Below are 54,444 nucleotides of genomic sequence, written 5' to 3'. Positions count from 1 at the left end.
TGCCGGCGGCGGCGGGCGCTCAGCGAGAGTCCTCAAGTGTGAGCGGGAGGCGCGGGCTTTGTCCTCGTTCTGCGCTTCCTCACGCGAGATGCTTCACCTTCAGTTACGGGGACGTGTAGGCGGCGGTGACCTGGCTACAGTTTCAGCCCAGATGTCACCGCTTTGCCGCGGGGTCCATTTCCACATCCCAGCTTGACGCTCAAAGAGCCCAGGAAACTGCCAGGCGCCGCACAGCTTCGTTCCCAGACCTCTGAGTGAGATATTTATGTCCGATGGGCTTTTCAGGATGAAATCCCCCACCAAGCGTTTCCCAGCTCTGTTTCAGCAATTCTAACAAGCCAAAAAGATCACCATACAGCCTGTCCTGTACCAAAGCCTCACTGTTGATCTGTTCAGGATGAAGTTGCCACAAATGAGCTCTCCAGGCCTAGCAGCAGCTTTCCCTTCTTGGGAATTAGACCCCAGTTTCAGCATTCGTTTTTGGGGGTTTTGTCTGTCAGTCATCCTGCACAGGACCTGGCAAAACAAACAAAACAACGCTCATAAAATGTTTTCTTCCTTGGTTTCCGAAAAGAAAGAAACACAGAAAACCTGCATGCTTCCATCAAAGTTACTGTCTTTGTTGATTTTAGCGTTCTTGGGAAAATGCTTTCATGATCAGCAAAGAAAAGCTGCTGAGCGGTTATTCCGGTGAAAACATCCCCAGTTGTTTATGGTCAGCTTTCTGCCTTGGCCCTGCTGTAAAAGCCAAGCAATGAAGTTAAGTAGCAGCGGCCATTAAACCCGCAGATAAAAGCTGCCACCAAGTGTCCGTCAGAAACAATTTTCCCCTATTTTCTTTCAAGTACATCTGATTACACCACTATCCCTTAAACAAAGTACTTGAGTGCCCTAATTTAAACAACGAAACCACTTTTTTTTTTCCTCTTTTCATTTAAAACTGAATATATTCCACTTAAAAACGTGTTGAACAGCAGTCTGAGCGTTTCCTTACAAATAACCCATGTGATTCATACAGTGCTGTACTCATTTGCTATTAGCTTTTTTTTTTTTTTACCTCTATGCTTTCTCAACACTATTATCAACTTTAATACTGTTAAATAATATTGTTCTAAAAAATTGAGCCCAGTTACAGTATAACTTTTCCATCTGAATGGGACCTTTCAGGACAGGAACACGTTCTCGTGTAATGGCTACAGCGGAGGTTAAAACATGGGCTACAGCTACATCAGAACTGTGTGTATTAAACTTGTGAGCAGTTTAGCAAATAGTCTGAAAAAGAACAACAACAACAACAACAAAAAAAAAAATCGCAGGAGAATTCCCAAAGTAAATAGACTTACTGAGAGTTTACATTCATTTAGAGAAACTTTATGCAAATCTATCATTGTGAATAAGGCATGGCTGGGTAAAGCACAGGTACAGCCACTGAGACTTAAGTGATGTAAACCTAGTTTCAAGTCAGTGATGTCATCAGCATTATGGGGGTTTTCTTTAAGAATCAGTTTAAATTGAGCAAATCAGCAGCTTTCCCACTACCCCACCATTCTGGATGCTATAGTAATACAATGCATTCAGAATGAATAAGGTTACCCAACAATAGCTAAGGTACAAGCCTTTAGTCTAACAGACAGGGCTCAGGCAACCTGTATTTCACCTGCTGGCACAGCGGACTTCAGCTGGAAAAGAAGACAGTGGAAATGCTGCATTGCAGAGGCTGCACCTGCATCAGTCAGCAAGGAGCTGGAGTGCTCTTGGTGGAAAAGAACGGGCTTCTTAATCAAGTCCCATGCACAACACAGAGCCCGTGGCTGTGCTCTGCAACTCCTGCCGCCCACCCCCACCTGCTGCTAGAGGCAGAGGGGAGCTGCTTTGGTGCTCAGCAAGGGGTGAGTGCAAGTAAGGATCACTGGTGCCTGCCCAGGTAGCCCCCACAGGGCTCCTCCTTCCCCAGGCGGGCAGCCCAGGTTGATGCCACTCAGGTGCTCCACATTCCACCAAAATCCCAAAGCCAGATTTTATCAGCAACAGTTTGAGCAATAATTTCAGCCAGTTTGAGTGCTTTCACTTAAATGAATGTGGTGATTTTCTTCTACTGAAAGAACTGATTTTCCCTCTTTCTGGTTCTCTGTATCTATCTGTGTTTTCCTACCTCTCTTCTTCATGCTGCTCCTTTGTAGCTCTGTCGCTCAGCATGCATTTTTCACTATGTGACCCATCTCATTAAACCTAGTCTTTCTGTCAGGCTAACTTTCTATAAGTTGTACATTCTGTAGGCTCACAGAGGGATCTGAAGCAAGCACAAAGCAAACAAGAAGAGCAGCAAGATGTAAGCAGGACTTCTTCCTTCAGCAGCATTCACTGCTGTGGTGGGACTTGCAGAGAGGCTGTCCTGTCCTCTCACCACAAAAAACTCAGAAAAAGAGATTTGTGACTCTGGGGGCACAGCACTGGCTGCGGTAAGACTGCTGGGAGGTCTGTGGGCTTTCTGCTTCCCAGCAGCCTGGTGTACCTCAGTTCTGTGCCCAAGAACTAATGCACAGCCAGGCCCCCCAGATATCCCTTTGAACATGCTATAGCTGAAGCATGGGAACTTCCTTGTTCCTTCTTCTAGCCACTAGCTTATGTGGAAATCAGAAACCCTGTAAAGGTGCCCTTCCCTTGTAGCAGCCTTCCTCTTCTTGACCTGCCTGTCAAGCACCTGGAGACACGGCCTCTCCAGCACATGCTCACTGAAAATGCCTCAAGCTGAGGTAATTATGGGGTTGTAGCAGTACTAGAGCGGCTCTTGGGTGACAGCCCTGTTATTATTTTCCCTGTGGTAAAATCCCTGGTGCTACATGTGAGGGCAAGGCAGCTTCTGTGTCCCTGTGCTGGGCAGGGGTGCTGCACCAGGAGCTGAGGGGTGAGGGGCTGGGGATTTGTGGGGCTGCAGTCACAGGTCTGTGTCATCCAGAGGACATGCTGCAGCTTCTGCTGCTGGGCCTGGGTTGCTTCAGGAGCAGAAACATCCCCTGGCAACACAGCAGTGCACAGCGAGGTAAATGGTACGCAGCTACAGGAGGCAGGTTCTCCTGGGCCTTCCTTGGCCTCCCTAAGGGAAGATGTGATGGAGACTGGAAGGCTCTGCTCAGCTAGAGTGAACTGCATGGTTTGGGGATGAAGGTGGGAGGAAGAAAGCCCTGTGGTGGTGGAGAGTAGTTCACATGGTAATGAAACCCTTTGACCCCATGGAGAGGACCTGTGTCTGTGTTTTCACAGCTGAGTCTGTGCTGGCTTCTAATGAACCACGAGATGAAACAGCTGAGCTATCATTGCTAACTGATCACTGAGGGCAGGTGTTGCACTGCCTGTCTTCACCTGGCATGCTGAGTGCCTAGAGGGACCTGCTTGTGACAAAACTTGGTGCGCAAAGCAGCCGCGGGCAGCTCTGGTGTTCACAGTGGAGAAGGTTGCTGCAATGTAACAGGCCTTGTTTGCATCCACTGCCCTCACGTAGCATCCTGCCTCAGCCAGGACATTCCTCCCTCCTTCCTGATAGCATCTGCCCACACGTTTGCCTGGCCAAGACATTCCCAGCTCTGCTCCCACAGCAATGGAGGTGCTGGGAGCTGCCTGGGCTGGGGCGAGCAGCCTGCGTGGGAGCAGTTCTCTCTTGTGACAGCTTGGCTGTGAAAGTCAGAATTCTTTACTTGGTGTTATTCCAGAAACTCCATATTCCTGGAAAAAAATCTTATGCAAATCTCATTTTTAATTAAAAACAACAACAACAACAACAAAAATAAGTACACATGGAAACCAAATGAATAGTTGCTTGGCTGGAGAAAAATGGAACTGCAAACTGAACTGCAGCCTGAAGATGCGAGAGCAAGCCAGAATGTATAACTTCTAAAATGCTCTGAAGCCTGAGCCAGTTTCTTGAAGAGAGGAAAAAACACCCCAAACTCAATATTCCCATGGTCAGCCCTGAGATAACCCCGGCACTGCTGCCCTTCCCTCCCTCCTCTCCTGGGGGAGGCAGAAGGAGGGCAGCCCACAGCTGCTGGAGAGATGCTTGTGCAGGTTTGTGCTGAGCAGAGACATCTTGGTCAGCATGCAGGCTGCCTTGGTTAATCTTAAAAAACGCTAAGAAGAGATAAATCTTTTTCAGAGCAATCTGTGTACTTCAAACTACTGTGCCTCTTTCAGACATAATTGATGTACGATATCTTTTGAATGACTGCAGCCCAATCAGAGGTTAAATAATTGGAAGGAAACAGACCTCTCCCTTCTGCCTGCTGTGTCTTATTGGTTTGAGCTTTCTCTTCTGAGTCCTTCATGGCAGCAGATCCACCGAGCTGGGGCTGAGCTGTGCTGCACAGAAGCAGCACTGTGACCTGGAGCAGCTCCCAGGGGTGGATGTGGGTGTGTTGGAGCCAGAGCTCCAGGTCAGCAAGGAGGACCTCATAGCCCCGGACAGAAAGCAAGCTCTGTGCTAGTGATTGATTAGCAGGGGGTTTCTTTATAACTTGCATTTTGATCTTCTGAACTTGGATGCATTTGCATGTTTTCCTTTTCACTTGATCAAAAACGATGCTTTGCCAGAGAGCTAATAACTCCCATGGCTTCACATCAGGGGAAAACAGCTAGTGGGCCCCTGAGAGGACTGATGGTGGGGAAATGCTCCCTGCTAGGGCTGCTGAGATAACGGTACAACGAGGAGTCCAGCCCTAGAAGCTGGTTGGCAGTGCAGCTGCGTTAATTGCTGACCGCTGCTTCCCCACCTCAGTCTTATTCCCTGTGGTGCTCTGCCATCCCCTCCCAGCTCTGGCACCTGCCTTGTATCAAGTGGGTTCAGCAGTAACCTGTTGGAAAACCAAAACGAAAATCATGCTGGGGATGGTTGATGGGAGAAATTGAAGGCAACAAGGTCTCTCCCTTTTGGCAGCAGTCCCGCCATCCCCTGGGGCTGTTGGTGGAAATGCAGGGCTGGGCACTGAGAAAGAAAGGCAATGCTTGAACTGTTGCTGCCTGCAAAATGCAGGCCAGGACATACTAAATGAGGGCATTGCAAAGGAAAGTACATTATTTGCACTGCAACTGCTGGGAAAGGACCTCTGCCAGCAGGCTGAGCAGCTGCTCAGGAATGTACAGATCCTGTTCCACCTAGTAGAAGGCCTTGCACAGAGAGTAAAAAAGTGTGTGTTCCCTGGCTTGTAGGGTTGGAAGGGAGGAAATACACTGGTGGCATCTGGCCCCACAAAATCCATCACTGAAACTGGCAGCGTCTGTGGAATCTGTAACAGTTTTGAAATAATTTCAGGAAAACTGCTTAATAAGCATCAAGGATGTTGCAGTGGTAGCTTTGTTCAGCTTTATTAAAAAAAAAAAAAGGTATTTGAAAAGATTTTCATAAGATATAACACATTTAAAGTTGTTCACAAAATCATGCAAATACAATGACTTGTAGAAGTAAGGTTAATATATATATATATCTTAATTTGTTCTTTCTTAATTTGTTCTTCTGTGCTATCTCCTCAATGTCTAAATGTGCAAATGAGAAGAACTGGAAACTGATACAAGTTTTTGTGTTGCAATAGAGGAGACAAGAAATATGACTGTGGGAACCAAGAAGATGTATCAGATATTGAGGAAAACTCCTTCTCTCTGACCGCAGACTGACTTCTGGTAGTGAGCAGCTGCACACATTGGTGCAATGCAACTGGCTGAGCAGCCATACAGCTGGAGAGCTCTTTGCTGTGATAATAATGCTCGATTTGGGAGCATATCCCTGTACGGCTGCTGGTTGGGATGTGGAAAAATGCAAAGCTCATCATTTGGACTGGATGATCTTTTAGGTCTTTTCCAACCTTGGTGATTCTATGATTCTATGATTCTATGATTCTATGATTCATAGCAAGACCAAAAAGCTCACCCCTGGGCTTTTCTGCCTTGTTTTTCTTTTTTATACAGTTTAGAACCACTATGTTAAGATCGGATCATCTGTAACATTTGACATACAAAATCAAAAAAGCAAAGCACGTCATTAAGACAGAGTCTATCTGCAGCATTAAGCCTGTGAGGAGCACCTCAGCAGCACCATGAGTATTTCCTTTCAGCAAAAGCTGGCAGGGATGGATGAGTGGGATTTGATGCACCTGTTTCTGGAGTGAAGGTTCACACTGTCTCTCTAAAAATTGAGTTTTATCTGCAGCATTGCCCTCCACCACGGACCGGAGGCTGGCAGGTATTGGGCTTGCCAATGTCAGGTTCTGATCACAGCTTTTTGACTCTCGTCTGAAAGCAGATGCAAGACTCAGCACTGCTTTGTTGTGGCTGAACTCTGAGCAACACCAGCAGAGCTCGATTCGACGGCGTGTGTCTTAGCAGGAGTTTTACCTTTAGCCTTAAATGAGCTCTTTTCTTTGTGTCCTATTTAAACCGGATGCCGTTGCTTATTAGTACTGCTTTGATGAGGCTGAGGGTTGCTGGTACTTTTGTAACGGTAGCTGATAATTTCCTGACTTGTAAGCAGTTGGTAAAGCGTAGTAAGTTTTATTATTATTATTATTGAGAAGGAGGGGCACTGATACAATCTCCAACATCGATGAAACTCATAAGCTCAGTTTTCAGGAAATGGTTTTTGGTCTCTATGCATTACAATAATATAAAATCAAAACATTCTGCACCAGTATTTGAGTTACATGTCTGCGGCATGTTTGAACAGTAGGAAAACATAGCGGCTGGCTTCCAGGTTTACAGAGTCATGAGGTCACTTAAAGGTAGGTCCTAAAGATCCTGATATACTTCATGGACTAGTTGGTGGCATCAAGTAAATATCTGTATTGCCAATATGGGCTTTTAGTGCCAAGAAAGTGAAATTATGCGATAATATCACACATGTCCACGTGCAGGCTACACTTTGCTGGACTGCATCCATTTCTTATTTGTTTCTCACTCTATATTTCATTGAGATAATCTTGGTCAGGGTAGATCAGGAAGCCAGTAAATAAGCTGTCTGTCCAGTAGGGATCATAAAAGAGCCCGTTTTGTTCAGAGTAAAAGATCTGCAGCCACACCTCGTCCTCTTGCTTCAGAGAGAGAATGGTTGATCCAGAGGCAACATCGTGGTTCCCAGTGTTGGCATCAAAAGTCTTGATCCGGTACTGCCCGTTGTGGACCAAGCCAATGGCCAGATGTTTGTTGGCCAAAGTAATATCATAAGTAAAGTAGTAAATACCTGGGATACTGCATATGAATTTCCCACTGGAAGCATTGTAATGTCCTCCCTCGTTCATCAGGATCCTGTCAAATTTGATGGGGAGCCTTTCTCTTGGGTAGCTCTTAGAGACAGCTACAGAGAAGGCAGATTTGGCTTTGTTGGCATTGCAGGTGCAGGGTCCTGGCATCCCAGTCTCACCTTTGTTCCCTTTGGGTCCCTTCTTTCCTGGTGCTCCATTTTTCCCAGGATTACCCTTTAAGCCCTTTGGTCCCCGTGGGCCTGCCTTGCCAATGGCTCCTGCTTTCCCCTTCGGTCCCGGCTTGCCTGGGTTTCCTGTTCTGCCCTGTGGACCTGAAAGACAAATAACCTTGTAAACTCTTTAGTGAAGGTTTAACAAGTGGAAAGGGGTTGTATCATTGCAGCAGTATATTTTCATTTGGGGGGAAAATCGTACTGGTAAGAAACCAATGAAATACCACCTGGGGCTGGACACACGTCAGGTCATAAATCATATAACTACTGGGATTTATGCTGTGTCTTGTTAACTGCCATAGCAAGGGTAGATGGCTGTGAGAGGAAATGTTCTCTAGATTCCCTGTTCTGAGTGTGAGAGAAGATGCAGTACTGGCACACTGGCATTATGCTGAACCAGGAGTGCACTCTAGTGTGGTGATGGGAAATCACTGCCTTCTGCCTCCAGCTGGCTCTGATGCTCACAGTGAGGACTGATAGAAAAAAGAGCCCCTTTGCAGGACCAGAGGAGGGTGGATGTGTGCTTTGATTTTGATGGAGCACGGTCAGAGCAGTGCCTGACACTCAGTGAGAGTGCTCCAGGGATCAGTGCTTAATTTTTCATTTGATTCTGTTTCCCTTGAAAGCAGGAATCACAGTGTTTTGTCTCTCACATAGCTTGTGTGTATTAAAACGGAAAATCCGGAGGAAATATGTGCAACAAGAAAGGGAAGATGAAAATAATTACATGCGGCATTACAAATCTACCAGCAAACAATATGTTTTGGGAGGTTCTGGCAGGGGTTTTGGGGTGATGTTTGAAATACTTTCTATTGCTGCTTAGGCTGATTAGACCTTCAATGATTCGATATTGTGAAAATAAAAGTCTCTACCTGCTGCTGTGGCAGTGCTACGTGGGAGCGCCTGGACACAGTGTGAGAATCCAAAACTCACTGGCAGGATCTGAGAAGAGGGGAATGTTAAGAGGAGGAGGCTGAATTCCTGGAAGTGTCTCATGAGATGTAGCCTGCTCTGAGGCTTGGATGTGGGATGACAAGTTGATGTTAACTGGGCTGTTGCACTCATGCTTTTACATTTTACCCTTGTTTTGCAAAGAAGCTCTTTCCTCTTACCTTCATCACCGTGATCGCCTTTGTCCCCATCCTTGCCGTCCTTGCCATCTTTCCCTGGGAAGCCCATCCTGCCAACTGTTCCCGGAGTCCCAGGTGCACCAGGAGGGCCGGGAGGCCCAGGGGGGCCCGGGAGGCTGCACGTCAGCTGGGGGCCCTCCTGCAGCGCTGCTTTGGCAAAGCCTCCGAGGATGTGGTTGGCCACGCAGGGCACAGTCCAGAGGAGGAGGACAGCAGAAATCATGGCACAGCCTGGAGAAACGAGATGGGGGCTCGGCTGATGTGTGCGGCAACCTGTGTGTGGGTGCAGCACGGTGCCCTCTGCCAGGGCTGTGTGAAAATGGGGCACAACTGGGATTTTTTCTTTTGGCAGGATGGGGGAGTTTTTTGTTTTGATGTATGTTCTCTCTTACCTCTTCGCTCCTCTTTGCCCTTTCCTGATCCTGCTTTTCCCCCTAGGAGCTGAGCAACGATGGCAGAGAGGTACAGAAAGCAGGTGCTCTGGACTAACAAAGAGGAAGGAAAAACTGGGAAAGCTCACACCAAAGCCCTGAGACATGCACTGCTGCTGTGTTGCTGGGTCTATTACAGGGTCCAAGCACAAGTGATGTGGGGCTGAGCTGAGTTGTGGAAGCCTGGGGCCAAGTCAGTCAAGGAAATTCTTAATGTGGGTTTGCTTGACAGTATGCATTGAGCCTCTGCTAGCTAAGGACACCTGCTTGGGGTTCCCCTTCTTCGTCATGCTCAGCTGCACTGCCTGCAGCCAGGATCAGCCCTGTTGCAGCCACCACTGCTGTGACCTGCTTTGCTGCAGGGGCTCTTGGCTCTTGCTCACCTTGGAAAGATGGATGGCCATTAACAGCACTGTTTGCTGCTTTTCTCCTGGCTCGACCATAAGCCATTGCTTTAGGTGTAGAATACAGCAAGGTTTGTTATGCTTGTTTTTGGAGCAGCCTTGCCTCTGCTTTCACTGACAGAGGAGGCTGGTCGTCCTGGGCTTGTCTGATTCCCCTCCTGGACAGATTTCTGATAGGAAATCATTTCTAGAATAAAACTATTCCCGTGAAACTGTTAGCGATGCAGAGCAGTTATCATGCAGTAACACCTCCCTCTGGATGTCTGCACGTGAGCTGTTTGCAAAGAGCTGCAGACAGAGTAACCTCACTGCATCTTAAAATGGTGCTTGGGGTGGCAGCTTAGGGAAGGTGCTCAAAATCTATCTGATTGACAGGAGCTCATCTTCATGCACAAGCCGCCTGAGACCCTGAATGTCAGAAGAGAGTAAAGTAGACTTTGCATTGGTTCTGCATCTCATTACAGATATACTTAAAAGGAGGATTTCCCCTATGGTATCAGTTTCTGGCAGACGACGAAGGTCCTCTTGCCATCCCCTCCCAACTCTGAAGGATGCTATGCATGTGGTGGTGTCCAGGCTGAGGATTTTCTCCTTCTCCTGCCAGTGAGGGAGATCACAGCCATGAGCTGTGGGCACTGACCGTGTACCGAAGGAGATGCTTTTGGTGTTGGGCTGTTTCCCAGTGGTCTCAGTGTGGAAACAAACTGGTGGGGAGTCATTCCCTGCCTCAGTTTCTTTCTTTGACCTTCTGTAGCTGGAGTAGCTCTTGGAGAAATGAGACAAAACCTAAAACATCTCTGTCTGGTTCACTGTTTTCTCAGTTGCTCCATGATTAAGAGAGATCAAGCCAAAGGAGTAGCATGCATCACTTCGGTACAATTCCTGAGCTCCAGGCTAGGAGGTGCATGCTTTTATTTGGTGGCAAAGTCTCTATGAAATGCAGTCTTTTCCCTCACTACAGCTATCCTGTACTGGAGGAGGTTAAATATTTTGAAAGGCTCATCCACTTGCGTGGGCTTTCTTTTCACATCTCCAGTCCTGTTAGCTAAATACAAAAGCAGGGATTATGAAACTGCTTTTCAGATATTTCTTCATGCTTTCGTGCTGAGGCAAATTTGCAATAGACAGATGAGCTGTGATATCCCCAGTCTTTCACTGGCCTTTTGGTCAGGCAGGATCCTGTGTGGCGTGAAGCCAAATATTGGGAGTCTTTAGCATTTCTCTGGCAGCATAATATTCAATTCCTGCACTGGAAATGACATATTTGAAGGATTGCATACATTTCATGTTGCCTTAGTGCTCCCGCCCTGGTATCAGCTCCTGAAGGGGGTGGGAATGCACATTACATGCTCCAGGTCCAGCCAGCAATATGCCATATATAAATGCTGAGTGGGAGCCCCCTGGTTCTGAGAGTTGTATAATTAAGAACATGCAGAGGAGTAGGAAATGCAGAACAGATTTCTGAGCTGGTTGTGCCTGCTAAGCCATTTCCTTCGTCTGGGCTCTCTTGCCTTCCTTATACCCAAATTTATTTGCTGGTGAAAAGTATTGGTTTAATGGCCTTGTGAAACTGAAACCACCAACCAGTATTAACGTGGATAGTTGAAAAAGTCTTCTCGCTTTATAGAAATGGAAAAAAATGCTAAAATGCCTTTGGAGTGTGGAGATCCTAAGGAAAGCTCCATCCTCTCTTCCCAGTAACCACCTCAGATGGGGTAGAAGAGAAGGGAGAAGTGTTTGGAGATAGCTGGCTCTAAGTGGCTGTGGCAAGGAGGCATTCCGTTGTGGAGCATAACCTGGGGAAAAACATAGATGGGACTGCTTTGTGTGGAGAAGGAATGAGCAGGAGTAAAGCATGGCGCAGAGGGCAGCAACTTCTCTGAAACTTTCTATTTACCTCCAAGCAATGCCCCTAGTTAACGCGGTGGGGTAACACACACAGTACCCTGAGGCTGGGAGGTTCGGGTACCGACACATGCACACATGCGGAACGTTTGGCCACCTGGGTGCTCTGCATGGCTAGTCTGGGGCTCCACAAGAGCACTGCATCCCACATCACAGCAGTGTCACATTCACAAGAAGATCTATAAGTAACATTTTAAAGGAATCCCTTTGAAAAAAAAAAAAAACAAACCCTCCTTCTGTTCCACCTTAAAAGGAAAATTGCATGTTGGTGTAGAACATACACCGAGTTCCAAAAAGCAAATTGGAAACAGACCAGCATCTTTCCTCGGTACAAGCAGCAGACTTGGCACCAAAGGCCATGGAGCACATTTTCAGCTGAGGTCTCACTTTTACAGAAACATTTTAATTAATGCTTTTTGTAATAGGGTTCTGGAGGCTTTTGGCCCTGACAAATGCCTGCTGTGTGGGACTGCACCCTGTGCCCAGTGCTGTGAGGGCTGATGGCTGAACACTGCCTGGGGGGGGAGATGAGGCGATTGCGGATGCAGGCAGTGCTGAACTGCTCTGAGGTCAGCGTTAGATGCTGGCAGGCTCATCACTGCTGGGCCATCTATTGGCAGCCTCTGATCTCTGAGAGAGACTCCAAAATGCGCAGAGAATGTCTGGGTCCTGAGGCAGCAGGATGAGCCACAGGCAGGTGGTGACAGTTACCATCAGCTGGGATTTGAGGATGATGTGCCCTTCATCCTTCAGCTGAATCCGTAAGAACTGCTGCTGTAGGGTCCAGGGCATCCCCTGGGATTGGTGTAGTGTGTAAAATGATGCTGCGGATCCCCATGGGTTCTAGTTCTGTATACGAATAAGCATTAAAAAGGAGCATCTGCAAGAAAAGCTTTTGCCTATGAGAGTGAGCTCCAGGAGCAAAGGAGCGCTTGAACCTCCTGGTGCTTGTGAGGCAGCTGAGCTGAGACCACACCGGAGGGGAAAGTCGCCTGGGCTTGCTGGATGTGGTGATGGTTTGGCACCAGGCATAGTGGTCAAATGGGGATTTTTGGCAGGGAAGTGGCCTCATGCAATGCGGTGACAGTGAGAGCCTCTGCATGGAGAGGGAAAGCTGAAAAGCATGCATTTAACTTCTGATATAAGCCAGTGCAGTTGCTGTAGCTGATATGAACTTGGTCTGCTGCACAAAGTAGTGTTAAAGGAGTTGAGGGAGAACGATGGATCTCCTGCACCCAAGACCACACCGCCTCTTTTGCTGTTTCCTTCCCTGACTGTTTCTTCCAACCTGGGCTGTTGTCTTTATGTTTCCTGTGCAGGTGTTGGAAAACTGAGTGCCTGATAATTTAGCTCACATTTGCTAAGTCAAGAAAAAGAGGGGGACAAAAAACAAAACGAAACAAAATAAAACAAAAAAACAGGGAAAAGGAATGTACTCACCCAGGCTTAATCTCTTCAGTGAGGTCTTGACAGGCGCCGGGATTCCGCTCAGCTTGCACAGATGTTTTGCTGCAGATTGCTGTCACATCATGGAGCACAAACCCCGTCCTCCTGCGATTGCGTCCTTCCAAGCGCACTCTGTGTGCTGACTTGGTGGGTCTTTCTTTTCTATTAATGTTTTTCCCCGTTTTGCATGTATTGCTGGCTTCCCGCTGCAGCTCTAGGTTTTGGCTCAGCTTCGCCAAAGGCATATTTTTATTATTGTGTAATGGATCCGAGCCTCTTCCTCTGTCACGTGGCATGGGCAGAAGTTTTGCACACACATGGCTGGAGAGCTCTCGGTGCCTGAGGAGCCTTTCCCCTTCCTCTCCTCTGCAGGCTGCTGCAGAGCTGGGCCAGGGTGGGTTCTGCTCTGCCATAGCCACTGCCCCTATGGGCAGGGTTTGTAGGGCGGTGGGCAATAGGGATTGATGCTCAATCTTACAGCACTAGCAAGGGAAGCAAATCTCATGCTGAGGATGGAAACAAGCTTCTTGTGTATGGAATAATTTAGGCGAAGCAATAAGGATAGATCATTCGGGGCTTGGAGTGAATGACATCTCTGTGAAGCAGCAGCTTTGCAAAAATGTATGTTGAAAAGAGACAGCAGGTACCGCACAGAGGTGCTGCAGGAGAGTGTGCGAGACAAGGCGTGGAGATTGACACTGAGATGATGGAGTGGGAAAGTTTCTGTCTTTGGAAAGGCTGAGGTTTTGCTTTAAGCTTTCAAAGTAATTGCAAAGCCCCAGCAATGGGTGGTGATGAGGCAGCGGTGCTGGAAGCAGTGCTGCAATGAAAGCTGGCTGCTGTGGGATGCAGTCAGCTGTTGTGGGATGGCAGTGCTGGCCCTGGGGCTGCTCCGTGCCCTGGTGGCCATGGGCACACGGCCCTGCCCTGCTCAGCACATGGGCTGGCAGCCAGCCCTGAGGCCAACACAGCTGCTGCCAGCCAGTGGGCACCTGGTGTTCTGTTCAGTGCCGATGGCCAGTAGAGCAGGAGTGCTCCGCAGGTGTCATTTCTCTTCATGCCACAATTTGTCTGCATCAGAGATCTGGTGCGGTTGGTTTCTGTTTTCAGAGTTTTTGTTTGTTTGTTTGTTTGAGTTTTCTGCAGCATTTGCTCTCAGAACATGGTGAGAGAAGATTCAGCTGCATTTATTTGCGTTAGAGACACAACCTATAAATGGAGCGCATCTGCAATTGGTTTTGTGACCTGCAGTCGGTGAGGCCGCTCCTGGAGGGGTGGGGATGTCTTGCTGCTACCTGGGCACCAATCAATACAGCAGAGCTGTGACAGCATTCAAATACTGTGTTTATCTTGCTATCCACGGGCTCCCCTCCCCTGCGCCCTGCATTGGCTTTTCCCACCTAAGTGTGAGCAGGATGTGGCCCTCCAACAGCAGGGCTGGAGAGCTGGAGAGCGTGCTGGCAGCACGTGCTGTTAAACCAACGAGCCGCCCCTCTGCAGTGAAGCAGAGCAGCCCTGGCGTGCAGCTCTCCATTCTTTTTCTTTAATGCACTGCAGGAGACTGTTACAAGAGGTGTATCTCAGCAACAGAGGGTTTTCCCTTGCTGGATCTTGGATACTGAATGCAGTGTTACAGATGCCGACCTCGTGGCAGTGCCTTGATAACCAGACACAAGGAGTCAGACAGGACAGAAGCAGCTGCAGTTGGAGGTGGCCTAACAGGCGGCCCTCAGGGCGAAGCGGGGTGATGGCTGAGCAGGTGTGTCTCTCTTCAAAGATGAGTGCAGGGCCTTTGATTTTTTTTTTCATTTTTATGTTTGGAAGATACTAATGGGAGGAAAAAAGCATTTTCTCTGCAGCAGGTCTGCTGGCTTAGCGTGGAGTGGTGATTTGAGTCACTTTTATTGCCCTGCCTGAAAGGAGCTTGGAAGCCTCAGCACTCTTCAGAGAGTGATTGTCCCTCTCCAAAAAGCCCCCATAAAATGAGACAAATCGCTCTTTAAACTTAAAGGATACGCTTGAGACCATCAGCTCTGCTTAGAAGCTGCTGTCCTAACCCATTAAGATAAAAATAAATAGATCTATTTTGGGAGGAGGGAAGTGGGAACCAGCCCAAACAGCAGCGAAACACTGCCAGTGTGTGCAGAAGACAAGTGGTGCTGTGGTTTTGTTTATTTGGCTTCTTTTTTTGTACTTTGTTTTGTTTTACGCATCTTCTAACTCAAAAGCAGCAGCCTCTTTGACTTACCACAACTGGCTTCTGCTGAGCTATCCAGTAACACATTTAGACAAGAACTCTTCTGAAAATGCCTTGTATTTCTCAGGAATGCTTGAAAAAAGGCATGGGAAATCAGTATGGAGTTCTGTAGGAGCCCAAGCCTGTAGTCAGAGCACTGAACGATGGAAATGCAATGGCATTGATTTGTGCATAAGCAGGTTACACAGAGCTGAGCATCTGAAAGTAGCACAGAGAAGAGGGAGAGCAGACTGGTTATTTAGTAGAGAGTGGGGAAAAAATGCAAAATGATCTCCTCAAACTGAAGGCCAGATACAGACATAGACAAGAAACAAAGTAGAAAAACAAGGGTTGATCCAGAAACCTTGCAAGCTCTGAGTAATTGTGTACATTCTGAAGGCCCAGGGGAGCCAGACCTTGGGATAGCAAAATCTCTTAGCTGGGATCTGAGCATCACTGACAGCGATGGCAGCACCTGGGGATGAGGGCAGCGCTGCCCAGGCCAGGAAAGTGTGCCTCAACGCAGTGCCTCTGTCCTGCAAGGCAAAGCTGCATCCCCTAGACAGACTGCATGTGAGCCGTGACATTCTGCACAGCTAATAATAGCTACAGAACAAACCCTACCTCTCTCTGTTGCTTTCCAAGTGGAGAATTTAACATTAGAGCCGGACTTTCAGTTCTCAGACAACAATTAATTTGCTAGAAATTGACTTTCTGCTGCTCCTAAAACACAGAGCACACTGTAGGGCTGCACTGGCTCTCAGCTACTAGGAGCTGCCCTCACTGCTTTTCCTTCTATATGTGCCCAGTGTGAGACCTCTTAAAGCAAGAAGGAGCAGCCACGCCACAGCAGGAGCTGGCTGAAGGCAGCTTTTCTCCTCCCAGTGAATCTCAGAGTGGCTCTCAGAGTGCTGCCCATGCACAGTGTGCAGAACCAGGACACGAAGGCAGTGTCTCCTCACCCAATGCTGAAGGAGCATTGCAGCAGGTGCTTCAGCATCCAGCGGCGCTGGGTTAAAGCTGAGAGGGGAGGTGCTGCCGGAAGGTCCCACAGCTGAGGTGTAGTGGGAGCGAACAGGGCAGGGCCGTGGGCTGTGCTTGGACCCGAGCGCAGTGCAAACAGGAGGCAGGGTGAGGGCTTTCCTAAAACGCAATGGAATGATGAGAATATCTTTTTAAGGCTGCTGCTAGGAAGCTTTGGGTTTGCCCTTCTGCCCGTGGAACAATGTTTCCCTGGACAAAGGATTTTCTTTTTGTTCCACTGAGGTCTGAGATGTGGCAGTATTTAGTGGAAGCAAAGTCCACCCCTGCCTGCTATCTCTGAGTGGGTCTCTGAGTTATCCCAGAAGTGAACAAATTTGTTCCATGTAAGATAACTGGCTAAACTTAAAATATTTTTGCCTTTTTCTGTGTTGCATCCAGCAAAGCTAATGCCACCAGGAGAGCTAGCAGAACAACAGGAAGTTGCTTGCACGTAGTATTTTGGCCTAAATATATCCAAAAATGGGATGGAAAACAGCTATTGGGCTGCACTGGGCATAGCCACTGCATTAGTGGGCAGAGAAAATCCTGTCTCTGCAGTTTTTATTGTTTTTTTTAATCCCCTAAAGGACCAATTTCATTTCATTCCTGACTATTGCTAAGATTCCTGCTATGCTCTGATCCCTGAACAATTGCACATATGTAGAACAGCACCTCTCTTTCACTAATCCACTCAGGAAAGCCATAAAGATCCAATTACAAAGAAATGTGGAAGACAGTAAAAGAACCATCTTCTGATGTGCCTCGAAGGAACATAACACAGAACGATAAGCTTATCACTAAAGACTAAAGGAGAATGTTTTACCTGCATGCTTCTAAATGTAAACACCTTCAAATCAACATCTTGCTCACAGTTTGCAGATTGAGCGTGCCTTGAGAACCAGGATTCAAACAGGGAGGAAAAAAAGAGGTAATTGAAGCAATTGCTGGGAAGGGAGATGGGAAAATGAGCACTGAGCTCTGCCAAGGGCAAGATGCAGAGAAAGCTGCTCTGAGTGTGCTGGGTGGGTCTGGTTTGTATTATGATTTCAGAACGTGACAAGTTCTGTTAACAGGCTACTACGTTTATTCTCATCTCCCTTGTCTTTGTGTACAAGGGACAATTGCAGCCATCCCTGCTGCTTTCCATTGTATGATTGTTTTCATCCAAACCTGCCCATAAACTTGTTCCCAACTCATTTTAGAAACAACGAAAGAAAAACAACAAACCCAACCCTGCTTGTTCAAGGGGAGATGATCTTTGGACATGCAGTCACACTGCATGCCAAATGCAAGGGGAAACAGATGGAGGAAAATTAATCCTCACCATCAGATGAGTGATGTTCTGTAACATTTAACCTCTGTCACAGAAACAGAGCAATACTTTTTCAACTTTTTCCCTTTAACTTCTAGGCTGACCTAGAAGAGAGATCCTCTGTGTCATTCACAAGTCCAAAGAAGTGTACTTTGCATAAGTCTAAATGCTTTTTCACTCTACAGCAGGCTGCTTTGAGAAACACAAGTCACCCAGGCTCATCTCTAAGCAGAGCAAGACAGGACCTGCCAGGGAGCTACTCATGGCTTCAGGCATTGGACAGAAAATCCAATCACATAAGTGTACTTACAGTGGAATTTGGTATGTTTTTGTAAGAAACCTGTCTTCCTAGAGCACTGAGCATGTTACATGAGATTTAAATACAGGTGCCTTGAACTCTCGGCCTTTTTCTCACATAAAAATACACATTACTGTGTTCAGCTGCTGAATTATGTTTATCATTTTTAATTGCTCTGTTCAGTGCTATTTCTGAACTGCCTCCTTTATAAAGAATCAAAACTCTACCTTCAAGAAGTATCCAAATAGCTCAAGGAACCAACTGCACAGACCGATTTAACATCCCCTTCTCCCTCACACTGAGCTTAGCACTATGACAGCAGCAGTTGGCACCTGGAGGTTGTACTGGCCAGTACAGAAGTATTACAGTTCAAAACAACTACATCAGAAAAAAAAAAAAAAATCATTCAAAGCCACTTTGCATTCAGGTCATAACAGGAGATCTCTGGACCACAATAAAGTGATCCGAAACACTGATCAATGACAACAGCACAGATAAGCTTTTTTTTTTTTAAAAAAAAGCAAAACAGAACTACTTAACTGCCTAATGCACCATTTCCATTTTACTGGACAGTTAAATTCAAATGCTCAGACCTCAGAAGGTGGCTGAGAAAACATATGCAAAACACTCAAATTTGCACTTACTGTATATAACTACTTGTAGAAAAGCAGTGTTTTCCCTTTGAAATTATTCACAAACTAGAAAGATGAGGATGAGCTGATGTGAAAATGTAGAGAGCGAGTCACTGGCAAAGCAGAAGGGAAATGACACCCCAACCCCTCTTCCCCTCTGACTTTCTAAATATCCACGTTTTCTGTGAAAACAAAAACAATCTCTGCACTAATTCTCAACCCTCCCAAGTACAAAGCTATGGTGTGAAGCTTTTCACCCATTTCTTCAGCTTTTAAAAGTACAGTGGAGAATTCACAGCTTAAGGACAAGTATTTCCAAACAACATGCTGATGCTGCATGCCAGCAAAAGGTACTGATATTTAACCAATGTAACTGGACTCAGGAGGTCATAAGGATAAGATGTGTACTGTGAAACAAAAACCAAACAACTTAGAGCTCTGCAGCTGAAATGTGCACCAACACCTGCAGAAACATAATGAGAATTTTACAGCTCTATGGTCAGCTTCTCCTGAACTTTTAATTACAACACCTAGATAGTTTAAGACCTTTACATTAATTTAATCAAAATGTACAAAATGATTTTCACATTCCAAAATACTCAGTGAGAACTGATCAAAAACTATTTCTCTCTTTAAAGCCATGCAACAGGCAAGCCCTTTTGACAGACAAGCCTTTTTACAAGTAAAAGTTGGGCTTCAATAGCTGTACAAATTTATATGCAACAATTACCGCTATACATTAACAGTGACACCTGTTGATCATCTCTTCATTGTAATTAATTTTAATGAATTAGTTAAGTCTTCATGTATAGCCAAATGAGCCTGGAACTTCTGGAATTACAGCCAATATCTGATCTTTTCTCTTCCAATCAAGAATTTAGAGTGTATGTTTTTTTAAAATGCATTTATACACTTATGTACATATATATTTATGACTGTATATATACATACAAACATAACATTATTGTTTTAAGAACTAGATTGCTCAAGTCTACTGAAAGAATTTCTCACCAGCCTCTGTGGTACACAGATCTCTGCCATTTCTTAGCTGCATAGGAGGGAACTGTCTACAGACTCATAAACAAGCATAGAAAAAAAGAAAAGAGTCTTGGGTATTGGAATGATCTTCAGTACAACTACTGTCCAAGAAAAGAGGCCATGGGATCATCAGGTCTCTGACGTTTCATTCTATAGGCTTCCATTTCCTCTTCTGTTGGCTCCCTGGTCTCATATACACTGTTGTATGGTCTCTTCCTCTCATCTAACTGCATAATTTCTTGAACTTGCAGGAGACGAGCCTCTTCTGCATTTAATGCCTGAAATGGAAGAAAAATGCAATGAAATTAAAAAGAAAAATAATAAAGAAAAAAACCCAAAATTTTACATTAAATCCTAGCGTAACAAAGATAGAGCAGGCAGAATGCTGAGATAAGCAATGCACACATGCCTAGCCACTTACAGAACACCTTGCGTGCTGTTTAATGCACATTTTTTAGTCTTAACCACAAGACAACGGTAAGTTGGGATTTTGCAAACAAGATACTCCTTTCCAATTGCCAAGATCAAATATGAAACTCCTGGGTTCTACTTAAAAAGTAATCCTGATCCTGGAAGGACAAAAACATGCCATCTTAGGGGGTTGATTTGTCATTTTTCTGTTAGGCTGTAATTTTTTATATGAAAATATACCTTTGGAAATACAAATTCTTCAGTTCCTCAAATTACTACTATACTACTAGAAAAGCAAAAAAAAAGTAGAGTTTTTTCAATTAACTATGGTTTAGTGTTCATATGCTTCAGACACCCAAGGACATGGTGCTGTGTTTGCACAGGGTCCATTCAGCAGTGGACAGGATAGCTTGTGAATGGATTTATTTTATTAGCTGTGAGTTGGTGCCTAACTATGGGATTAAAAAAAAATGCTACGTTGAGCTTTGACAATGCTTTTTATCTCTGCATCTTTAATACTTAAACTGCTGTGTTCTGTGACGTCTTTTAGATATCTGCAATAGTAATAGGTGACCAGGAAGGAAGTATTCTGTATCTTCTAAACAGAATCTTCCAAAGCTAGAGAAACAGGAAATAACAGCAGTGTACTTTAGAACATCTAACAGCATTTTAAATTTGCTTCAGCTCAAAATTAACATAAAAGAACTGTCCACAGAATTCTATCGCAGACCTATTACAGAATTCATAAACCTGATGTAAAATGCATTTGAAGCTCTTTTTGCCACAAAAAAAAAATTGGGAGTGCTTTTGAATGTACCTTTTTAAGTTTTTCTTGCTTCTTTTTCTCTTCACCCTCACTGTCTGAATTTGAGCTCTTCTTGTGTTTCTTCTTTTTCTTCTCCTTCTGTTTTTCTTGGTGGATCTACAAGGTGGAAAAATAGCAGCAGTTAAGATTCAGTGAACAGTTGTAATATTCAAACCATTAAATCCAAACCGTCTATTAATGCTACTGAGAGCTTAGGGATGTCAATGACATAATAATATGTTTGGTAACTTCCAGACTTACTAAAACGACTTAAATAATTTTGTAGTCACACATACGTTTGGGTTGCTTTAAGTGATAAAGAAAAATATCTCCCTTAGAAAGGGAAACAACCCACCTCCATCAGTGTTTTGGGCTTTGTCACATGCTCCTCCTCTCTGGGTTGCTCCTCTAGTAAGTTTGCTTCAGCACTCTGTACAGCAGGCAAGAGAAAGGATATCCATTTACAAAGTATGTTTGAAAGCAGAAGGACAACTTAAAAAGCAAAATCATCTAAGGCCTTACAAAGAAGAATGCTTGCCAACTCTTCTCAAATAGAAAAAAAAATACTTACAGCAATTTCTTTCCCAGCTTCTCCTGTACAGTATGAGAACTTGACAAATGAGTGGCAGCATTTGTAACCCCACTTGCCTTCTTTCCAGTACGAACCCCAAATGCACTGCAGGAAAAGATGACAGAGCAGTCATAACGACACTCCCTATGAGGCAGGATACCATTTATTCCTGCCATTATTTCCTGATGAGTAACCTTTTCAAACAGCCCAGAGGAGAGAAGTTAAGAGAAATTAGGAATTTTAAATAATTCCTGTAAGACTAATGTATAAATAAACAAACAACAAAACAGGATGTGGCCAACTCATTCACATCAAAGGGAAACACAGGAACTTCCTTTTCAGTTTAAGATGGTCATCATAATTCTTTAAATTCATGCTGTGATAGTGAGGTTGAAATTCCTTCTTGGTAGAAGGATGAATTTACACGCTGTTTTGATTTTATTCTGCTGCATCTACCACACGTCATTCCCTTCCAAAGGGAAGACTTTTTTTCCTTAAAGTAGGTACTTACTGTATGGTTGTTGATCTTCACATCTTCCTCATATTTAGAGCAAGCAATAGCTTTCTCTTGTCCTTTGATCACTGTTCCATGTCTAGAATACTCTACATAATCTTCTGTTTGAGCTAACAGCAGCTCAGCTGGTGGTGCATCTAGATGTTCTTGTCCTCCATACTGTAATGCAAGGAGAAATCACGTGTGAGAGTTTAAGAAAGCCTATCTATGTAGTTAACCATACATTTCAAGAATGCCACCTTCAGTGCCTTCTCTATCCATAGCACATAAATCCAGAAACACAACACTAAAGGCTATGAGAAATGCATCTCCTATGGCCGCCGACTTTTCTTTTATACCTGGAGGACCAGCAGGTATCCTTATGTTAGTGGTGTTTCAAAGCAGGAAAACTTTCCAGATCAAATCAAAGGCTGGAAAGTACACCTTAGTACAACCGAGCACATTTTCCCCTCCACTTCACACTTTCATGTTGGCAAGGTCAGAACCTACGTGGATTATTGAGTTCTTTGTCAGTCGGCAAGAAAACCAATAGCAAGATACATAGTCATTAAGAAGACTTCACCTAAAACTAGATTCTGAAAACGGTTTTTCAAGAGAAGAAAAAATTAAAGGAAGCTTTCTGGCGCAGCCGCTGGGCTATTTTTACAAAGATTTTTAAAGCACATGGAATGTTTTTTTTTTTTAACCACTTGTATTATTTTTAAAACAAAATATCTAGAATTCATTGTACACACTGGTGTCAGATTTTTCACTAGAGAAATTTTGACAGGTAAGGGAAGCTTTCACAGTAATCTAAAGAAATATTTATAGATCTTCAAAGGTTCCTGTACTAAATAATGATTCCAATAGATTAGTGTATATAAATATTTTAATTTACATATCATAAGTGTCATTAGAATAGCTGCTATGTTTTCACATAATGTTTCCTAAGAATCAGAATTCAAACTCGACAGAATTCTAACTAAATAAAACCAAATGTGTATTACCTTCTCTAGAATGCTTTCTTTCTGCTGTGCCTTGAAGTCTTCTTTTTTCACTTTGAAGGATTTATAGAGCAGCTCTAGTTTTGTAGGGTCTGCTTGAAGATGAACTTCAGAGCCTTTGTCATAAGCCTCCCAAGCAAACACTGTATACACAAGAGGCATCACTCAATGTTTATTCCCAAACTAAGGTACTCATTCCAATTTCCATCTTTAATTCTCAATCTAAAAGACTCTTCTTCTGGAGAAGAGCAGCATTAACTTAAATCCTTAAAAACAAACAACCAAGAAATAAAACCCAACACAAAGCCCAGTAAGTCACAGAAAAACAGAAACCACTCACGCTGAGTCTGTGCCATTGAAATGGTATCTCCAGTGTAACGAACAAAGTTGTCACCTGCATAACCAACCCTGCAAAAAAAAAAATAAATAAAAATATATATTTTTAGCATGCAACTAACGTGATTGTCTTCTAAAAGCAGTCATGCAACACTAACAGGAAAATAAACTTCCCTGTGCCATGAGTTACAAGCGGAGGGAGGGAAGGGAGCACGCAGCTCAATACATGAAATTGAAGCCTAGGCTCCCAGCGGTCATGGAAGCACTGGGCAGCATTTCAGAATATTCACTGCCTGCATTTATATGGGTACATCTTGCAACACTTCCTTGGAGCTTCACCTAAGACACCGTGCATCATGCTTGGATCTGCCTGCACGAATGGCAGGTGATACTCAAGCAATGATCCTCAGCTTTTGGATTTATCAGTCTTCCCTGCTCAGCTTCAGTGTATTTCAGCAATTTAAAACCTGGTAAGAGCTTTACTGCCCTTGGTTACCTTTTGCTCACCTCTTCGTAGAGGTTCACAAACTGTAGCTGGAATTTGAGAAATCAAATTATGTTAACAAATTCAGTTTTCACCTCCCCACAGGCACCCTGAAAAGTTTCTAGTCTGCAGTACTGTAGCAGGAACACAGATTCAATAAAGGTCCAATTATGACCAGGGAGAAGAGGAAGCACCCGCATCTGAAATAAAACTGACTAGCTTCACTCTATCTGGGGGCAAGGAGAGGTGCAAAGTGCACTATTTGCTGTCATTTAGCCACTGCCATTCTGTTTCAGGCAGCAAGCTAATTCAATTACTGTACCCTGAATAAATGTTTTTATTTGCAGTCTGTCTGCTTTCTATGCCCACAACACCACACAGGTCAAGGCAGGGTCACAGCTCAAGTGCTTGACTCAGGTTTTAGGTGAGACACCATTACGTGCCCTCCTACAGTATTCAATCAAGTGACCTACCTAGCCAACAATAAAACATTCAGACTTTTTCTGTGCAGGCTCTATGAATACACGGGGAGCTCTCGTTCCTGATTCTGGCACTTCGGGAACACAGACACTCCATGTTAGAGGTCTCCAGTGCTGAATGCCTCCCAGCAAACAAGGGAGGAAGTTTTAGATTCAGTCACTGAAATACTTTGCATAAGCATCATCATCACTGCTCATAAATACCACTTGTTCTATGTCAGATAAATGATAGTTGATGTACTCCTGAGGATTAAAGACCAGTATCAATAAAATACTACTTTTATATACTAAACCACGAAGCTAATAAATAGAATAACTTCTGCACGTTTACTACAAAGCATTATTGAAAGACTCCTCCTCCTGCAACTGACTAGGGATTAATTAATAACATGACCTACAGATTCAAAATAAAATACAAAACTATTAAAGCCATCTCATTTTGAACAGAGTTTGTTGGATGCACCAGCATGACCATTTCAACTTACTCATCTGGATTCTTGCCTGTATTGGCATATGGATTCTCCCTCATTGCTCTCGTTTTGGGATCATAATAAGCAGAGTTTGGATCTAAATTCCTCAGGTACTAGGGGAAGAAAAGAAGATAAGTTACTTTGTTAACATTTTTCATTTTCAAAGAACTGAAATTACTGCTGATGCCTCAACTTAAGAAATTTTAAAAGAACAGAGCCCTTGAAAAAGTCACAGAATAAGCTGGAAGTGAGCTGAGAACTGACCTCAACTTCCAAACACAGGGACTCACATTCAACCCAGTGATAACTGAGCGTTCAACTTTTAAAATTCACTAATATGAAGAAAAAAGAAAAAAGAAAAAGTGAAGTATTCTTGACTCACTTTTGCAATATCTTCCCGAATACGTAAATTCCGAACTGTGATTCGTCTTTTAGAGTCAAAGTTCTGCCCAGGCATATCAATGTCATCTGCATATTTATCTTCATCTTCATCTTCACTGTTATGATCTCTCTCCTAAGAACAGAGATGGATAACTTATTTAGAAGCAGTCATTCACTCTAGAGACAGGAATCTGATTTTAGTGGTTTCATTACAAATGGGCTTAGGCGTGCTTATGGATCATGCAGTTACATTCATCATTCTAGAAACACTCATCAAGGATTTCCACTTTCTCCAATTAAAAACTATAACTGTGATAATTAAAAAAGCTTGGGCAAATCATACCATGCCTTAAGAAGCAGTTACTTACACCTTTAAGGTTTGACAACACACAGGAATTAAAAAAAAAAAAAAGCACAACACAAAACAACAATTAATAACAAAAAACCCTTCATGACAGAAAAACAGGCAGCCAGTGATTGAACCCAACTCTGAAACCCTTATGCCACCCTTGTTTTGCTGTTTCACTAACTACAGGTCCTTTTTTCTGCCCATGATGTGATGCAGTGGGTATTCATCTTACTGTCTGTGAATTTGGTTCCTCTTCTCCCCACTGGTGTCTTGGGGAGTTCTGCAGCAAACAAAGAGCACATCAGCAGAGAAGATAAGATAGTGCAGAGAGGAAAGGCAGCAGGCAGATCAAGACCAAAGCAGGACTTTGATGCTGGATACAAAAATACAAAGTACTTGTGGCACAAAATGTGCAGAGATCACTACGTGTTGAGTATCCTAGGGAAGAGCTCGTAACACAAGTTATAGACCTTGTCACTGAATGACCAACCAAATTTCTAGGATTTGCCATTCTTACAAAGGTTCAGTGCTGTCACTAATACCTAAAGTCTGTTACACCTTTAGAGTAGAACAGATTGGAATATTTCACATCATGCAGATAAATCCAAGATTAAATTCCGAAAGCTTTAAAAAAAAAATAATATATATATATATTAAAAAGCTAGGTATGCACATTAATAGCAGTGACAAGAACACTGAGATTGAATTCCGTCTTCTGATTCAATCTGGAGAAACAGAACCTAATTTTTTTATTCGCCTGCTTAGCCTTTCACTTTAAATGTTATTCTGCAGTAAATACACGCATATAAAAAAAGAAAAATATAATAGCAGCTTTTATCTGGAAGGTCAGAACTCTGTATTTTGTGCTGGGTCAGTGATTTGGTTCATTCTGCCACCTGGTGACAAAGTGCAGGGTGACAATCTCTGGAAAATAGATTCTGATTGTACATCATCTATTGCTTATTGCCTTCTGTCTTAAAATACCAATTCAACAACTCTTTTGACGAGAAACAATCCCTATGTTTTCTCCATGTTAGAAACCTGGAGTTAAAACTCAGAAATTGAGCTTAGGAAAAAACATGCCATTAAAATCAGAACTTTATATCAAATATTATCAAAAGCATTACCTATAATCTAAGAGGAACCTGCAGAAGTGGAAGATGCAGACTTTGCAGAGTTACAGTCCAGAGGGAAATATCTATTCTCAGCCTTCACATAATCAGATACACTGCAAACAGCCATAGCAATGACTGAAGAAGAAACAAGCCTGGCTCCAGGATAAAGAAGATATCTTCCTATTCCTATTTATACCGACCATAAGATGACAATCCACATAACAATCACTACTTCAGTATTAGACAAAACAATCTTTAAATTAAAAAAAAAAACAACCCAACATGCATCTCAGGGTATGAGCAGAATTACTATATGGCAGCTGAGCTTTCTGATCTAGAATATCACATCATTAATTTTACAGGGCTAATAATCAGAAAGAATTTTTGTCCAAAAGTGAAATACAAAGTCAGACATTTGGAAGAAGGTACTCTGAATTCTTGTACACGACACACAACCTGGTGCTACAAAGAACTTCAATATTTTGCAGAGTATAAAAAGCAACAGAAAAGTGTATAGAGAACAGACGCATCAGAGAGCAGAAATAACCTGCTTGGTTTTTAATTCAGCCTAAACAAAAATTAAAAGTTTAATGCACTTACCACTTGTTCCAGCTTTCCTGATGCTAACTCCTCCTGAAGCTTCTGGGCTTTCAGCGTACGCTTGGCCTGCATATCATGCAAATGCATTTGTTTTAATATCTCCTTTTAATAGTGAGCATGCAGTGATGTCATAAGCATTTATTGTGATCACTGCCATTTAAAGCTATTATTATAAGAAAATGGGCTTCCAGTTCTCTGGGTGCTTGTAAAAATATAAGCTTAGATGAGATAAACTTCAGGCTGCTGAAGACTCACCAGTTTTCAGAGCCCCAAGGAAAGGAAACTACACCTAACTCACCATTTCACTGTTTTATGGTATACTGTTAAATAAGCAGTTTTACTATAGCTCATGCACCTGTACCACTGCTTTGTGTAAACTAATTTAAGAACTACAGCTTATTTTAGTTCAACAGTGTTTGAGAATAAATGTATTTTACCATAGTGTCCTCATAATGTAGTCAGGAATTTCAGTGGTTAAGGTAGTTCATTAAGAGATAGTGCATGCATTTACAATTCATACAAGAATTGTGACATTTTAGCAACTAAAGTGATATTTTAAAGCAGCACACGTTTTTATGTGCATGACATCACAGAACCAGAGGCACATATGAACAGCCACTGTTCCACAATAGTAACAAGAAGGACTCTAGACAGTAAGCACTGCTTAGAAATTCCATTTTTGCCTACATATTTATCTGCACCTTGGTCAGTACATTAGAGGGTTTGTCTAGTAAATGCAAGCAATTAGGAGAGACACAGTATGGCAGACCCACACTCAGATCTGAATTTCCCTATTTCTAGTGAAGTCTGCTAACACAGCACGCACCCAGTTTTTCCATTACTGATACAGCACAAGGTCTGATATTAGCAGTGTGCAAAACACACGCTCTTCTCAGTGAACCCAAACACTACATCTTTCCCCAGTGAACTGTAACACCTACACTACCAAGTCAACCTTGGCATATTCCTCTACAATCTTCATGTGCTCTTCTGGGTTATAACCATTCCAGCGATCTCGCTTTCCATCGTAATCAAACATCAGCTGAGGCTGCACGTGTTCATCTGGTGCAATATTCATGCCTGTGTATTTTGCTCCCACTTTCCTGGGTCTCTGGAAGTAAAAACATACAAAAAAGTTGGATCCGTCGATCCAATTGAAATATACACTGAGACACCACTCTTTAAAAATAGTATCAGTAGAGCACCTCTAAAGCCAGTTAAGCTTCGCATGATAAGCCTCTGACTTGTAAATAAATGCAAGTAGTTCAGTTTGTATTTCAAAATAACTGCAATTGGCTCAAAAAAGAAAATCACATTTTTTAACTCAGTTTTAGACAGTAAACAATGCAAGTAAAATAATTTCTGAGGACTGCTTCTAGCTGACAAGAAACAGAAAGATGGCCACACCAACACTCAACTGAAGAACACTAACATACGGAACTAAATGTCAAACACTTCCAACTTTTATTGCAGCGTTTCTCACAAGCAGAATTAAATGGTGATTATTTTTTATCTTTGTTTTGCTGTTTATTTTCCCTACAAAACAGCTGACTGATTTGGATAATTTCAAACAGCATTATAACACCTGTAATCTTTTCCAAAGTAACTGTTATTTCACCTATGGCAAGACATTTCGCACTGCAGTCACATTCACTTTTGAACCATTAAAAGATCAGCAGCGTCAAGCTTACCTCCATGCAGTCCTTCTTTTTGTGTGTCAGTGCACCACAGTTCTCACAAGCTCCTTTCCGGTATCTGGTAGCTATAGAGTGCTAAACAGCAAAAAACGACAGCATTAAACAAACCAGTGCTAAGATTCACATGGATATTTCCACCAACGGATTTATTTATTTTCTAACACAACCAAAGCACGCAGGCTCCAAACTCAAAAGGCCATTTTGGTGATCACCAAACACTGGGTAATACTTGCTGAGTACAAATTTCCAGTTCCTGTCACCCTCCAAAACACATAACCAGAACTTGCAAGGTATCAATGCCTCTTACTGTACAGGAATAAACCACAGCTCTGTTTTAGGACAAAGGCAGCCCCATACCTCTTTCACTCCCCGTTTGTACCAGTCTCCCGAGGAGTTGTACTGCTTCTGCTTCTCCGGCTGAGGCCTCTGATGCTTCAGCGTTGGTCTTTTGGAAGGATCGATGTACCACGGGACTGAAGATATGTACTGAGGGATGTGAGGATTGATATCTCTGCGAAAGGCGTTATGAAATTAACACGCGGCACAGGAAAAAAACACCACACAATTCAGTTAACAAACAGCTCTTACGTTAAACTCTGTAACCAGGTGAACCTATTTTACCAACAGAACTGTTAACTTCGGACGAATCTGCTTTACGGAACTCACTTTCCTTCCTCATCCACCTCCGCAGGCGCGTTCCCCAGTTTCCTCTGCTCCTCCAATTCCTTCTTTTTCCTCCAGTCCTCCCTCGTCATCTTTTTCGGCTCCTCCATGCTCACGTCTCCAGGCCCTCCCGAAGGAGCTGCGTTTACCGCTGTCCCGGACGCCATTTTACTTCCCCCTGTAATAGTAGAGAACCACACGCGTTCAAATCCGGCGAGGCTCTCCTCAGGCACCCGTCATAACCGCCCAGCCGCCCCCGGCCCAGCACCCACCCCGCACCTCCGCCGCCTGTTTACCAGCCAGGCCGCGCCACCGCCCCACAATGCACCGCGGCCCGGAGCCCCGCCCCTTAAAGGCGCCGCGTCCCCCGAGGAACCGTCACGCAGTCACCACGGCAACGAGGCGCCGGAACTCGGTAGTCCCGCCGTTGCCCTGGCGCCGCTGAGCCAATCGGATACCTGAGCGTTAGTCGAAACAGCCAATGGGAGGAGCGGAGGGGCTGCAGGCCGCCGTCTGCACTTCTCTCCGTCCGCGCTCTGAGCCGCTCCCGCCCGCTCCGCGCTCTCCTGTTCCCGTCCGGCTCTCACCGCAGGTAAGTGTGCGGCTTCCCGCAGGGAGTTCTTTCTTGGCTGCCGACCGATCCTCCTGCCCTGGGGGAAGAGGCTCGCTGTGACCGCTGGCTGCTCGCTTTACGAGTCGGATCGCCAGCCTAGGCTTCGTGTGGTGAGCAGCACTGAGCGCTGGAGAGAAGTGAAGCAGCAAACCGAAAGCTTAGTTAAGCCTTGCCGCGCAGGATTGCAGTGAGAGCTTGAATCTTTCTCAAACCCACGTGAGCTCCGTGCATCGATGTATCCAGGGCCGATAGTCTGTAGCTAAACTGCTGTGGCACGATATACGGCTTGCTGCATTCTCTTCTAAGAGCAGCACGCGGCAACTGTCATCAGAGTCACAGAACGCCTTGGGTTCGAATGGACCTCAAGGATCATCAAGCTCCAACCCCCCCCACTGCTGCACGCAGGGCTGCCAGGCTCCAGATCTAATAATGCACCAGGCTGCCCCGTCCAACCTGGCACCATTCCTAGCATACTTCTAACGCTTGCTGTTTCTGTTAGCAAGAACTGCTTCGATTTTCTGTGTGCCTTTCCAGGGTGGTCTCATCAGCCCAGAGATGTCAACGCTGATCTTTGTGGATAAGGAGAATGGTGAAGTTGGTGCTACTAAGAACCAGTTGAGGCGCCCTTCAGTATCATGTGGGTATATGCTCCATGGAGGCAGTGTGGAATGGGGTAAAGTGCATGTCCTGGATTTTGTTAATCGCTGTTTTGAACAGAAATAACAGAACAGGTTAAGTAGATAAATAATAAAACTAAGTTTATCAACTATTACAAGTGTGGAAATCACCCGTCTTTTGTCACAGACAGGGTTTATACTTTGAGTTATAAGTGGAGAACAAGAATTAGCTATCTAGCACACGCACTTCATTAGAAGCAAGCTTTAGTGTTAACACGGTGTAAAGTTTGCCTTCCCTTCCTGTCTGCAGCAAAAGTCTTATCAGAAAGAACGCAAGTCAATACTCCACTTCCAAAGAAAACAAACAGAACTCCAGCCACATCTCACTCTGTCAGAAAAGCTCTTGGAAATGTGAACAGAACTGTAGGAGTTACAAGCAAGAAGGAACAGATGAGAGATAAAAATCAGCCTTGCAGTGCAAAGAAAGTGAGTACAGCCCTTCTGTAAAGGATGGGAATCAGAGGAATGCATGACATACCGACAACAGCTTAGGGAACACACAAGGGCAAAGAAGTGGCTCTAGACAAAATATTGGCTGGGTTATTGTCTTGTTCATATTCTATTTAGTGGGTGTTTATTGTTTTGAGCCTAAATATCATACTGCAGAGATTTGTTGCCACTGTATATCATCATACAAGCTCAGCCGAAGCATTTTCCCTTTTGCAGCTCATTTGTATCAAAGGTATTAGAATTCAGACATAGCTGGAGAGCCTATATGGCAAGTGCTCATGTCTTTTCTATGCTATACAGATTTACAGGCACAGAAAGGGTACTACACTGAGAAAACATGATAGCACAAATAACGTGACTTCTTTATTTTAAGGTTGCTGAAAAGACTGTTGGATTAGAAAGCTGGGATGCAGTGGGTGATGAAGCTTACCCAGAAATAGAAAACATGTTTCCTTTTGATCCTCTAGGTAAGACCTCTTGGGGTAATTATTAAAACCTAATTAGATTTTGATTAAGTGTTGATGCTGTAAGCCTTTCACTGAGCTGTTGTGGTGAATAAGCTGGTATTACATTTCTCCAGAGTCCTTTCTTAAAGATAAGGGCATTCAATATTTTTGAAGCATCACCTTGTTCTTGTTTGAATGTTTTAAACATACATACTGCTTGATATAGTTGACATAGCATAGGGATTAGAGAAATTTCTTAAAGCTCTTGCTTTATAGTGACTGTTACATACACTTCAGATAAGCATTAGCGTACAAAACTTCACGGACACTACTACATAACTGTAAATAAGTGCTCCATAAGAAGGAACTATTGGACTGAATTGTCCTGGAACTACTCCCATTTCACTTAATCAAAGACAACTTGCAGCTTCTCGTGCTATTGTGTGCTGTTACTGAACTACAGCATGTCTTTCCTAAACAGACTTCGAGAGTTTTGAAGTTCCTGAAGAGCACAGATTAAGCAATATCAAGCTGTATGGTGTTCCTCTCATGATACACACAAGTACTTGTGACAGATCTGTGAACATAAGTTCTTCACCTATAAAGCTTGAAAAGATGCCATGGGAGTCTGGTAAGTGAAAAACTAGCCTGAGTTTCAGTGCATACAGTGCTCATTAGGGAAGCAAGTTGGCTACAGTAGCAAAGAGCTATTGCTCCTGATAAGTACAAGAGCAGGACACTTGTCTCACAGAGCTTTTGGTATATGACTGAGCTGAATTTAACTGGTCAGCTCTACTGGCATAGGTAGTGGTCTCAAAGCTGCTCTGCCATGTAACTTTCTATAATGTATTGTTAACTCATTTATTAGGAGGAATTGGCTTATACAAACTAACAGTACTTGACGTAGCCATTGAAGAGGCTTTTGCTAATCCACCAGCAGCTAGCTTGAGTGTAAACTTCTGGATTTTACGAGTAACTAATCTGCTCTATTTCTAACTTTCAGACTTGCTACAACCACCTACTGACTTTATTTCTACGCTGGATGACATCATTGATATGCCACCTATGAACTATGACTTTTAAAAGTATACTTTGAAGTTTCTATTGAGTTTTCTGTTTATAATAAACGTTAGTTTAACTTGTGAAACAAAACTTAACTTACTTTTTTTTTTTCAGTAGAGTTAATATGCTACATGCCCACGATGTAGGCATTTTCCTATCTGACATGCTATTAAAACTAAGCTTAGTCTTGCTTAAAAGCTCATCTATAATTCAGTGTTCCGTACTATATCCAGATGTTAATATATGAATCTTCAAGTCACAAGTACAGATCCAATTTCTTCTTCTCACCACCGTTGTTCCAGTTCCTTTCTGTAATCATGTAAGACAAGTCAGGTTTAGAGATGGCATGATTCATAGTTGCCTGCTATACTACAGTGGATAAAACTTTTTTTTGGGGTGTTTAATGAAGGCTGGAATATGGGGCCCCTCACTACAAGAAAGACATGCCCTGGAACACATTCAGAGAAGGGCAACGAAGCTGCGAGGGGTCTGGAGCACAAGTTGTAAGAGGAGCAGCTGAGGGAGCTGGGATTGTTCAGTCTGGAAAAGAGGGATGACCTAACCACTCTACAGCTGCCTGAAAGGAGGCTGTGGTGAGATGGAGGTCAACCTCTGGTCCCACATAGCTAGCAATAGGATGAGAGGAACCAGCCTCAGGTTGCTTCAAGGGATGTTCAGGTGGAAAATTAATGAATACTTCTCCAAGAGAGTAGTCAGGTGCTGAAAGGGTCTGCCTGAGGAGGTGGTGGAGTCACTGTCCCTAGATACAAAACATACAAGAAAGCTATAGATACTGTAATGAGAGATGTGGTTTAGTGGGAATTAGTGGTGATAGGTGAACGGTTGGATATCAAGATTTTTTCATAGTGACTCTACGATTCTAATACACTATTCCATCTTCCTCCAAGTTTTATGATGCATGTACACATGTAGTAGTTACGTATCTACTACCTACATATCTACAACTATAAACACCTGCTTTTTTTTTTTTACTAGAAAAAAAAGAAATATTTACTTGCAGTGGCTGTGTGAATTCACTCTTGTGAAAAAAGAGAGTGAACTAATAGCAGATTCATGTCCTTGCTTGACATACACACCACATTTCTAATTCTTAAGTATTTTTCCAAGCAGTAAGAAACCAGTTCAAAAAGCATAATGCTATAACGTGATGGAAAACAGCAATGATAGTGAGGTAGCAGAGTCCTAAGCTGCAAGAAGTGAGAAAAAGCCCAAGTACAGCAGCCACGAATACTGAAACAAAGGAAAAAAGGCGCTCACCATCAGAAGAACTTAGATAAGCAGAGATCTCCAACAGGACACCCTTATCTCCACTGCCAACCCTTAAATGAGGTCTGGGAGTGCGGGGATCCTGGTCCCACCCCTTCCAGTCATTCGGTTGCATTGCATACACCTGAGCTCCCCCTGGTTTGGCCCTGCATTCCCACCAGGTGGTTAATCACTGCTTCAGGCCATGACTTAGCATTTCTGCTACAGAAAGTCCTAGCAAAAGTCAGGAATCATAGTCATGTTTGCTATACTTCTAGTTTTGTACACAACATTAGCAATTGATGTTAACTTGCTTTTATAGTTCCTGGGCAATACTTTGATCTGCCTGGATTGCAGTAGCCTGAGCTGCCTTAAGCTCATTCTGATCAGGAATTACAACACTGTGATAGTTTTTTGTTGTTCTTTGGGGCAGCTGAGCTCTTGTACACTGAACAGGAACTGCTGTGTCAAATTTAACATCATTGTGACTGACAGATGAGGGACAGAGCTTGTCAACAGCTTTATTTTCCTAATTGGTAGGTGTGTAGTCTATATGACATTTCAAGGCTGAAGGAAAGCAGGTGTTACAGAAGCAGTTTAATGAGTCCAGACTAGAGGTTTTCCAGACTTCTACATCTCAACTCCTAACCCCTTATTCCCATCTCCTGTCTATGGAGACTTGTAGAGTGTGATTTTGAGTCCATGAAGATGGAAGAAGTGTTTTGATCCATAGATCCTATTAAAAAAAAACCAACAAAACTACTGGATAAACGTAATTGAAGACTGTTTAGAGAGCAGCTTTTACAATGCTTTTCAAAGCAGGCCTAAGACGACTTAGGTTTTATCAAATCTTTAAAATGAACTTGGGAAAAAGCAGCGTGTAGAAGCTTTTCTCAGAACTGTTAGAAAGCTTACAGTCTTGTGGAGTGTAGCAGCCTGGGTTTTGCAGTGTGGTAGTCTGGGTGCTCCAGAATGCCACGACTAAAAAGCCACAAAAACAGCTCTCCAGCTCATGCTTATACTGGTACTTGAAGTAACAAATATGTTAACTGCATGTTAACTAAAAGAAATCAGGCTAATTTGGTGCAGATCAGGGACGGTTTTGGAAGCGTGCTATGGCTGCAGCCTGACTGCTTGAAGGTGTGATATGAATGTGAATCTGTTTTCTCTTCGTGCTGTGCCCCGCGAAGCTGTCAAAGGTAGAGAAAATCCTCTTCAAGACCAGAAAGGATAACAGGCCTCGGAATGCTTCAAGTCCGTAATGCTTTTTACTCATCAGAAGCAGATGAGCCCAAAGGTAGACAAGCCTTTTGGGAATTGTCCTATTGCAAATCCTGGCCTTTAATCAGGTTTGCTGTTTCTGAACTATCAGCCACCTGGAATAAAAACAGGCGTTCATTCTGCTTTGCTCTCAAACTTGTCAGGGTTTTAGGCAGTGTTAAATACCAATGAATTATACAGTAGCTGCTCTTTGTCTTTATGACTAGCTTCTTGCCCTCGGCTTGAAACTTCAAAAAAATAATCAGGAGAATATCAGACCAACAAAAACTCTGAACTGAATTTCCTTTAATCATATATCTCAGGTTTTTGATGACCCTTACTTCAGACTCAAGAAATATCAAAATTAGCATTGCCTTTTCAGCTGAAATTTAAGTTTGGGTATAATCTAACAGTCACAGGAGTTAAGGCAAAACTAGAAGGAAGTAAGAAATGCATAGTTCTCTAACTTTATCTCTACCAGTTCGCTTCAGCCGGAACAAGACTCCAAACCCAATTGAAGCTGAAAATGCCTGTAAGTAAGGCACTGAAACTGATCGCACAGTGCCACCATGTGGCCTCCCGTGCAGCCATGCAAGTTAACATAAAACAAAACAGAAGTCATTTGATATAATACAAAACACTGGGCAACATAGTATGACATAATGCAAGGCTGTGACGCTAAATGAAGATAAATGCATAAATATAGGCTGCATCTATTTGCATGTCCATCTGTTTGATCTGGAGAGATATTAGTATTTTGTGCTAGGGAGGTTTTTATAACAATCCTTCATTATTGGTTCTTCTGAAATATTCAGTAATCAAGTGCATACATCTATTCTTCACTCCTCCAGTAATTACATTTTTGTGCCTCACCCACAGTGTGGGTGCTCATGATGTCAAAACATTCAGTGCATGCTTGCTAGCTGTAAGATTTCATATCGGTATGGATAACTTATGTCATGTTCATAAATGATTATCAGATGATTGAGACAGTCTTCCTGCTGCTGGTAAACTTTGCCCTCGAGCCTCCCCTGGGGCTTTTTTTATTCTCATTGGATTCTCTGATGAATGCAGGTCAAATCTGCCTCAAAGCTCTGCTCTGTAAACATTTGTCAGAAAGATCAGTTGGTTTGAGTTAGCTTTTAATTCCCCCTTTCAGGTACTTCTGAACTCAGTTGCTTGGGGTTAAAGGGAAATGCATGTTCTTGTGATTCTTGCAACTTGCATGAGAACCAAGGTGAGACGAGGCTCAGTCATTGTGGATTGAGCTTCCTGTTTGCAGTGACTCAGTGAGATCACAGTCACAAAGGCGCAGTCTCTTCTATCAGGAAAACATAAACTTTTAGGCACCTTTTGCGGCTCTGAGGCTATGTAAGCCCACAAAATGCTGTCTTCTTAGATGCAGGCAGCCCGCCCTTTGGGAATTTTGCACTGCTACCTGTTGTTTCAATTAGGGGCAAACACTATCTTTGGTAACCAAAAAACAATTTCCTGAGCAGTTTTGCTGTTAATATATATATAAAAAGTTGCATATATTGTAAAATGTTGCTTCTCTGATGGGACAGTGTCAGAAATAGATACAACTTGAGTTCAAAGAGGTGTCAGAGCATTACTAACAGAATAGCACTAACAGAAGCCCTACTTAAAACTGTTTGCCTTCTTTCAGTGCACTCAATCAGGTTTAAACTTCCTGCCAGGGATTTTAAATCCATGGCTATGATACAAGTGTTTGGTATCTTGTTCTCAGTCTGAGTGATCCTTAAAAGGCCAACGTAACCGTGATGTGACTGGGAAATCTGGATTGTAATGAGGTATATAGAACAGGTCCCTTATTGGCTGCTATCAGTCTGTCAGATGCTGTCTTTCTCAGCAACCTGATAGTAACAACCACTTTAAATCTTTACCTGAATTTCTGCAAAGAGAACTCAGAGATTCACTTAAAAATAGTGTCTTAGCAGGCTGAGTAAAATTACTGCAGTGCACATCAGATAACTCACCCTATTTGTAAGGTGCTGGCAGCAGGAGGCACAGTGGTAACAGCATGCATTACAGCTCCTGCAGCCTGACAGCTGTGCTGCGATGATGTTTGCCTTTGGTGCATTGTGCACAGTGCAGGCATCTGTAATGGGTTTCATTCCACCATTAATGTGAAATGGAGGGCAAGAGTCAGCTGTAAGGAATTCAGTGTGCCGTTACCCTGTGGCTACAGGGAACAGTATATCAGCTGAGGGCGTTTTTATCTTCCGTTGTTTAAAAGGAACAGAAATTAGAAGCCTGCAGGCAATTGGTCTCTCTAGGGCTAGTAAGGCCATGCATTTTGTAACTTTTATTTTCACTGTCGTTTTATTAGTGCTAGCAAAGTGATGTATAGAAGTACAATAACGTCTCTCTGATGCCCCCAAAGTGGTACTCACTGTGTGACAAGAGACACAGGCGCTTGGTGATGCCACTTCCCTCACAGTACTGCAAGCTCAACTTCCACAAGCTTCAGCAGATCTTACAACAGCCTGCAGAATGTCTCCAAATGCACCAATTTCTGACCTGAGCAGATTAAGCTTTATTACTTAATAAGGTTGAGATATGTCGTGGCAGCAGTGCCCAGTTCAAACAGCACTTTCTTCAGTTCACAGCCTTGGTACTTAGGAGTTGAATGTTTTCTTCAGGAACTCGGTTTGTGTAGAAAATCCCAGACAAACAGCTGGTTTTGAGCAATTTGGTAACTTAAGAAAGAACCTGTTCCACTTGAGCATTTGGTTTGACTTCAGAGATATGCACCCGGTCTCAGTTTCACAGTTAGCCCTGAGTCCTCTTAATAAAAGGATCGTTCTGAGCTGTGTGGTGAGAGATTTGAGACAAAGTCCTGCAGAAGATGTAAGAGTATGGGTGGGGCAGATTCTGAAGAAAGATTTGACCTCTTTTTTTTTCTGCCCAGTAACCCAGAAGTAAATCACCAGCGTGATTAAAAATGACATTTGTGGTGCATACTCAGCACTGCAGCCTCAGGCCTGTGCTGCCTTCACGTGGGCGCTCTACAGCCCTTGGGATTTGCTCTGGTGCTTTCTAGAGACTGCATCCTAAGTCTTCTGCTCTTTCCCAATTCAGATTAAATTTCCATGAGCAAAAAACTCTGAGCTGAAAGCAGTCAAGAGTATCAAAAGTGCCTGGGGCTACAGCTGTGCTGCTGTCAGAAGGGGCTGACTGCAGCTTGTGCAGGCACATCAAGAATCCTTCTGCCTGGCTTTAGACCTGTTGAGCCTCACGTGTTATATGCAGGATTCCTTTGGCTCCTCTTTCTTACTCTGGAGCCTGTACTGTCTGGCCTTTTCACCCCTGAGTGGCTGTGAGTGCCAGAGGAGAGCAGTGCTGGTGTCTGCCATGTCTCTGATCGAGGTGCGACCAATCAGTACCTATGGAAGATGCCATTTTCCTGCTGCCTTCCTGCCTTCCCCCTTTAACTGCTGCATGTTAAAAATCAGTCAGTTCTCCGTTTTGGTACTGCAGGCATGGTGGGAAAGCCATCAGGCACATCTGAGCTTCATGCTGTGGGAGGCAGAATTGGGTATTGCCATGTTGACAGCCAGGGGCTGTGCAGGGGCTGGTGCAGGAAGCCCCATGTCCTGTTGGGGAAGTGGATGTTCTGGGGCGGAAGCTTTGAAGGATGAGGACAAAGAGCTGATTATGTGTTACATTTTATTTGAGGATAACACATTCTACCAGTGACAGAGGATGTTATCACTGTGAATATGTTATGAGTGAGCACACAGTATGGCTGCAGAAGGATCCAGAGACCTCAATGACAACATCTGAGGGCATCAGAGTTGGTGCTGTGAAAATACAAGAGGGTAGGAATGTGGCTGACAGCTTGGTAGGAGGAGGGTGGTAAAGGGAGCTAAAGGAGTCAGCAGTAAGAAGCAGCGTCCTTGGACTGAGTCGATGTTTGGGGCAGGTGGTGGGGATGGGGACACAGCCAAGAACTTCCTAACGCTTCTGGCAGGCGGCTTTTACCTTCTTTGGCGAGCTGGGCCACAAGAGGGAGCGCCTGTTACCAACTGTCAGAAGACGAGGGACTCGAGCAAATTTTTCATCAATTCCTGCTACTACGGAGCTGTGTCGATGGGCTCCAGCCCTCAGGCTTCCTGCACAGCAGGGATCGGTGCTGAGAAAGGCAGAGGGGGCAGAGCCTTTGGCTTCTGCACTCTCTGCTGCTCAGCGTGCTTTACACAGGGATAGATCTCAGCGATGCTTCCATTGTGATTTCTTTCTGTAATTGCAACTGCCTGTGCATGTGACATGGATCCTGATGAGGAGAAGCCTCTGATCCCAAATTACAGACCTTTGTCTTCCCAGAGGGCAGAGGTTGACCCTTTCTTCAAAAAAGCCTCCCATCTTTCCTTGTGAACGATACCAGCATGGCTGTTGTGCAACAACTGAGCGCTGTGTACCACTGTGACTCCTCTCTGTTGCTGCTGCTCAGTTTTTTTTCTCATATCCAAGCATGATGTTGCTATTAACCTTCTTTAAACAGCCAGCTGGATAAGGGCTGTCGGTGGGCTTAAGTAAAAACGCCTGGAAATGTTCACATTCCCTGTAGTGGTTCTTTCCAGCTCTGTGGTCTGAGTGTGCACCTCAGAGGATGGAGAGATGAGCTGTGCCTCAGGGAGACTAAGCTGCTGAGCTCCCAGGGAGCTGAACTGAAAGTCATCCTGTTCTTCCTTCTCTGGTAAACTCCCAGCTGTCCACGGGGAAACAAAACTACCTTGTGCCTGCCCCTGCAGTGAGGGATGTCCCCGGTGTTGTTGCAGGGGAATCCCAACTATGGGGCCCCGCAGATCCTTGCTGCTCCCCTGAGTACTGCAGGGTAAATAACATGGCCAGCGTCCCCTTTGAGGGACCTTGGGCAGGTGCAGGAATTCTGTGTGGTGACCAGGTCCCTGATGGATCTCAAGAGCAGCACCGAATATTTCTGCAGGATAGCAAAAAAGCTGCTGCTCCACGTGCTGGTGAATCAGATGTCTTCAGAGGGATGGACTATAGCTTGTGGCAAATCTCAGCAGGCACAAACAGCTTCTGTGCCAGGATGTCCCCATCAGGGGATGTTGGCTTTCAGCTGAACTTTTTTCTCACCAGGAATATATGTTTCTTGGCTTTGTTCTAGTTCAGATTCTGCAAACTCCCTATGACTCAGTGCTGCAACAAGAAGAGAAAAGATACAGCTTGATCAGTTATTGTTTGGCTTCTGTTTTCTGTAAGCCTGGTGAGCAAAAACATTTCAGCTTCAGGAATCACTAAGTTAATATAATGTTAAGATAAGCTATCATCTTCTTCCTTAATCAAATACATAATAAAATAGAAGGTTCTGCCAGTATTTACTAGTTCAAAGGGTTTTCCATTTTATTCAACATGATAGCACCTCCTTGTAAACATTTGACTAGCCAGAAGTGAGCTTCTCTATGCCTGCTGCTTGGAAACTTCCGTCAGGAGAAACAAATTGTGATTCTTTCTGATGGTTTCTTTTTACTTTCAGGAAGTTCTATTGGCCTAAACATATTGAGCATCAAACAGTGAGTGATGGTTTCTTTGCTGTTCACACCTTTCCTGCTTGAAAGCTTTGCTCACACAGTTTTGTTCCTACAGCTGTTAAGGTACTGTCTGCTCCTTTCCATCCCCTTATTTTTTAAAAATAAACAAGCCTTGACAAAACAGCCAGCACAACTGTTCTGTGTGTAGGCAGCCACATATATTTTGCTTTCAGCAGCTGCGTGATGCTTTGCTTGCAAGTGCCTGTTATATTTATTTCATCTCCTGGATTTTGTGAAGGAACTTAAGTTCCTTTTAGGTATTTTAAATTGTCATATTAAGTGTTTCTTTTTTATGAAATAAAGATTCCAATTCCAAACCTGACATACAAAATCTAACCCTGAAAAAGTTAGAAATGAAACATCATTTTTTGTTGATCCAATGTTCCCTGGTTCCAGAAGCATTTGGACCTTATGAGGAAAAAAAAAAAGAAAAAGAAAAAGAAAACATTCCTGTGGGAAATATTTGATTTGAACAGCACAGCACTTTTCTATGAATAATTATTCCACTGGAAAATGTTCAAAGCCTGCAAGTTGCAACCAGGTGCTGGACTTTACTTTTTTACCTTCTACCCAGTCTTACCCCAACTACTTTTTTTCTCCTTCCAGATAAGGAGTTCTCTGCAATTTCAGTTTTGTAAACCTTCTTTGGAAGTGTTCTTCCATGCTCACCCTCCAGAGTCTTACTCTAAGTGTCTTTTGAAACTAGCAAGGATCTGGCAATGCTTGGTACTGAAGTCTACTCACCTTGAGGATGGTCATATTTTACTTGTCTGTCTCCTGACTCCTCACTCTGCTGTATACGAACATGCTGTCACTTTAAGCCTTTTGATACAGCAGCTTGCTGCTTTGTAGATTATTTTTGGGAGGAAGAAGCAGAGAGGCAAGGGCCTTTGCTAGCACTGGAACTGAGCCAGTTCTGTCAGTTCTTCTACAGTCTTACTTTTTTATTTTCATTTTTTAGCTGAAATTAGCATCCTATCTTTCTGATTGATACACAGAGTACAAAAATGACACGTCCTCCTGACAGCTTCAACACTGTGCCTTGAAACACAGACTAACATAGTAGGAACCTCATGCACTCACAGCCAATACTTCACCTATTTTGTCCTGTTTGGGAGTCTGCAAAAGCTGGTGGGAATTTGTTACTAACCTCAGTTGTGGGTGCTTGTGTGACTGCCCAGCCTTTCATGCTGGATGTTCTTTCCCGATGCTGTGACCAGGAATGCAACTCTTCTGTGTGAAAGGCAAACTGTCGAATACCTCAAATATAATTTTCAAAGATGTGTGTGTGACTTCAGAATCCAGGTTCTATTTTTAAATGCAGCTTGTGTGCCTGCAGGTACACCTACAAAAGGACTTGGGCCTCTTCTGCACCTATCCCCAAAATGCAGTTCCTCAGATCTCCTGCCATAACGCTGCTCAGCTGTGGTCATGCAAATGGCTTACGGCTCTTCTGATTATTCCAGATGAGTTCCATGATAAACATTTGTTTCTAGGCAAGCAGATAGACTTTGGCTTATGCCTCAGCCTGCTGAGATGTTCTTGGGCCTCCTTGTTCTATGGAGGCTGATATGACAATGTTTTCAGAGCAGTTTCTCTAAGATTCAGGCAGTGTGGGATGGCAGCCGAGGAGGAGGTGTTGACGTTTCTATTTCCAAGAGCACAGTACTCATCTGAATGTGTGAGAAGCCTGTGCTCAAATTTCAAATAGCTTGAGAACTGCTCAAACTATAGTCCCAGCAGGGCAACTACACAGCAGTTTTCTGAGCCACCTCTCCTCGGTGGAGCACACAGGAGCATGGTGCCCCTGGCAAGGGGTGGGCCTGCTGGTGGTGGGCCTGAGCGTGGCTGGTGGTCAGCCTGCTTGTGCAAGGAGAAGGACAACTGTTGGTTCCTACCCCTCTGGTCCCTGCTCCCAGGCTGGTTCGCCTGGCTCGGGATGGCTGTGTCTGAAGCAGTGGAAGGGGTTGCTGTTTGTTGTCCCCCCACTCGGGGCTGACTCACTTCCTGCCTTCATAACTCATTTGAAACCTTCCTGTTTTTGACTCCTGACTGCAAAACATCTAGTGAAGTCATGTATGAAGCTGGTTACAGAAACTGTATTTTGCTGCCCCATACTGCTTTGCATCATTTCTTTTTGGCCCAGCTGGCTGGTAGGACAGCTTTTTTTTTTTTTTTTTTTTTCACGCTGAAACACGGTGTTGCTATCAGTGGGAGCCTCCTGTCAGGAGCTGAGGTGTATGCAGGACCTATGCTCACCAGGCGTTGCAGCAGGGTAGCAGGCCAAGGCCTCACTGAGATCGTGGGGCTCTCACTGTGTGGTAATCAACCACTCAGGACCTTGCCTTCTTAGATAGAAAAGCAATTCATAGCAAAATGGCTAAGAGAATAATAAACCAGAGAGGGATTACTCTGGCAGGGTTCAAGAATCTAGGGTGGATACATTGGCTGTCATGGAGGACCCTGAACAAAACTGCAGGGCTGCTCTGGTGATACTGGAGCCTTCTGTGCAGCTACAGAGCAAAGCTTTTCCTTTAGGACAAGAAATATGGGCATGTATGTGCACTCACGTACACAGACAGGCTCTGTGGGGGAGGTTAATGGTGTTTCTGTGTGAATCTCTGCAGGCATTTCCTACTGGGAACGCTTCCCAGTATAGAAAAGAATGTCACGGAGGGCAGCTTCAGCTCTCCTGTTTTGGCACATTCCCCCTTCTTTGTGAGCCCTGTCTGCCAGCAGAGCCCTGTAACTTCTGCAGGCTGCACAGGCCAACAGAAGGGCTGCTCCTACTGTTCCCCTCTGCGCTTCCAGGTATGTTGCCATGGCCCTTTGCTGCTCGCACAAGAGTTGGAAGCACTATCTTTTAGCTTATATATCCATCACAGTGCAAAATAAAGCTTATCTGGTTTGTGATATGTCTTTCTAAACATGCAAAATTTCACGTTTTATGAATAATTTCCCCAGATTTCTTTATCAGCTTCTTTCGAATCAAATGGCTGCACTGCATATTAAAGCCATGAGACAGAAGTCAGTAGGAGAGTGCACAAGACTTATATGTGAATTTGACTTGAAGAAATTTGACACCCAGAAATAAAAAAGTAAAAAAGAACATATATTTACATGTATGTTTAAGGCTTTACACGACAGAAAAAAAGACCCATGGAACTCATCTCTGAAGATAAAATAAGCAAAAGCTTGCTTTCAACACGCTGAGGGAGGAATTCCAACTTCTTTGCAAGTACTGTGGATTTTGACATAGTTTTGAGTGGGAACAAGCTTCAGCTTCTCTTGGAATTTATAATTTATGGTTTCATCTCACTATTTGTTACAGAGAAATGCTATAAACAGGAATAGAAGATTTATAAAATTATGCAAGAAATGCCTGTATGTCTACTGTGCTTTCTGAAGACAGTTTTTGTGAAAGATACTTACTTATGGATCTGATTTATCTCCCATGCCTCCATGTTTCATACTGCTGTAAAGCTTTTGTTTAAATAGCTTTACTGATGAGAGACCCTCCCTTCTGAGAACACATTCCTCCCCAGTGAAAGAGGAAAATTAGCCCTTTGTATTTATAAAGAATACAGAGAAAAGCAATAAATAAAGCAAAAAAGATGAAACTGCCAGGTGGTGCTGACAGCAGAACCTGGGCTGTGATTTAGTGCCTTTGCAAAGTACTGCTTGTCTACATATTGTGTTTCTGAGAACATTGCACTCAGGGCTGTATTGTTATCTTGTTTGGTTTAACATAATGTTGCCTCAAGAAATTCCAGCCACTGAATTAGGGTGAGGTCTAGACTTCCTGTCAAAAAACAAATTCTGCTAGTCAAAACTTTCCAGATGAGATGTGAAGATGATAGTAACCATCCCAACTGATATCAGCTGTTGAGAATGATGCACAGTGTATATATCTTTTCTGTCACCATATAGCTTTTTTCCTTTAGCCTTGCTTTAGCTCCTCAAAGCGAACTGAAGAGCCTGTCCTGCCACCTTTCCTTTCTGAAAGCCTATGTAAGTGTTTAGATTTTACTGGTCATGTTTTCCTTCTTGCTTGGAAAATGGACTGAGGAGGTGCCATTATCTCCCTGTGGGTCTCTCTGCTGCTATTGAGCTACTTTCTGTTTTAGGTTATTCAGCTGATGAGCGCATAGTGAAACTTACCTCTTGTCACCCAAGAAATGGGGATAATCCCTACCAGAAATTACCCAAACCAGTGAGAGTGTATTGGTTTGCAGGAAACAGATGAATTTAGTTCAGTGCTGCTTACAATGTGTTTAAACATGGGACTGAGGTGGGGATATATGTTGAAAGTTGCACCAGTGAGCACTGCAAATGCTGCTGAATTTCATCCTGAAATATAACTGTTCCCTTTTGTGCAAAGACTCGTGCAAGTTCATTCAAGCATCACTATTGGAAAGTCCTATCAGGGCCTTTGCTTCTCATACCCAAACTTGACAAGCATCAACACCAGAAAGCTCAAGGCAGTGCCTGAGAGCTCAGACACGGTATTTTCTTTGACTACACTGGGTATTTCTTGCTGCTGAAAGATTAAATCTCAGTTCCAGATGCTCTTGAAACTTTAGGATATTTCACATTTGGATCTGCACTCGGAGTCAATGGATCTGCCTTCCAGTGATACTTACTTACTTGTTGTTACTTATTTCAATAGGGCTATTAAAATAGTGAGTAGTTTGGTGTCTGAAGTCTCTGCTCCTGTGAATTGTATTTTCTGCATTTGCCAAGTTAGGAATCTGTAAACTAGACCTTGGGATGAAACAAAAGATGATACAAACCTTTGTTTTGAGTACGGACGATCTGAGCCTTTGTACAGACTCAGAGGAATGTGGTTATTAACAACAAATACTCTCTCAATTTTTCTCTTCTCTAAAGTAACTGGTCCACACATGAGCATAGTTTTTGTGGTAACCCTAAGGGTGAGTGCAAACATCAGAGCTCTCATGAAAAGCATTTGATATACTTTATGGTCAGAGAGGGGGAAGAAAAGTAAGCCTGGATTGCCTGCAGATCTACAATACCCGGGATAGTGTTCCCAGTTCCCTCTAGACCTGTAGACAGACTGGGTTTCTCCAAGCTCTTCAAAAATTGTCTGTGAAGGATTACTTCCCAGAATATGTCTTCAAGAAGTTCCCAAGCTCCCTGGCCAGGCTGGGATGAAGGTGGCAGCGGAGCATGAGTGATTCCCTTTGGTGAGCCCTGATTCAATGTCAGTCTGAAATGGAAAGTGTTGGGTGTTCAGACTATGGTGGTGGAAGTTTAATCTTCCAGGGCTAAATCCACAGATCAGAGAGCAGAGCATGTCTCTACAGGATTTGTACTGCTATCCTGCGATGAGAAGCTGGGAAAGAGTTTGGAAATATCCATCTAATGCTTGGTAAATGATTGTCTATATTGAACAAAGCAAACACTGCCACACTTGCCAGTTTTGCCAGTGAAGCTTGTAGGATGAGTGGGCACTGGAGTTTCAAGTAATCCCTCTCTCAGAAGCAATCTGTCTCGAGTCAATGGTGAGCGGCATTGGGATGGGGTAAGCAATCTGTGCTGCTGCTTCTGCTGCGCTGTTTGTGGATAAATGAAGGCATTTAGTTAACCAGACGTGTAATTCCAGCCCGTTTTAATAAGTTTGAATTACACACACTGAGCATCTTGATGCAGGTATGGAAGAGTAGGTTTGTTTATGCCAGTTTTAAATACCACTCGCGTTATTTTGGATACCAGTGATGTTAGACTACAAGTCTAATCTCTTCTCTGTTAGGGAGTCACTTTTTATTTAGATTTTAAAACTGTATTCAAATGAGGTTTTGACCGAAACTGAATCACTATGTACTTGAAAGCTAAGGAGCTTATCAGGCATCTGATAATGTTTTCAGGATTTCCCCAGATTAGACCGCGGAGTGTACAGACAGGAAGCTGAAGTATTGAGCGCCTGACCAGAGCTTCCTCCTGTGCAAGAGTGGGGGTTTCTCCAACTTGAATCTTTAGCTTTACAAGCACAGTCCGAGTCTTGAAGTCCAAAGGATAAAAAGCACCCATATCTCTCAGCTGGGTCCTCTGAGCATGGAGAATGGAATACTGCACTTAAGCCCTGCTTGCAAGGTCAGCAAAACAGTTCTCACCTCTCCCTGCTACTGCTTACCTTCCTGGCTTCTTATCAAGCAGGGAATCAGAAAGGGACTTTCCAGAGCTATAAACATGTGAGCTGAAGAGATGGAATGAACCCTTATGCAAATGAGTCTTGATTCCCTTCCCTTTATAAAGATAAAAAGTTTTTGAGAGAGCAACGGTTCCTCCAGAATGTGGGTGTCCGGAGTTATTGCCTCGGACTGGCTGGATCTCTCTGTGCTGTCTGTCTGTCTGTCCGCCTTTCTTTCTGCTTGTCTGTCTTTCCATTGTAGAGAACAAAGCGGAGTGATGTAAAATAGAAAATGAGAAAAGCAAACCTTTGGTGATTGAAGAGGAGGAAGGAAAATGAAAGAGAAAAAGCTGAAGAGTGGGAAAAAGATAAAATAAAATGAATTTTGGGGATTCCACTGTGAGTAAGAGCTGAAAAAAAAAGTAAGCTGATTTATTACATATTTATCTTCTGTCTGAGAGTCAGTGCGCCTTGTGTATGTGAGGGCACATTAAAGATTGAATCAAAATGCCAAATTCTTCCTCAATTCCTCCAGCTTTAAACGAGTGTAATTCTGACAGCTCCGATGGATTTACATTTTGTAAACAGCAGCGGAATCAAGATCAAGTCCTTTAAGTCATTTTGAGTTATATTTATGCTGAAGTTATGAGAAATTTAGAATGACTTTTAAATACCGTTTTGTCAGGGAAGCTGCACATTTCCTAATGCTTCTCTTCACTGGGTAGGAATTTTGCTATGGTCATTGAGGTGCTGTTTTGACTTTAATCTGAATCCAATGGCAGTACAGAAAGAAGGGGTGATGTTATTGTTATGTGCATCCATATTTTCCTTGCATTATGATTTATGTATGTTCATTTTGATTTTAAATGTGTATTTTAACAACTGTTTAAATGGGGAAATGGCATGAGCTAGTTGATGTAAGTATTTTTTTTCTCCATGAAACGCCACTGATCTTGAAAGTTCAGTGTTTGGCTGCAGCTGGAGGGTTTAGCCGGCTACACCTTGCTTTCTTTCACGTTAATCCTTTACTCTTTTGCAGGTTTATTTCTTCCTTTGCATGCTCTGAGTTTAGCTGGGCATCTAAAACTTTGTTTTATAGTATGAAAGAAGAGGGACAGAGAAAGCACCACAGGTTTTCTTGGTGAAATTTCCAGGCTTTTGTAGATGCAGAGATGGCATCTGGAGCCTGCAGGATAAGGCAGCTGCCATCCTTCTCTTTCTTCACCTGATTAGACAGTTACTCTTATGCTCTTTTTTTATTTCAGAATAGTTTGTTTGCTAAAAAATGCCATTTTGAATGAGCCGAAATTGTTGACAGCGCTGAACGAAGTGGAGCAAGTAGTATTGGATAAACCATCATAAAAAGTAGAAATATTTTAACATTTTTAGAATTAAATACTAATTCTTTCTTTGAAAGTGCTACTTTCATTTTCATGTTGTTCTTATATGTCATTTTTATGCAGCGATAGTAACAACAAAGAAGAAAAAAAGTATTCTGTTTCAGGCCAAGAAGTACCCACTAGTGCAGCTCAAATTATTTGCTTATTTATTTATTGTTCAGAAAAGAACAATAATAACTCCTGAGTTCTTCCCTTCCTTGGGAAGCAGAGCCTGGAGCTCCTGGAGCCGTGGGATGTTTGGCAGGACAGAGGTTTCAAGTGTGTCAGTGACTGCCTGTGGCCTTTGTGGGGGGATTCAGTAAGGAGAAATCCGGAAAACACAGAGCTGCTGAAAACTGTTTCAAAGCTTGGATTCTTAGTGCATACTGGATAGCCAAGTCCTCACTGGCAATGACTCGAGCAATGCCACGTTAAAAGTCTGTGTAGAAATCAAAGAACATCTTTACTTCTCATTGTAATCATTTGTAGCAGTCAACACACTTGATTAAATGTTTGAGAGATGATCATGTTGAATCTGAATGGCACCTAGAACTATTTTCTTTAAAAATCAGCCCTTGTGAGCTCAAGGGAAGCCAGATTTAACACGGTGATGAGCTTATCCCGGTGGAGAGCAGGCTGGCTCCCCGCGGGCTGTCTGCATCAGCGCTTCTCAGCCTTCTCTAACGGGGCCTTTTTGGAAAAGCCACGGCTGGACCGTTTCCCATGCACAACAAGGAGCCGTCTGCACCTGCAGGCGCTCACTGGCAGCATCCAGAGAGCGGCTCCCGGCTCCGTCTGCCAGCACTGGCGCGTCTCTGCCAAACGGAGCAGACGTGTGGTTTGGATCTTCTAAATGGGCTCGTGCACTGAGCAGGTTCTGGCGTCCGACAGCCAGCAGTGGGCTGCAACCCATGGGCTGTGTAACACCCATCCAGCTCCCAGCGGTGTCACACCTGCACCTGGTCATGAGCCAGAGCTCTCGGGCTGTTGCATTCACTGTTGCGTGCCTCTGCATAGCTATGGCCAGTTTGCACAGTACTTGAGCTGTTTCATTATTCTAATTTTAATAGTAGTCGATTTCAGTGAATTAATGTTGAAATGGGCTATATGTGAACTGAAAGTGTGCTTGCTCTTCACAGCTTATTTTCAGTAGATACAGGATAGTTACAATATAAACACAGCCATCTCTTACGGAATTGTAGGATCACTGGAGTTTGAAGGGATGTTTAAAAGGCTTTTAATCCCAGCACCCTTTCTATATATCAACTACATCTTTTATATTTCAAGTATCCAGATATTGAACCTGACTGAAGAAAAAAAAACTCCAGCTTCTAATGGATTTCTAACTAATAAATAATTGAATAATAATAGCCTAATATAAATAAGAATAAAATCCTTGCTGAGAGATCACGGCATTCCTTTTTTAAATAATGAAATAATTACAAAAACATTTTAATTAATTAAAACTATTAATTAACATTTGCCTGTTTTTCAACTACTTACGCAGAGCCTAATCACTTTGGGTTAGTGATATAGAGCACAGCAGTTGCACAGGGACAAAGACTTGTAAGTATCTGTGTTATTGCCACAGCTAGAACAATGCCAGTTCTTTTGAATTCTTAAAAATGTAGAAATTGGAAGGGAGCAAGGAATAGCTGACTAGTCTCTCCTGTTTGCTTTACTGTCCTCTCCCTGTGTTACTGGATGTTTAGACTGTGTCTGACATGACATAGATGGCCAGACCGGTCCTTTCTGGTGCTTGATCCCACTATGTGCATCAGGAATTGGTTCGGGTGAGCAGTTCACAATGCCACATGTTGGGATGCAGCAAGTGCCTTGCACCCAGCATCTGCAGCACATGCCTGGTTGGATATCTGAGCTGAGGGAGGAAGCGCTGCTGGATTTGGGACCAGCTCCATATATGAAAAGGTAGGCCTTTTCCTGACACCCACTGACACGAAACGTTTTGCCGTTAGGATTAAAAATGTATCAATGAAATGATAAGGAATAGCGTTGGAGTTTCACAGCTTTGCAAGGGCTTTTAACTTCTCGGCTCTCATTTACCCTCATTAGCATGCTGAGAATGGGTTTTCTGGCTGTCCCCGCTGCTCCTTGCAACATCTGGGCAGTGTCAATGCAGCTGTTACTGCAGTTGTGTCCATGTGCAAAGTGCATGCTTTATACTGTTTACATTCCCTGCGCAGTGCTCCCTTCTGTCATCTGACAGTGCATAGAGAGAAATTTGGAGTGCATGGATACAGCACTGAAACTGTGCTGTAGTATAACCATACTCTATGCACGATAGAGATTACTAAAAGTACTTGCTTTGAGAGGCTTTTATAATTATTACCGATGGCAAGAAAGTTTTAAAGCTCTGAAACAAGTTTTTCATGCTATGATTTTCCATATAATTGTTTTAAACACCTACATACATACATGGCAGTCGAGGTGTAATATGTTTCGGATATCGATCGATGCATTTTTCTTTAAATTGTGCTTTTTCTTTAAATTAAATTAGGTGCAGTGCAAAAACTGTCAGTTTTAAGTCAAGAAATGAAATGGAATATGCAGTGATTTTTATCTTTTGCAAAGGAAAACGGTCTGTTGCACAAAGTAATGTGTTGTTGGAAAATGTGATTAAAATGGTGACAACAGAACTGAACCTCCAGATAAGCAGAGTGGAATAATTCTACAGGGGAGGAAATTGCATGTTTGTTATTCGTGACATGGGTATTGGCAGCAGAAACACAGCTACCGCCTGAAATTAAAAATGCATCCAGAAAGTAACTGTGAGTTTCAGAAAGCAGTTTGGGAACAAATGCAGCTGCTTCTGCCAAGAACAAAACGTGGGGGGGGGGGAAAGGGGGGGGGCTAATACCAATTCATCATGAAGATGTGAGATCGTTTGTTTCAAATACAAGTATAAAAAAATGAATTTTTTTTTAAAAGTTTTTTTTGTTTGGTGGAGGGGATTACAAAAGTCTACGTGTTCTTCCTGGGCTGAAGGCATTGGTGGCTTGATGCATTTGCAGGATTCAGGAGGAGGAATCCCTGCGGGCAGTTCCTTGTTTGACATTGGGAGCACAGAGAGCGATGCTGGAGCAGCGGGTGCTTAGCACCCAGGTGTCTGTCTGATGGAAATGGTAGAGCAGAGTGCAGCTCAAGTGCAAAGCTTTTTCTATGTGATTGCACTGGAGGTTTGCTCTTGTATTCTTCAGTACTGAATACGGTTTTCACAAAACTAGGGAAGAGTTGTAGCTTCTCTGCGTGTAAGCACAGAGATATTTGCCTGCAAATACGGATATTTGCTTTATCAAAATGGATTAACAAAATTGAAAGTGCGCTAAGATACAGGCAGTGTTTGCCTTGTGGCCAAGCACTGTGTCAGGACCTCCTTGCTGATCCTTACATTTTAACGCAGAGCAGCTCTGTATTGGTGCATGTGATGGGAGCAGAGCTGCTCAGCATAGCAAAGGCCCAGCTGCTGTGCTGCCTGTCCTGCTGCCTCACTGCCTCTTTCTTCCACTCTGCCCTCTTGCTTCATCCAGCCAGATGGCAGCATAGCTGTGGGATATATCTGTTTTCCCAGTAGATATGGGGGGAAAATGTATTTAACTAATAAGGGTGAAAAAGATGCATGATGCTCCTAATGAAATGTGACCATATTCATATTCTTATTTCAAGTTCCCCATCAGTGTTAATTAATTATCACTCACGATGAGCTCATTTAAAACGTATCTGGATTCACACGGAGCTGCAGTACATCATTGACTGGTTAAGAAGCATTAAAATCTCACTCTTTGGTGTGTATGCAGACAAATGTAGATGTATTAGCAACAAAGGTACTAACGGCAACGTGGAGAATAAAAATAGGGGATGGTAAGGAAAATGCCGAAGTTTTACACAATCCATTAACTTGATAGCTTTAGGATCATTATGTTCATTTCCTGTTAAAACATATTTAATTCAAAAGGAAACTTACGGAAGAATAGTCTTCAGGCACTTAACATTACTTAATCACTCTAAAAAGATTCGCCTTTTGGTACAGCAGTAAAACTTTATACGATGATTGCCTATTAAGTGCCTGTCCTATAGGGATAGTTATTTCTAATGTAATAAGACCTCCAAGCTGTGAGGTACTAAGTGACCCTGATGAAATAGGGAAAAAATAATGTTTCTTCAATAAGTGGATTTATGGTCTGCTGAGAGGCTCACCTCCTTACTGCTCTTGCAGTGGTGGAACAGTATAATTCTATGGGCTTTCTTCTTGTTTGCAAGTGCATGGATTTAATGAGTTCTCAGAGGCTGGGGGACACTCTAGGAATGACACTGACAGGACAGAGGATGCCACGCGTGAAGTTGATATTGGGTCAAAGCAGAACGTGTCTGACATTGGCATTGTGTGTTTCTAAGGTGAAAGAGAACTAATGCGCTGTGACGACACTAAATGCAGCAGGAAAACTGAGAGAGAGAGCTTGACCTTTTCTCCTACATAGTTAAAAAAACCTCTGAAGTCAACTTACCTTGAAAATGACTGGGATTATGAAGATGCACTCATCCATACCAGCAGTTTAGGAATTTAAGATAGATAGTGGCTGTGCTGGTGGAGAATCTGGCTGGGATGTCCTTCAGGTGGAACACTGGGACAAGTTAGCTTGCTTGCAGCTACTTCAGGTCCATTTACTGACCATTGAGGAGGGGGTTGTGATGTTTTCCCTTGTCCTTAGTGTGTCTGACTGGTCAGAAGAATACAAACGAGCAACCAAATCAGGTGTCCCCCTGCTCTGGGTGCCCGCGCAGTGCCGGCTGCTCCAGGGCACACCTATCGACTCTGTGTCTGAATGCGGGGCCAGGAGTCTGTTCCAGGGGCACTTCCATGCTTTATTCTACTTGGATCTTTCTTCATTTTACCATATCGTATTTTCATTGATCACTGTTTGATTTTTTTTCATATTTTAGACTTGAAGAATCACTATCATAGCAGGGCTGGGCTACAGACATATCTCACTTTACATTAGCAAAGATCTCCTTGGTAAGCCGTGCTCCTGTGACCAATTAGAAAAACCAAAACAGAATGTATTGAATTACAGAATCATAGAATCATTGAGGTTGGAAAAAAACTCTAAGATTATCAGGTCCAGACATCCACCCACCACCAACATTGCCCACTAAACCATGTCCCTGAGTGCCACGTCTCCATGGTTCTTGAACACCTCCGGGGATGGTGACTACACACCCTCTCTGGGCAGCCCGTTCCAGTGCCTGACTACTCTTTCAGAGAAGTTTTTCCTAATATCCAACCTGAACTTCCCCTGGTGCAACTTAAGACCATTCCCTCTTCTCCTTTCAAACAAGACTGCTGTGATATATTCTTTCAAAGGAAAATTTGCCTATTATTTGACAGTCTTAACAAGAGACTACTCGTGCTAATTTGTTTTTTTCTCTCTATAGTAGATGTCTCACAAAGCCAGCAGCCTAACTGGGGGGACTGAACTGGTCTGAGGGTACCGTAAGACATTTGCTTTGCAAGAGAAATTGTTCAAGAAGCATATTTTAAAATTCTGTTGTTTGGATGACTTAGGCTTAATAGCCTAAGAAAACAATTAACAGCAGTAGAGCCAGGGGCATGCTATGGGATGCTGCAGCAGCCAAGCTGCTGGGTGCTGTGCCAAGCACTGCGCTGGGGCTCTGCCGACTGGGCTGTGGGTGCCGCTGTCAGCTGAAAAAGTGGCACAGGGTGTTTGCAAAATCACTCATTTCACTCTGCTCAGGTGTTGGTTGTTCACTCGTCGTGAAGGTTTTAGAAACAAATCTGAGAGCTGTTCCTAGTGAAATGGTTTAGAAAAGCTGATGCTGATTGCTGCAGGACAGGCTGTATGGAAAGCAAGATTTGACATTCATGCAGAGCTCAGGCCATTGTGTGGCAGTCACCAATGTGCTGCCAGTGGGCTCTGCTGGGAGGGTCGGATTCCTGCCACCACTGGGCAACCTTTTAGAGGGTGATTAGAATAAATTGGACATTTTAATTGGAAATTTGGAAATATTTTTTCAGCTCAGAATCAAATTAATCTCTCAGGGGACAACCTATAAACTCCTTAAACTTTCAACATTTTGTTTCAACATTTCATAAATACATGCTTATTTATAATTTAAGAAAACCAGCACTAGAACAAAATAATTCATTCTCTTTCAGCCATGCCATTAAGTACATTTACCTAAATTTTGTTTGTTAGGGTAAAGTGAAAGTTTTAATCTGAACCCCTTCAACCTCCAAATATTTTATCTCACAGCAAATATTTCTTTTCACTGATCCCGAAGAGACTTTTTGAGACTTCTCATCTGGAATATAAAGTAATATACTTAAACTGTTCCAAATAAATCTTTTTTTTTTTTTT

At 43.4% G+C, this 54,444-nt stretch overlaps 3 protein-coding genes across 7 annotated transcripts; 1 reads left to right on the top strand and 2 right to left on the bottom strand.

Annotated features, from left to right (window-relative positions):
• Positions 1-5,325: 5,325 nt before the first annotated feature.
• Positions 5,326-13,037, bottom strand: C1QTNF2 (C1q and TNF related 2). Its single transcript, XM_003210323.4, has 3 exons — positions 12,764-13,037; positions 8,566-8,814; positions 5,326-7,552 (listed from the first exon to the last, which is right to left on the bottom strand). The coding sequence occupies exons 2-3, from the start codon at positions 8,804-8,806 to the stop codon at positions 6,939-6,941; spliced, it is 855 nt and encodes a 284-aa protein (XP_003210371.1). The 5' UTR covers positions 8,807-8,814; positions 12,764-13,037; the 3' UTR covers positions 5,326-6,938.
• A 5,732-nt stretch (positions 13,038-18,769) lies between these two features.
• SLU7 (SLU7 homolog, splicing factor) lies at positions 18,770-29,524 on the bottom strand. Of its 5 annotated transcripts, none has more exons than XM_019620379.2 (16): positions 29,463-29,524; positions 29,170-29,344; positions 28,861-29,014; positions 28,498-28,578; positions 27,753-27,917; positions 26,807-26,872; positions 25,324-25,371; positions 24,744-24,875; positions 24,377-24,474; positions 22,933-23,000; positions 22,596-22,735; positions 21,607-21,768; positions 21,096-21,200; positions 20,880-20,954; positions 20,537-20,641; positions 18,770-19,586 (listed from the first exon to the last, which is right to left on the bottom strand). In XM_019620379.2, the coding sequence occupies exons 2-16, from the start codon at positions 29,331-29,333 to the stop codon at positions 19,407-19,409; spliced, it is 1,743 nt and encodes a 580-aa protein (XP_019475924.1). In that variant the 5' UTR covers positions 29,334-29,344; positions 29,463-29,524; the 3' UTR covers positions 18,770-19,406. The 5 variants fall into 5 exon arrangements, with proteins under 5 accessions (XP_019475924.1, XP_003210369.1, XP_010717212.1 ...); XM_003210321.4 differs by having other exon boundaries at positions 29,446-29,494; XM_010718910.3 differs by having other exon boundaries at positions 29,170-29,352; positions 29,439-29,488.
• A 114-nt stretch (positions 29,525-29,638) lies between these two features.
• PTTG1 (PTTG1 regulator of sister chromatid separation, securin) lies at positions 29,639-32,504 on the top strand. Its single transcript, XM_010718908.3, has 6 exons — positions 29,639-29,758; positions 30,314-30,416; positions 30,707-30,882; positions 31,280-31,373; positions 31,834-31,983; positions 32,356-32,504. Exons 1-6 carry the CDS (start codon positions 29,648-29,650, stop codon positions 32,433-32,435), a joined length of 714 nt encoding a protein of 237 aa, XP_010717210.2. The 5' UTR covers positions 29,639-29,647; the 3' UTR covers positions 32,436-32,504.
• Positions 32,505-54,444: the final 21,940 nt, after the last annotated feature.

This window comes from Meleagris gallopavo, chromosome 15, assembly GCF_000146605.3.
Source record: "Meleagris gallopavo isolate NT-WF06-2002-E0010 breed Aviagen turkey brand Nicholas breeding stock chromosome 15, Turkey_5.1, whole genome shotgun sequence".
Taxonomy (NCBI): Eukaryota; Metazoa; Chordata; class Aves; order Galliformes; family Phasianidae; genus Meleagris; species Meleagris gallopavo.
Note: the sequence above shows the minus strand (reverse complement) of the source record. Positions and strands in the feature narration are given on the sequence as shown.

What these genes read in the sequence shown, in the direction of transcription:
- C1QTNF2 (XM_003210323.4), bottom strand. Translation starts at nt 8,806, where the DNA reads ATGATTTCTGCTGTCCTCCTCCTCTGGACTGTGCCCTGCGTGGCCAAC. An exon ending in AGGCGATCACGGTGATGAAG is followed by an intron (nt 7,553 to 8,565) that starts GTAAGAGGAAAG and finishes TTTGTCTTTCAG; the next exon opens with GTCCACAGGGCAGAACAGGA.
- SLU7 (XM_019620379.2), bottom strand. Translation starts at nt 29,333, where the DNA reads ATGGCGTCCGGGACAGCGGTAAACGCAGCTCCTTCGGGAGGGCCTGGA. An exon ending in ACAGGCAAGAATCCAGATGA is followed by an intron (nt 23,001 to 24,376) that starts GTAAGTTGAAAT and finishes TTTTTTTTGCAG; the next exon opens with GGTTGGTTATGCAGGTGACA. An exon ending in AGCAAGAAAAACTTAAAAAG is followed by an intron (nt 19,587 to 20,536) that starts GTACATTCAAAA and finishes CTTCCATTTCAG; the next exon opens with GCATTAAATGCAGAAGAGGC.
- PTTG1 (XM_010718908.3), top strand. Translation starts at nt 29,648, where the DNA reads ATGGGAGGAGCGGAGGGGCTGCAGGCCGCCGTCTGCACTTCTCTCCGT. An exon ending in GAGGCGCCCTTCAGTATCAT is followed by an intron (nt 30,417 to 30,706) that starts GTGGGTATATGC and finishes TCCTGTCTGCAG; the next exon opens with CAAAAGTCTTATCAGAAAGA. An exon ending in AGCCTTGCAGTGCAAAGAAA is followed by an intron (nt 30,883 to 31,279) that starts GTGAGTACAGCC and finishes CTTTATTTTAAG; the next exon opens with GTTGCTGAAAAGACTGTTGG.